This window comes from Argopecten irradians, chromosome 2 (genome assembly GCF_041381155.1).
Source record: "Argopecten irradians isolate NY chromosome 2, Ai_NY, whole genome shotgun sequence".
Taxonomy (NCBI): Eukaryota; Metazoa; Mollusca; class Bivalvia; order Pectinida; family Pectinidae; genus Argopecten; species Argopecten irradians.
In genome coordinates this window covers 66,372,337-66,444,425 of record NC_091135.1, presented here as the reverse complement: position 1 = coordinate 66,444,425, position 72,089 = coordinate 66,372,337, and the positions used below count along the sequence as shown (strand labels likewise).

Below are 72,089 nucleotides of genomic sequence, written 5' to 3'. Positions count from 1 at the left end.
TTAATCCGGTTACGTAATAGAACAGAACATAAGATCTTTCAGAAAAGGTATCGAAGTAAATTGCCAGAGGATATACACAGTTATCACACATACGGGTTTTTATCTCAATTGTCACAAACGATATATGTAGAGTAAATATGATCAAGAATATAACCTTAGGAATGTCAAATTACACACAATAGTATTAACTGATAATTGATGTTAAAATTTAGCAACTATTAACGCAAGTTCAAAGCACTTTAAAATTTATCACAAAATTCTTTGTGATATAACCACAAATGTTCCTAACTGCTTCCAGAAAATTTAAAACAAATCTACGGTAAATCCATCTGACCCAGGGCTTTTGTTGTTTTTGATGCGTTTTAAAGTGTTGGATGCTTCAGAATATGTGATCTTTCCTTCTAATGTCATAGAATCTACATAATTTAGCTTTGGAACTGGACATTCACTCAAAAATTCATCTAGATTAATGTTTTCAATATTGCAGTCACTAGAATATAACTGTTTATAGTACTAACTTATTTCTCCAAGTATATCTTTCTGATTTCGAATTATTTCACCATTATCTTTTTCTATTACAGGGATAATTTTAGAGACAAAGTTCCTATTCTCAAGATTTAAAAAATTATTTTGACGGTTTTTCACCCTCCTCTACCCATTTTGCCTTTGCCCTATTGATATTTCCTCTAATTTTGGTAAGTCTAATTTTCTCTAAATCTTTCTTTTCTCCTCTAGTTCTTCTACATTTACCTCTTCATTACTTTCTAATTCAACTATTGTTTTTAAAAGATTATTTTCCTGTTCCAAATGCGGTTTTTTTCTTATATGAGGCAAATGATATGGTCCCCCCTCCCCCTTATTTCTAGTAGAAGTGTTTCTAAAAAAAGCTGATCGTTAATCTGAAACTGGATATCCTCATCTGAAATAGTGTGAATATTTAAAGGATTATAAATAATATGTGCATATTGTTTTTTAATACCTAAAATAAGATCAGCTATAGTTTTTTGATAGTTTTCATCATATAAGAGCGAGTTATTAAACTTCCAGAGTCCCTTCCCTCTCTTAATGTCTCATTTAGTATTGTAAGAAAAATCGACATTTCAAAATGACATTTATCAATCTAAGATGTGCCTTTATAAATCAATAAATATGTATGTGTAACAAGATCCATTTTCGGATTTTTGAAGTATATGTTCACGTGTTTATGAGTACCCGAATTACATGCAAGATAAAAATGCTAGATATATTTTGTAGCCAATGACACAAAAAAAAATTAATGATAATACTGACATTTGTGGGTTACTATGAAGACATGGTACTTAGCCATATCACAGGTACTTATCAATACATAAAAGTTTTTATATCATGCTATTAACTGTTGTTAGTCACGCCTCAGCTGTTATTTTTTATACAATTGTGTGTATATATATATAGATGTATATGTTATTGCACAGTTCACCGTTTACCTTTCAACCGTAAGTGACTTGAAAAAATCTCGGTCAGCCAGTCTCTTCTCAAAGAAGGACGTACATACCCTACCAAGCATCAAGTGTCTGGCTGATCAAGATTACATATAAATGAAAAATGATACGGTAGGCATTACAAACTCCAGGAATAAAGTTGAGTGAAAAAAAAACATTGGTTGATTCAAATGAAAAAAAGTACTAGATATATTCTGTCTCCCTCTTGAATATAACAAAAAAAAGTAATGATAGAACCAGAGAAGTCTCTGATAGAACTGACATTTGCATAAAGGTTATCGTATCAGGCTATTAACTGTTGTTAGTCACGCCTCAGCTATTATATACAATTATATATATTTATATAGATCTATATACATTTGAAATACCCTTTGTTATATCATTACATAAATGTAAGTTAACGTTCACTGTTTACCTTCCAACCGGAAGTGACTTGAAAAAATCTGGGTCAACCAGTCTCTTCTCAAAGTGTCTGGCTGATCGAGATTAAATATAAGTAAAAAAAAAAAAAAAACGGTACGATAGGCATTACAAACTCCATGAGTTAAGAGGAGTGAAAAAACCGAAGTGGTTTATTCAAATACAAAGTTAATCATAATGATTTCTCTTTACCAAAGCAAACATGACTTTATGTTGCAACACTTTTAGGTTTGCTAATTCGATATATGTTTAGGAACACCTGATCATGAGTTGGTAAGTAGCGAGGTGTGCATTAGGCTTAGAATTTCGCTATTAGCATGCATTATTTACAGAAATTATTTGATCAGTTCATAATAAAAAAAGATGTGAATTATCATTGCAAGAAAACATGTATACAAATTGATGGGAAAAAATGAAAAGAAACATTTCCCTTTTAAAATGAGGGAATTAAGTAATATTTACATACCTTTAGAAGATTTACAGAATGCTTTTCCTTATCCTACATGGTAATCCAAAGAATATACAACGTCCTGGGTGAGTACAGTGTACACTACCAGAAGAATGATAATTCACATCACTTTATTAATCCACATATTATACTAATAAGAGAAAACAAAGATCCAAGTTTCTTTTTTTTTTAACTAAAGAGTTCACAAGTTACTCAGCCTGTTCATTTTTCTTTTGAAATTTCGTCATCGAGAAGAAACTTCTATGATAGAATTGAGTCATGAAAGATTCTCCGAACTTTCTTATTTTTTAACAGTACAAACAGTTTACCATCCGAACTCCAGGTACGCTCCACACACGGAAGGCTATATGCATCCTTAAGTCTTTGCTGGTTTGTCTTTGTTAAGTCTTGTACTAAGGTTACACCAGTATTCTTAAGTTTTTTCCTCTCCTTGATGATTCCAGTCTTTTTTCTGCGCTGTACAAACTTGCATATAATTGGGCGTGGTCTCCCTTGCTGATAAATGAAATAATAACATACCTACAAAACCCACTCTGTTGCATCCAATCTTTAGATAAAATAATGTTACGGTTTTGTGTGTCATAGTAGTGGTATTACTATATACGGCAAGAGGCTAATGAGGAGTAGCCATCCCATAACATAAACATGTATTATATCAAAGTATTTTTCCTTTGAGCCAGTTTTTACTTTCAATTTCTTAAGAAGCGGGTACCATACGATATGCATTTTAAACAATCCTATGTTATGTGCATTCTTCTCTGCAGGGAAGGCAGCTGGAGAAGCTCTCTCCAATAACGAGGTCCTCCTCAACCCCGTGGCGGGCCTCATGATCGGGGTTCTCGTGACTGTGCTCGTGCAAAGCTCTTCGACATCAACGTCCATCGTGGTCTCCATGGTTTCTGCTGAAAGTAGGTTATAACTTTATCAGTAAAAATGAATATGTTAATTAAGAAATATCTTGCAAATATGTAATTGCAAGTCGTCTATCTTTGGGTTTTATTACTTGCAATACCAACAGAAGAAGTTACTGTTCTGCAGGAAACGCTTCACGAAATCAAACCACCGACTTAGGTAAAAAATTAAGTGTTTTCCCAGTATGAAATATATGTCAAACCATTTGACTAAGTTTGTTTTTAATAAAGATCTGGGCTATATATTGTTAGCTTCCCCTAATACGTGATTCCAAAAGGCTTCTTTTAAGAATTTATGTTCTCTTTTCTTGTTGATTGACTTTTCTCCTGACACCGCCTCACTTTTGGCGTCGAGTTGAGCTTTCGCCCCTGTGAGGAAGACATGTGAGAAGCTATGGGTTCCGTACTCCCTTGGCCGAGACACACCTGTCAACAAAAAGTACTGCTCCTGTTTATCACTCAGCATGAAAGGATATCTGATTTGTCCATGATCAATTTGTCTGTATTGTGCGGCCGGTTGTGCTAGTCATATTCTTTGAGAACGACCGTCAGTAAAATGGAACTATAACATGTTAGTTTAACAGCTATGGTCATTTAAGGACAGCCATTGCTGTAAGTAATGTGTTGCGTTTTCTTTCTAATGATCCTAAATAAAATCCTAAATTTAGTCGTTATTTTGCGATCATGCAATTTTAACAGCAGGTACAATTCTTACGCATTACCTGTAGGGCCTTCTTCATAGCGACGAACAGGGTTTGTGGGGTAGTCCAAGATATGTTGTCATACGTAATAAAGATAACTGTACCAACGGATATTGTTCTTTATTTGTAGTACTGACAGTGAAGCCTGCCATACCCATTATAATGGGGGCCAACATTGGTACAACCGTCACCAATACATTGGTGGCTATGGGGCAGACAGCGGATAGGAACCAGTTCCGGAGGGCATTCGCTGCAGCTACCGTGCATGACATGTTCAATTGGTTGTGTGTCATAGTTCTACTTCCGGTCGAGGTGATTTCCGGCTATTTGTTTGAAGTTTCCAATGCAATTATACAGACGCTACCAAGCACCGAAAATAATGGCACATCGGAAAATCCAGAGTTCCTGAAAGCTCTGACGGAACCTTTGACAAGCAGAATTGTATTAGTAAGTATAATGTATGTCCAATTAATATACATATAAAGTATATCAATATCTGTATCAAAAGAAACCAAATAATCTAATGCTTAATGAGTGTTTAACATGTAAAAAACACTTTTTGATTACACCAGTTTGAATCATTGCACTGATTAAGTTGCTTTGTGTATTAACATCTAAGATGTGTAGACTAAAGGCATGGTCTTGATGATTAATTCGGTATTAATAGTAGCAAACACGTTGTCACGAGAAATGTATTGTGAATGTCACCCACTTCAATAAAGTTCAAAATTACTTGATATGCAAATAAATATATATATATAGTGAAATACAGTGTTTTAAAGCTCTGGATGTACATAAATAGGTCTGGCTGATTTATATATTAGTTTATTAGCAGTTGTATTACATAATACCATTGCTATTTCATGTTGCTATAACTAATGATACCTGATTGAATAACTAATATACCTGATTCAATAACTATATTACCTGATTGAATAACTAATATACCTGATTTAATAACTAATATACCTGATCCGATAACTATGAACCTGATCCAATAACTATTATACCTGATCCGATAACTATGATACCTGATCCAATAACTATGATACCTGATCCAATAACTATGATACCTGATCCGATAACTATGATACCTGATCCAATAACTATGATACCTGATCCAATAACTATGATACCTGATCAAATAACTATGATACCTGATCCAATAACTATGATACCTGATCCAATAACTATTATACCTGATCCGATAACTATGATACCTGATCCGATAACTATGATACCTGATCCGATAACTATGATACCTGATCCGATAACTATGATACCTGATCCAATAACTATGATACCTGATCCAATAACTATTATACCTGATCCGATAACTATGATACCTGATCCGATAACTATGATACCTGATCCAATAACTATTATACCTGATCCAATAACTATTATACCTGATCCAATAACTATGATACCTGATCCAATAACTATGATACCTGATCCGATAACTATGATACCTGATCATAACTATGATCCTGATCCACTAATATGATACCTGATCCAATAACTATGATACCTGATCCAATAACTATGATACCTGATCCAATAACTATATACCTGATCCAATAACTATGATACCTGATCCAATAACTATGATACCTGATCCAATAACTATGATACCTGATCCAATAACTATGATATAATGATACCTGATCCAATAACTATGATACCTGATCCATAACTATGATACCTGATCCAATAACTATGATACCTGATCCGATAACTATGATACCTGATCCGATAACTATGATACCTGATCCAATAACTATGATACCTGATCCGATAACTATGATACCTGATCCGATAACTATGATACCTGATACCTGATCAACTATGATACCTGATCAAATAACTATGATACCTGATCCGATAACTATGATACCTGATCCGATAACTATGATACCTGATCCGATAACTATGATACCTGATCCAATAACTATGATACCTGATCCAATAACTATGATACCTGATCCAATAACTATGATACCTGATCCAATAACTATGATACCTGATCCAATAACTATGATACCTGATCCAATAACTATGATACCTGATCCAATAACTATGATACCTGATCCAATAACTATGATACCTGATCCGATAACTATGATACCTGATCCAATAACTATGATACCTGATCCAATAACTATGATACCTGATCCAATAACTATGATACCTGATCCAATAACTATGATACCTGATCCGATAACTATGATACCTGATCCGATTACTATGATACCTGATCCAATAACTATGATACCTAATCCAATAACTATTATACCTGATCCAATAACTATGATACCTGATCCAATAACTATGATACCTGATCCAATAACTATGATACCTGATCCAATAACTATGATACCTGATCCAATAACTATGATACCTGATCCAATAACTATGATACCTGATCCAATAACTATGATACCTGATCCAATAACTATGATACCTGATCCAATAACTATGATACCTGATCCAATAACTATGATACCTGATCCAATAACTATGATACCTGATCCAATAACTATGATACCTGATCCGATAACTATGATACCTGATCCAATAACTATGATACCTGATCCAATAACTATGATACCTGATCCAATAACTATGATACCTGATCCAATAACTATGATACCTGATCCAATAACTATGATACCTGATCCAATAACTATGATACCTGATCCATAACTATGATACCTGATCCATAACTATGATACCTGATCCAATAACTATGATACCTGATCCGATAACTATGATACTGATCATAACTATGATACCTGATCCTGATACCTGATCCAATAACTATGATACCTGATCCGATAACTATGATACCTGATCCGATAACTATGATACCTGATCCAATAACTATGATACCTGATCCAATAACTATGATACCTGATCCAATAACTATGATACCTGATCCAAACTATATACCTGATCAATAACTATGATACCTGATCATAACTATGATACCTGATCCAATAACTATGATACCTGATCTAATAATATGATACCTGATCCAATAACTATGATACCTGATCCGATAACTATGATACCTGATCCAATAACTATGATACCTGATCCGATAACTATGATACCTGATCAAATAACTATGATACCTGATCCAATAACTATGATACCTGATCCAATAACTATGATACCTGATCCGATAACTATGTATACCTGATCCGATAACTATTATACCTGATCCAATAACTATGATACCTGATCCGATAACTATGAACCTGATCATAACTATGATACTATGATCCGATAACTATGATACCTGATCAAATAACTATGATACCTGATCAAATAACTAGATACCTGATTCAATAACTAGTATACCTGATCCAAAACTATGATACCTGATCCAATAACTATGATACCTGATCCAATAACTATGATACCTGATCCAATAACTATGATACCTGATCAAATAACTATGATACCTGATCAAATACTATGATACCTGATCAATACTATGATACCTGATCAATACTATGATACCTGATCAATAACTAGATACCTGATCCAATAACTATGATACCTGCTCCGATAACTATGATACCTGATCCGATAACTATGATACCTGATCCAATAACTATGATACCTGATCCGATAACTATGATACCTGATCCGATAACTATGATACCTGATCCAATAACTATGATTACCTGATCCAATAACTATTATACCTGATCCAATAACTATTATACCTGATCAAATAACTATGATACCTGATCCGATAACTATGATACCTGATCCGATAACTATGATACCTGATCCAATAACTATTATACCTGATCCAATATCTATGATACCTGATCCGATAACTATGATACCTGATCAAATAACTATGATACCTGATCCAATAACTATTATACCTGATCAAATAACTATGATACCTGATCAAATAACTATGATACCTGATCATACTATGATAACTGATCAATAACTATATACCTGATCCAATAACTATGATACCTGATCCAATAACTATTATACCTGATCCAATAACTATGATACCTGATCCGATAACTATGAACCTGATCCAATAACTATGATACCTGATCCAATAACTATGATACCTGATCGATAACTATGATACCTGAATCCAATAACTATGATACCTGATCCAATAACTATGATACCTGATCCATAACTATGATACTGATCCAATAACTATGATACCTGATCCGATAACTATGATACCTGATCCAATAACTATGATACCTGATCCAATAACTATGATACCTGATCATAACTATGATACCTGATCCAATAACTATGATACCTGATCCAATAACTATGATACCTGATCCAATAACTATGATACCTGATCAAATAACTATGATACCTGATCCAATAACTATGAACCTGATCAATAACTATGATACCTGATCAAATAACTATGATACCTGATCAAAATAACTATTATACCTGATCCGATATAACTATGATACCTGATCCAATAACTATGATACCTGATCCAATAACTATTATATACCTGATCCAATAACTATATACCTGATCATAACTATGATACCTGATCAAATAACTATGATACCTGATCCAATAACTATTATACCTGATCAAATAACTATGATACCTGATCAAATAACTATGATACCTGATCCGATAACTATGATACCTGATCCAATAACTATGATACCTGATCCGATAACTATGATACCTGATCCGATAACTATGATACCTGATCCAATAACTATGATACCTGATCCAATAACTATGATACCTGATCCGATAACTATGATACCTGATCCGATAACTATGATACCTGATCCAATAACTATGATACCTGATCCGATAACTATGATACCTGATCCAATAACTATGATACCTGATCCAATAACTATGATACCTGATCCAATAACTATGATACCTGATCACTATGATACCTGATCCGATAACTATGATACCTGATCCAATAACTATGATACCTGATCCGATAACTATGATACCTGATCCGATAACTATGATACCTGATCCAATAACTATGATACCTGATCCGATAACTATGATACCTGATCCAATAACTATGATACCTGATCCGATAACTATGATACCTGATCCGATAACTATTATACCTGATCCAATAACTATGATACCTGATCCGATAACTATGATACCTGATCCGATAACTATGATACCTGATCAAATAACTATGATACCTGATCAAATAACTATGATACCTGATCCAATAACTATTATACCTGATCCAATAACTATGATACCTGATCCAATAACTATGATACCTGATCCAATAACTATGATACCTGATCCGATAACTATGATACCTGATCAAATAACTATGATACCTGATCCAATAACTATGATACCTGATCCAATAACTATGATACCTGATCAAATAACTATGATACCTGATTCAATAACTAATATACCTGATGCAATAACTATGATACCTGATCCAATAACTATTATACCTGATCCAATAACTATGATACCTGATCCAATAACTATGATACCTGATCCGATAACTATGATACCTGATCCGATAACTATGATACCTGATCCAATAACTATTATACCTGATCCAATAACTATGATACCTGATCCAATAACTATGATACCTGATCCGATAACTATGATACCTGATCCAATAACTATGATACCTGATCCAATAACTATGATACCTGATCCAATAACTATGATACCTGATCCAATAACTATGATACCTGATCCAATAACTATGATACCTGATCCGATAACTATGATACCTGATCAAATAACTATGATACCTGATCCAATAACTATGATACCTGATCCAATAACTATGATACCTGATCCAATAACTATGATACCTGATCATAACTATGATCCTGATCAAAATATCACTATGATACCTGATCAATAACTATGATACCTGATCCTATGATACCTATTATTGATACCTGATCAAAAACTATGATACCTGATCCAATAACTATGATACCTGATCATAACTATGATACCTGATCCAATATGATACCTGATCCAATAACTATGATACCTGATCAATAACTATATACCTGATCCGATAACTATGATACCTGATCCAATAACTATGATACCTGATCCGATAACTATGATACCTGATCCGATAACTATGATACCTGATCCAATAACTATGATACCTGATCCAATAACTATGATACCTGATCCGATAACTATGATACCTGATCCAATAACTATGATACCTGATCCGATAACTATGATACCTGATCCGATAACTATGATACCTGATCCGATAACTATTATACCTGATCCGATAACTATGATACCTGATCCGATAACTATGATACCTGATCTAATAACTATGATACCTGATCCAATAACTATGATACCTGATCCGATAACTATGATACCTGATCCAATAACTATGATACCTGATCCAATAACTATGATACCTGATCCGATAACTATGATACCTGATCTGATAACTATGATACCTGATCCAATAACTATGATACCTGATCCGATAACTATATATACCTGATCCGATAACTATGATACCTGATCAAATAACTATGATACCTGATCCGATAACTATGATACCTGATCCAATAACTATGATACCTGATCCAATAACTATGATACCTGATCCGATAACTATGAACCTGATCCTATAACTATGATACCTGATCCGATAACTATGATACCTGATCCGATAACTATGATACCTGATCCAATAACTATGATACCTGATCCGATAACTATGATACCTGATCTGATAACTATGATACCTGATCCAATAACTATGATACCTGATCCGATAACTATGATACCTGATCCGATAACTATGATACCTGATCCGATAACTATTATACCTGATCCAATAACTATGATACCTGATCCGATAACTATGATACCTAATCCAATAACTATTATACCTGATCCAATAACTATTATACCTGATCCAATAACTATGATACCTGATCAAATAACTATGATACCTGATCCAATAACTATGATACCTGATCCAATAACTATGATACCTGATCCAATAACTATGATACCTGATCCAATAACTATGATACCTGATCCGATAACTATGATACCTGATCCAATAACTATGATACCTGATCCAATAACTATGATACCTGATCCGATAACTATGATACCTGATCCGATAACTATGATACCTGATCCAATAACTATTATACCTGATCCAATAACTATGATACCTGATCCCATAACTATGATACCTGATCCAATAACTATTATACCTGATCCAATAACTATGATACCTGATCCGATAACTATGAACCTGATCCAATAACTATGATACCTGATCCGATAACTATGATACCTGATCCGATAACTATGATACCTGATCCAATAACTAGGATACCTGATCCGATAACTATGATACCTGATCCAATAACTAGGATACCTGATTCATGCTGCACCTTACGTTTTCTTCGTACAATATTTTTGTCACAAATTTAAGGAGAACTAGAAATAATCATTAAATCAATGCACGATAGTTGAAATGATTTTTGTATTTTAGCTTGATAGTACGGCTATAAATAATATCGCCAAAGGAGAGGTTCCGACAAGTAACAGCATAATAAAAACAGGTAGGTGACATAACTGTTGGATAAGTCATATTTTTAGGAAATGATTTTGATCAAAACAGTTTCATATTACATTGTAATTGATTTCCAAACTATTGTACGTTATTTATTATTAAAATAGCAAGATATAGGTACGAAACTTCTAACGTGTTTTCCAGTGATAGATTGGAGTTTGTCATTTCAATACAATAAAGATTTTGTGATATTTGGTTTAATCTTTTAAGTAGATTTATTACGGTGATTAAGTAAATGTTTAAATATCTATTTAAACTGTTGAAACATTTCACGGGGGTACAAGATTAACTTAATACACTAATGCTCTTGTTTAGGGAATCATCTGTTCTCGAGGACGACATGGAGTGATGGCGGGGTTGGTGCCCTTCTTCTGGTGGCGTCTTTAATTGTGTTATGTATATGTTTAGTTCTGATAGTAAAATTACTAAACTCGATATTAAAAGGAAAGATTGCACGTCTCGCCCGTAAACTGTTTAACGGTAAATTAGACGGATGTGTCGGCTTCCTGTCCGGGTTAGTCGCCATTGTAGTGGGAGCCGGTCTGACGATCCTTGTCCAGAGCAGTTCTATCTTCACGTCGGCACTCACTCCACTAGTCGGCGTCGGTGTTATCCACATAGAACGAATGTACCCTTTGACCCTGGGATCAAACATCGGTACAACGGGAACCAGCATTCTGGCAGCTTTGGCATCATCTGGAAACTTTTACGAATCGTTCAAACTTTCACTTTGTCATTTATTCTTTAACTTATCTGGAGTTTTCATGTTTTATATTATATATCCGCTCCGGAAATTGCCGATTAATGCGGCCAAATACATGGGTAACATCACAGCGGAGTATCGATGGTTTGCCATCGCATACCTTGTCCTTTTGTACTTCCTACTGCCAGCTCTTATCTTTGCCATCTCATTGGCTGGAGTGGGGGTCCTAATGGGGCTACTTGTCCCATGTTTTATTCTTATTTTGATGATAATCGTAATTAATATCCTTCAGGATAAGCGCCCACAAGTATTGCCTTTCAAACTAAGATCATGGGATTTCCTACCAAAATGGATGCGATCCCTTGCCCCATACGATAAGGCCATCATTCGGGCAAAGAAGAGGTGCACGTGTCAAAGTGAGAACAAAGCTGAAAAAGAAGAAAAAGAATCCCCACCTGAGGAGAACCAAGTTACGTACAATATTGATGATTATGCTTATTATAATTATGGATTCATATCTATAGAATCTTCGGTTTGATCAAATGAACATTTTACCTGCAACAATTAGAACACCTCGGTGATGATATTAGGTATTAGCGGACGTTTACGCAGGATATTGATATGGATTATAAGTGGTTAAGCCATTAGCCTTACAGCTCGACAGCAGGAGTTCGATCCCCTGCACAGAGGTGAGATTTTACCTGGGCACTCCGGTTTCTCTAACCACTATAACATCTCTCGCGCGCTAACTCCAAGGTCACCGGGAAGCGATTCATATAAGTTGCAACGTCATTGTATCCAAAATGATACCAATATACGTATATTTTTTAATACTATATTTGTTTACAATAGCGATTTTCCTTTTTTCCCGTATGGTATTTGAAATAATGCATACGAACAATAATGAGCTGGTTACGTTATGAAAGCTGTTTTACACTCTTGTAATTGCTGTCAAACAATCAAGAGTGGTTTGTACACTACAATCTTTGTTTTATAAATCTATAAAAACAATGCATAATATTCGATGAATGATGTATATTTTTGGCATCACTTTGAAATGAATCGTTCACAAAACGTATTGAGCTGTTTTCTCTATAATGTTTTGAATGTAGGTACACTAACGACATAGCTTGTTTAACAATCGATATAAGATGTGTATACATGTATTTATATTAAGATAATTTTAAAAGACAATATCTGTTAAAAATGTTATTCTCCGTGCAACATTTTTTATGAGAAAGAATTATTATACCATGTCCTTACTTGCTGGTAGCCAGCCTCGCAGCTAGATGGCCATGTGATTGAGAAGTTATATCATTGTAACATCAGTTCCCCGTCTATACATGTAGGTCTAGACACTAGCGTATATTTCCAAATGTTTGAAGTCCGTGGCGAATGATATATGACTTTAAGCACAGATGATTTTAAAATCAAATATGATTTTTCATAATTAGTATTATTCCTGATGCAAAAAAGAAGGTAATTTCTCTCATACCTACGTGTGTAATACTGGCTGGTCTAGGGCAATACACTCATGTCGCCTGGGACTGTATTGCATTGCTACCCATGCAATAAAGCCTCGTGACGTCACAGCATCAACAAAATTACTATTTTCTAGGTACAATTATAAAAAAATTTTCCAGAAACTATGTTGGATTTACTTTAAAAGATACAAGCAACAGGATTTGCGTTGAAAATATCATGCAATTTTCATGTATGGAGAATTTATTCACAGTCGTGTTTTCCCCGAATTTATTTCAAAATGGCGGGTATTCATAGTAGGAAAATTGCAATAAAACGTCGAGGTATGAGAGAAAAATATTCTTTCATACGTGAATATGAAGGATAGGGATATTCTACCCTTGGGATCACAAAATGTTGTAAAAACCCTCGGCAAGCCTCGAGTTTTACAACATTTTGTGATCCTCGGGTAGAATATCCCTATCCTTCATATCCACATATGAAAGAGTCTTATAATATACAATTAAAATTCGCTCGTGATGAGTAAAAATGTTTCATTTGTTATTTTTTTATCGTAAAATGACATAATCAATTACTTCTATCCTTGACATTTTAACTATATGACCAGGTCAGTATGGTGCGAGCGTAATTTGGTCAGGTGATAAGGTCTGGTTATCAGAGTTCGGTCCGTTTCTTTGTCCCACACTCTTTCTCGTTGTTGACGACATACTTGTAAGTATGTGTAACCATTTCCTTAATGAAATAGGTATCTCCAATTTGTAGTATAAATTGTTGACGAAATGTACAATGTAGTTTTGATGGGTACAGAGTATCAACAGTCTGTCCAAGGGATACTCGCTAATTCATTGTATGATTATACATATCCAACGCGGTTTTAAACACACCTTTGTTTATGTTTGGTTTTCAATTGGGAACAACATTCAAAATAGGAAATTATTGGTTATTTTGGTGTTGTTAATTTCATGTATGTCCTATTAACAGCCAGGGCCATGTAAGGACCGCCTCCTGTATATGTGATGTCTTGCGTGTGTGAAGTGCGGAGTGCGTGCTTTGGGAAATTCGCGTTGAGTGTTCTTGTATAGTGGAGCTCTTGCCCTTTTTCTGATGCTATATCATCGAAGCATGCCACCGAAGACACCAAGAAACACACCCCACCCAGTCACATAACATTCTTTCGCAGCTACTAAATTTTAAGATTTCCATTTCACAATATCGCGAAGATTAGCGTTCGCGGATTTAAAAATTGACTGGAATTCGTATCAATTTTCAAAATGTTAACATCAGTAAGCGCATATAAACTTTCGCGATTTTTCTTGCATTGCGTCATTCGCGAAAGTAAATCGCACGCGAAAGAAAGTTGGTTCACAGTATACTGACAAAGGGCGAACCAGTCGTCCCACTCCCTTAATGTTAATTGCTAAGTAGGAGCAGAAACTACCACTTTTATAGACTTTGGTGTGTCTCGGCCAGGGGACAGAATTAACTCAGAGCCTATATCAAAGTGGCGAATGCTCAATAGAAGCAACCTGAACGACATCGGACATTACACATAATACACTCGGTCGCTCCGGTTGCAACAGAAGGCCAAATGTGAGGCGGAGTCAAGGGAGGTATTATGGAAAAGAAAGTTAGTTATAAGAAGAGAAAAGATAAGATTTGAAATTTAGTCGCATTTACGATCTAGTAATAGGGGCAGCTGGTACAAGTCTAACGTTTTACAGACAGAATTCAGCTGTCAATGTAAATGCAAGTGTGTTTTGATATTTTTAGCATTTACCCTATTAGTACCATGAAATTATTCAATACATTTAATCAGAAATGAGGTTTAAAACAGCAAATGAGCACTTAGACCTAGCCCGAGAGACTCTGGCCCTGACACCAGACTTATTGTCTAAGTCTGCTGTCAGGACCAGAGTCTCTCGGGCTAACTTAGACCGTTTATGCACAAAATCACTATTATTACGATTACGTATTACGTAATCATAAGAGTGTATCAGAATCAACAGCAATACTCACATAAAGGCAAGGAGTTTAACAGGGCTGGGTATTATGCCAACTAGTAATCATTGTTGTCATTTCGATGACGCAAAGGTATACGTTTGATCTTTGGCAGATTTAGCTCCATGTTTGAACCAGACGTCAAACTCCCTTAAAGCTGAACGCTAAACAGGAGTAGAAACGATCACTTTTAAAGACTTTGGTGTGTCTCGGCCAGGGGACAGCACCCAGAGCCTTTCTCAAAGGGGCTAGCGCTCAACCAAAGGTCAAACGTGAGTCGGTGCCAGGGGAGACATTAGGAAGGACAAAGTTAGTTAGGAAGACAGAAAAGATAAAATTTTAAATTTAGTCGCCTTTTACGATCATGCAATGGGGGCAGCAGGTACAATTCTTATATCCTACCTGCAACTTTCAAACAGGTACACTGGTTCAACGACACCAAATAATAATAGATACCCATTAATGTCAGAAAGAGGCCATCGTGAGAGCGTCAACATTTCATTTGCATCATTATGTCAAATTGGAAAAGTATTAAACGTTCGTTCGATAAAAGCCAAAGGATAATCTTGTTAGCAGATGTCCCTTATAGTTAATATGTGCAAGAACGAGGCCAAAAGCGCACCTTGGTAACATTCGTCCTTTATATTTGATATGTGCAAGAACCAAGCCAAAAGAGACACCCTTGTAAATATCTGCACTTTATATATCATATGTACAAAAAACAAGGTCAAAGTGGGTTCCCTTGCTAATACCGTCCTTTATATGAAATATGTACAAAATCAAGGTCAAAGTGGGCACCCTTGCCAATACCGTCCTTTATAATAATTTGTACGAAAACAAGGTCAAAGTGGGCACACTTGTAAATACCGTCCTTTGTATATAATATGTACAAAAACAAGGTCAAAGTGGGCACCCTTGCTAATACCGTCCCTTATATATAATATGTACAAAAACAATGTCAAAGAGGGCACCCTTGTTAATACCGTCCTTTATATATAATATGTACAAAACAAGGTCAGAGTGGGCACCCTTGCTAATACCGTCCTTTATAATAATTTGTACAAACACAAGGTCAAAGAGGGCACACTTGTTAATACCGTCCTTTGTATATAATATGTACAAAAACAAGGTCAGAGTGGGCACCCTTGCTAATACCGTCCTTTATATATAATATGTACAAAAACAATGTGAAAGTGAGCACACTTGTTAATACCGTCCTTTATAAATAATATGTACAAAAACAAGGTCAAAGTGGGCACCCTTGCTAATACCGTCATTAATATTTTTGTTTGTTTTATTAATTAACGTCCTTTTAACAGCTGTGGTCATGTAAGGACGGCCTCCCATGTATGCGGTGTTTTGCGTGTAGGTTGTGCGAGGTGCGTGTTTTGGGAGACTGCGGTATATTCATCTTGTGTCTTCTTGTATAGTGGAACTGTTGCCCTTTTTATAGTGCTACATGATGTATATCACTGAAGCATGCCGCCGAAGACACCAAGCAACACACCCCACCCGGTCACATTATACTGACAACGGGCGAACCAGTCGCCCCACTCCCTGTATGCTGAGCGCTAAGCAGGAGCAGAAACTACCACATGTCCTTAATATGTAATATGTACAAAAACAAGGTCAAAGTGGGCACCCTTGCTAATACCGTCCTTTATATATAATATATACAAAAACAATGTCAAAGTGGGCACCCTTGCTAATACCGTCCTTTATATATAATTTGTACAAAAACAAGGTCAAAGTGGGCACCCTTGCTATTAACATACGGAAACTTCCGCACGTTTTGTCACGATGTAAAGATGACGAAAGAAAATGTTGAAGTTGAACTTTGGAATTTAATGATGATAACTTTGACTTGACGGATGGCTATTCTGGAGTGTCCAGAATATAGCCGTTATGTTCCGTACAAAGTCGGAGATCTAACTGCTTTACAAATAAAATATTTCATGCTTAAATAATGTACATACAATAACATTACAGAATTATGATTGACAGATATCGCTCATTGGCAGATTAATCAGCCGTGGTCAGTGTCCTTTAGGCAATTAGGATGGCCGTGACATTAATCCGGTTACGTAATAGAATGGAACTTAAAATCATTCAGAAAAGATATCAAAGTAAATTGGCAGAGGATATACACAGTTATCACACATATGGGGTTTTATCTCAAATGTCACAAACGTAAATATGATCAAGAATATAACCTTAGGAATGTCAAATTACACACAATAGTATTAACTGATAATTGATGTTAAAATTTAGCAACTATTAACGCAAAGTTCAAAGCACTTTAAAATTTATCACAAAATTCTTTGTGATAACTTCCTTCCGCTCCGGGAAAGACGCGTCCCGCGTCTTAATTAAACTGTCCTCTGTTTTGATGGAGTCTATTCGCTCGGTTTTCATAGGAAATGTGTGGTCGCTGGCGTCGTGAATTATTTTGTGGTTGGTTTGGTGGTCCGGGAAAAGTATTCGGTCTGGTAGTATTTGGAGCGCTGTAGTAACTAAGTTGTTTTTGGAGGCTTGTGATTATGTTTTGTTTCTGTTTTAATTCCTCGTCCTTCTCCGAAATTTTGAACTTTAAATTCGCAATCTGTCGTTGTGTCTGTTCTTTTTGTTTCGCGGTTGTTTGTAATGTACTGATTGTTTCGTCTTTGCTTTTCATAATTTTCTTTCTGTTGTCCAATGCTTTTTCTAGTTCCTTAATTTGAGACACATAATTGGTTATATTCACATTTTTGGCGCGTGCACATTCCTCTTCTAGAATTTCGTTTGATCTTTGTAAATTTGCACACTTTTCTGATATTTTGGAGATGGTAATTTTGGTGCGAACAAGTTTTGACTGTAATGAAATTATCTGGTTGTTGTAGTTAGAGTCTTTCTGGAAATCGTTTTGAAGTTCACTATTTTCAATGTCACTGAATGGAAAAATACACAATACCTTTTTGGTTTCTCGGAATTTCCTGAGACGTTCAGAATCTCGCCGCCGTTTAGATGTTGACTTGGCCTTTTTCTTTGGTGCAGTGCGAATAACGGACTTACTGTCCGAAGAGTTTTTCGGGACAGGAACAGGATGGATAGGCAGTTGTTGCTGACAGGTCCAGGGATAATATCCTGTTGTACCAACATTTGTAGTACAATGTCCGGTTCGATTAAAACACATTCTCGAAAAGTGGCCAATGTTTCCACATCGGAAACAGTAACATCCGTTTGCTGGACAACACATCGGATGGTTTGGGGCGAAGTGGCCTCCACATCTATAGCATAATGCCATCCTGAATGGTTACAGTCAAAACGTTACCCTGGTTAACTCCAAAGTATGGCGAACACAGTCTTGGTTAAAATCTAGTCCGTGTGATTCCGAATAGAGTTGGTCCTTCTTTGAGTCACTCGCGGGAAATACTTGCTTGGCAGTTGAGGTTTCGGGAAAGCGTACCCAGCGTAGAAGTGGGTACTACCAGGATTATCTCCACCAATTAACATACGGAAACTTCCGCACGTTTTGTCACGATGTAAAGATGACGAAAGAAAATGTTGAAGTTGAACTTTGGAATTTAATGATGATAACTTTGACTTGACGGATGGCTATTCTGGAGTGTCCAGAATATAGCCGTTATGTTCCGTACAAAGTCGGAGACCTAACTGCTTTACAAATAAAATATTTCATGCTTAAATAATGTACATACAATAACATTACAGAATTATGATTGACAGATATCGCTCATTGGCAGATTAATCAGCCGTGGTCAGTGTCCTTTAGGCAATTAGGATGGCCGTGACATTAATCCGGTTACGTAATAGAATGGAACTTAAAAATCATTCAGAAAAGATATCAAAGTAAATTGCCAGAGGATATACACAGTTATCACACATATGGGGTTTTATCTCAAATGTCACAAACGTAAATATGATCAAGAATATAACCTTAGGAATGTCAAATTACACACAATAGTATTAACTGATAATTGATGTTAAAATTTAGCAACTATTAACGCAAAGTTCAAAGCACTTTAAAATTTATCACAAAATTCTTTGTGATGCTAATACCGTCCTTTATATATAATATGTACAAAAACAATGTCAAAGAGGGCACCCTTGTTAATGCCGTCCTTTATATATAATGTGTACAAAAACAAGGTCAGAGTGGGCACCCTTCTTAATACCGTCCTTTATATATAATATGTACAAAAACAAGGTCAAAGTGAGCACCCTTGTTAATACTGTCCTTTATATATAATGTGTACAAAAACAAGGTCAGAGTGGGCACCCTTGCTAATACCGTCCTTTATAATAATTTGTACAAAAACAAGGTCAAGTGAGCACCCTTGTTAATACCGTCCTTTATATATAATATGTACAAAAACAAGGTCAGAGTGGGCACCCTTGCTAATACCGTCCTTTATAATAATTTGTACAAAAACAAGGTCAACGTGAGCACACTTGTTAATATCGTCCTTTATATATAATATGTACAAACACACGAAGTTATTACGAATACCGTCCTTAATATATGATATGTACAAAAACAATGTCAATATCGTCCTTTATATGTACACAAACCTACGGAAGCCCATTGGTGCCGAATTATATATGAGTTTTACGATTATTCGCAATTCATGGCGTTCATTCGCAAAAGTATTGTGTTTTTATTTTTTATTTTTCATATCTAATTTGACACCAATAGGCTTCCGTACAAACCAGGGCAAAACGAGCACCTTTGTAAATATCCGCCCTTTGTTAATACAAAACGTATATTGTGAAAATGTTAAGTTTTGTGTGTTTTACTTCTATAAAAGTGTTTGAAGTATTATTTACGTACCTTTCAGGATAGCCTCCACTCAGGATGACCCTTATACTGGTAGTCATATGTCTGCTGATTGAGATCAGTGCTGCACTTAATCCCTGTACTACAAGTAGATATTCAGATGGGTGTAGTATTCCGGGTGACCTTCCATTTTTCTACAAAGAAACCTTCACACCAAACTGTAACCAACACGATATCTGCTATTACTGTGTAAGATTTCATTCACATTCATCAATTGGTAGACATGGTTTTGTACCGTGCATCCTATCTTTAGCTTTGTTGAGATCTTACCCACCGTGGCTAATCCTAAAAACCGGGCTACGCTATTTACGCTCGTGGAAACGCTTCTTTTACATAGAAAACTGTCGTCTGGGGGAGCGTATGTGATAAATACATGCCCCAAAATTTTTATTTCGCTGTTCACAGATGAAGCCTTGAACTGTTTTCATTTGGCTATAAAATCATAATAGGTTGGATTACAATGCGAAAACGTCTCTGAATTTATTCTTTATACACTGTATTTCAATTAAAAACACATTATAATCATATATGGTATAGGGCATGGTGCGTGTTTTGGAAGGCTGTGGTATATTCGTGTTGTATCTTCTTGTATAGTGAAACTCCTGTCCTTTTTATAGTGATATAAGTATATTACCGAAGACATCAAGCAACACACCCTACTCGGTCACATTTAGTCCGCTAAATCTGACTATATTAACAGGGTTATTTTTTGTCTAATATATATTAGGGGTAAAAGGCCTTATAATATAGACAGGTTTAGCGGACTATAGCTAAGCACATGATACTGACAACGGGCGAACCAGTAGTCTCACTCCCTTTTGTGCTGAGCGCTAAGAGCCTTAATCATACCTCGTATCAGGCGGTGTCAAGGGAGACGTTTCGAAGAAGAAAATAAGTAGAAAAAAGATAAGAACCTGAATTTAGTTTTTCGCTCATGCGATAGGGGCAGCACGTGCTATTCTACTGAAAAAATGAAGAAATAATTTTGGAACTATAATGTATCCACTGCCTTGTATGTTGTTCACTATCCTGGTAAGCGTTTTCGCATGCGTAATGTAGAAAATATAGTTATAACAGTAACATTCAACAAGAAAAAGTCACCTTATCATTGAAATCTGCGATAATTTTAAAAACTGAATCCAGTTTTAGCTCTGTTTCTCTTTTAGATATATATCTGTTTGAATATATAACAAAAATACATTTTTCAACCATGATATGACATACCCGTCTATACTGTGCGTGAAATACAGGACAGAGTATAATACAATAACTCTACTGTTCTGTGGATAACTTGTATATTTGGATTATTGGCCATGAGTTAAACACCGAGCAAATATTAATCACGTACACTCCCTTTAAGACGACATTTTTCTATGTAAGAAAAGTGTTTCCAAGAGTGTAAATAACGTAGCCCGGTTTATGTTATTTACACTCTTGGATTAGCCCCGGTGTTACCTATTACAACTGAATGACTAGATTCATAAACACATACAATGTAATCGGATCCGAGTCTGAATTTATTATAATTTTTAGACACAAATACCTTTTTCTTAAAGTTTTTCAAAAATTCAAGTTTTATTTCGTTTGCTCTACATTACTGCATCCAAAGTGATAGTCCGAATGATTCTGACTATCTATCCGCTTTTTATATACTGACGTGGGCAGATGTATATAAAAAGCGGATAGATAGTCAGAATCATTCGGACTACCAAAGTGACAGATCAACTTTCATTGCAGTCCTCAAAGTTTGCTGTTTGTGCTATCTAAGTACTCTATAACAACTTAATGCAGCACTTTCGAGAACTAATTTATTTTGAAAAGAATGTCCCAACAGTAGCACAATACTCACAAGCTACGTAGTTAAGACTCTTCTGTCATTCTCTTTGACGAACAAAGACGTCGGAGTCGAATAATCTTTAATTATCCATGATTTAGTTTTAGTGCATCACACAGATAAATTATCTGTTGAATGTTTAAATGAATTATTGTATGTTATATATGAGAGATGGGATGTTTTCTGTGTCATTACAGGCGGTCCTCTATGGGTTGGGCAGACACGACTGTGATGAACAATTTTTAACTAACATGCGGGCATCATGTAACCATCTGAACAGGAGGAGGTTTCTGTTCAGCAGTGATACCAACACATCGGCACCTACACACCACGCTTGTATGGCATCGGCCTTTGTCTATTACGAAGCTGTATATCTGGGGGCAGAAAGCCATTTTGAGCAAGTAGCACCATCTTGGTGTAGAGAGAGCTGGGTTCGCCAGTGTTTACCATTACCATCATAATCAATATATAGTTTGTACGACATTTGTCTCTTTTCCTGGTTTATTATTATTCATTGGGTTTAACTCCACAAAATAAATATTCTTCACTACTGATTGACTTGTATTTCATGAGCACATAACAAGGGAGCAGTTCATTAATCACTTATATCACCTAAAGTCAAAAAGTATACTGTAAATCATTTTGAAATTGATAAATGTTTCAAAACAAATTCACAGAAATAAAAATTTCTTAAATTAAAACAGTTAAAATTAAAAGACCTTTTAAAGATGCTCCACCGCTGACAAATGGTATTTTTTCACTTATCAAAAACAGGAGCAGACGATTCAGTATTTTTCTTCAGTTACAATAGTTACTTACTTTCACCATTACCACCATTGAAAAGTTTGAGCCTCTAATTTTACTTCAAGTTAAAAATATTAAAAATAATTAATTGCATCCCGAAAAAATTTTGTGGCACTATGTCCTATATGGAATGAAGTATTGATTGGGTATGCACCAAAGGCAAAAGAAATCATTTTACATTATTTTTGTGTAAGTAGACATATATATACACGATTGTTCAAGTGATGAATATCATTTATGCTCTGTTGGAATGAATGATTTTACTATAATATTAAAATTCACAAAAGTAAAGTGCAAGCTAAAGAAGTTGGTTAACATGGTGGGATACTAATGTTTACTTAAGCTTTAACTCAAAAGTACACAGGTCTAAATATGTAGGTATTTTAAAATCAAATGTAGTTTAAACAAAGTAGGATGCTCACCAATACAAATTACTGAACCTTGTTTATTTCCTTTCAAAAAAGGCTTGGGATCAATCTGGTGGGTCACACAGTGGTGACAAAAGATGACAGTAAAACAAGGATCTAATCAGCATTAGCAATCTGCATAACAAAAGCAGTCACATCATTTTGAAAATACTTTATTGTAAATGAATTATTAAAAATGTAAAAAAAATATATAAAAAAAATGATGTAACATGAGATCCCAGAGGGATCTTGGCGCCCACCAAAGAATGATCTATGTCTGACAATGGAAAGAGGGATTTTTCTCTGCTTTTCAAACTTTTGCAAACATACTACATATAAAATTTGAGACAGATCACTTCAGTGCTTTCTGAGAAATAGCAGCAACAAACTTCAACTATCAAAATCCAAGATGGCTCCTTGGCGGCCATCTTGTTGATCGATCGGTCCCAAATCGAAATATGCACAACTATGGCCCTAGGGGAACCTATAGATGAAATTTGAGACAGATTCATTCAATACTTTCTGAGAAATAGCGATAACAAACTTTAACTATCAAAATCCAAGATGGCAGCCTGGCGGCCATTTTGTTGACCGATCGATCCAAAAACGCATTATACACAACTAGAGCCCTAGGGGAACACACACATGAAATTTGAGAAAAATTTCTTCAGTACTTTGTGAGAAATAGCGACAACAAACTTTAAGTATCAAAATCCAAGATGGCTGCCTGGCGGCCATCTTGTTGACCGATTGGTCCCAAAACACAATATGCACATCAAGGGCCCTAGGGGAACCTACATATGAAATTTGAGAAAAATCCCTTCAGTACTTTCTGAGAAATAGCGATAACAAACTTTAAGTATCAAAATCCAAGATGGCTGCCTGGCGGCCATCTTGTTGACCGATTGGTCCCAAAATACATTATGCACAACAAGGACCCTAGGGAAACCTACATATGAAATTTGAGAAAAATCCCTTCAGTACTTTCTGAGAAATAGCGATAACAAACTTTAAGTATCAAAATCCAAGATGGCTGCCTGGCGGCCATCTTGTTGACCGATTGGTCCCAAAATACAATATGCACAACAAGGACCCTAGGGAAACCTACATATGAAATTTGAGAAAAATCCCTTCAGTACTTTCTGAGAAATAGCGATAACAAAATTTAACTATCAAAATCCAAGATGGCTGCCTGGCGGCCATCTTGTTGACCGATTGGTCCCAAAACGCAATATGCACAACTATGGCCCTAGGGGAACCTACATATGAAATTTGAGACAGATCCCTTCAGTACTTTCTGAGAAATAGCAATAACAAACTTTAAGTATCAAAATCCAAGATGGGCGGACGGAAGGACGGACGGACGGAAGGACGGACCACGGACAAAAAGCGATTTGAATAGCCCACCATCTGATGATGGTGGGCTAAAAAATTTACCAACAGTAAAATTTTAATCTGTTCAGTGTCAGGATGATGTCCTTGGAAATCCATCCTCTCCTAGGAGACTTTGGTCGGAGGTTAATTCCTGTGGACCTGGACCTGACATTGTGTATATTATATACCTCAAACTATCGGCCATCGGATCACAGGGGAAGTAACTCTCATAGTCTTCAATGTCCTGAATAAGATAAAGTATGATGGTATCAATGTAGTTCCATTAGAAAAGTTTTTGTCTAATTAAGTTTAAGTAGTAATGTTACATCACTATGTCAAAAATAATGAAACAATCAACGATCCACCAGATTAAATCAACTCTTTCAGTACCGTGGTTGACTACAGTCCACAGGATTTCACCCTTCTTCTACTCCATTTTCAACTTCAGTCAACACTCCATGTTCACTCTTCACAATAATTTTCCTATCATATTTAAATACTCAATGCAGTGACATATGAAAAGTAGTTCAAAACAAGCCTTCTGAACTCTAGATTGCAATATGAAAATAAAATCTTGAAGCAGTTTTTTTTATTCATAAATAATTTCTAAGGAAGTTCAAATAAATGCATTAACCTTAGTACATTTAAATTAAATGAATTAGCACACAACAACTGGGCATTTTGTTATGCATTTCTTCAAAAACTTATGAGGATGAGACTTATAACTACTCCCAGACAGAATCAGGAAAAAATGCAAAGTACAGAAAGAGTAAAAATAATACATTTGTATTTTGCTTTATTATGGAAATAATGGACAATAAGAGGAAGACGGATAATACCTACATTTGATTCAGTCTCCATTAATTCTGAAGTGTTTCCTCGAATGAAATCTTTCTCTCCTCTTGTTGGAGGAAAGAAATGTTTGACTAGATGAAGAACTTTTTGTACATCTTTCTTTAGGAGGAAGAGACAAGCGTTTGGACCAGCATCAAAAGTATAAGCAACCTGTTGGTAAGATAATCTAGACATCAAAGATAAAACACTGAAATGCTGGATTTTTTGCAGATATTTATGAAGATATGTTGAAGACAATGCATCTTTCTGAATGGTACATATCAACAAAACAGAAACTGCAATTACAATCAAAGCCAGTTAATTAACAGCATGGTAACCTGTAGAATGGAATGGTGCACATCAATGTCCACAAAATGTCAGAGTCTCAAAAATAAAGTTAAAATAAATCTTTCTTATATGAAATAATCTGAACTCCTTGACATACTTTGATTTAGGCCTGCTTACTTAACTATACACAAATCTTTTTTAATTATACTGGCTTTAGCCCACGGTATGATATTGAGTCCATTTCACAGCTAACACAGTCAAAACCACCTTACATACATCAACCGATATCAACTAATATGCAATGACCTAGATTATAACACAATGACCTTTAGATTATAACACAAAATGACCTTTAGATAATAACACACAATGACCTTTAGATTATAACACACAACGACCTTTAGATTATAACACAATATGACCTTTAGATTATAACACAATGACCTTTAGATTATAACACACAATGACCTTAAGATTATAACACACAATGACCTTTAGATTATAACACACAATGACGTTTGGATTCTAACACACAATGACCTTCAGATTATAACACACAATGACCTTTAGATTATAACACACAATGACCTTTAGATTATAACACACAATGACCTTTAGATTATAACACACAATGACTTTTAGATTATGACACACAATGACCTTTAGATTATAACACAATGATCTTTAGATTATAACACAATGACCTTTAGATTATAACACAAAATGACCTTTAGATTATAACACACAATGACCTTTAGATTATAACACACAATGACCTTTAGATTATAACACACAGTGACCTTTGGATTCTAACAAACAATGACCTTCAAATTATAACACACAATGACCTTTAGATTATAACACACAATGACCTTTAGATCATATCACACAATGACCTTTAGATTATAAAACACAATGACCTTTAGATTATAACACACAATGACCTTCAGATTATAAAACACAATGACCTTTAGATTATAACACACAATGACCTTTAGATTATAACACACAATGACCTTTAGATTATAACACACAATGACCTTTAGATTATAACACACAATGACCTTTAGATTATAACAAACAATGACCTTTAGATTATGACACACAATGACCTTTAGATTATAACACACAATGACCTTTAGATTATAACACACAATGACCTTTAGATTTTAACACACAATGACTTTTAGATTATGACACACAATGACCTTTAGATTATAACACATAATGACCTTTAGGTTATAACACAATGACCTATAGATCATAACACATAATGACCTTTAGATTATAACACAATGACCTATAGATTATAACACAATGACCTTTAGATTATAACACACAATGACCTTTAGATTATAACACACAATGACCTTTAGATTATAACACAATGCCCTTTGGATTATAACACACAATGACCTTTAGATTATAACACACAATGGCCTTTATACCTTTAGATTATAACACACAATGACCTTTAGATTATAACACAATGACCTTTAGATTATAACACACAATGAACTTTAGATTATAACACACAATGACCTTTAGATTAAAACACACAATGACTTTAACTGGGTTAGAAATGCCAAAATACATTACTTTAATTTGACACAAACTGACTTTGACCTCTTGACATACACATATATTAGCCTGGCATCAACTGACCTTTGCCTGACATTAAAGTGACCTTAGCTGACATACACTTACCTTGGTCTGATATGCGCTGACCTTCGTCTAACATACACTGACCTTGACCTGACATACAATGAACTTGGTTTGACATACACTGAACTTGGCCTGACATACACTGATCTTGGCCTGATATACACTGACATACTCTGACCTTAGTCTGACATACACTGACATTGACCTAATATACTATGACCTTGACCTCTTGACATACACATATCTTAGCCTGACATCAACTGAGCTTGGTCTGACATACAATGACCTTGGTCTGACATACACTGAACTTGGCCTGACATTACACTTGCCTTGACCTGACATAGTGACCTTAGCCTTACATACAATGACCTTGGTCTGTGATACACTGTCATTGGTCTGACATACACTGATCTTAGCCTGACATACACTGATCTTGGTCTGACATAAATTGACCTTGGTCTGACAAACACTGACCTTGGACTGACATACACTGACCTTGGCCTGATATACAATGACATTGGTCTGACCTACACTGACATTGGTCTGACACACTGACATTGGTCTGACATACATTGACCTTGGTCTGACATATAATGACTTTGGCCTGACATACAATGACCTTGGTCTGACATACACTGATCATGGCCTGATATACAATGACCTTGGTCTGACATACACTGATCTTGGTCTGACATAGTGACCTTGGTCTGACATACACTGATCTTGGCATGACATACAATGACCTTGACCTGACATACAGTGACCTTGGTCTGACATACACTGACATTGACCTATCATACACTTACCTTAACCTCCTGACTTTTTTTGTTATAATAGTGAACAAGCTGAATGATCCTTCTTGACACATCAGTAAGGTAAGAAATAGGCGGGTAGGTATCCAGGCAACAGGCATGCATTTGGTTACTGTCCTGTCAAACAAATGATAATTTGGTTACTGTGCTGTCAAACAAATGATAATTTGGTAACTGTGCTGTCAAACAAACAATAACTCAGTTACTGTGCTGTCAAACAAATGATAATTTGGTTACTGTGCTGTCAAACAAACAATAACTCAGTTACTGTGCTGTCAAACAAATGATAATTTGGTTACTGTGCTGTCAAACAAACAATAACTCAGTTACTGTGCTGTCAAACAAATGATAATTTGGTTACTGTGCTGTCAAACAAATAATAACTCAGTTACTGTGCTGTCAAACAAATGATAATTTGGTTACTGTGCTGTCAAACAAACAACAACTCAGTTACTGTCCTGTCAAACAAATGATAATTTGGTTACTGTGCTGTCAAACAAACAATAACTCTGTTACTGTCCTGTCAAACAAATGATATTTTAGTTAATACCGTGTCAATCAAACAATTTGGTTGCAGCTCTGTCAATCAAAAAAATAAATTGGTTGCTGTGCAGTCAATCAAACAGGATGTTTTTTTTTCCAAAAAGACTTTGGCATTTAGTGTTTTGTTTTGAGTTTTAACTAACACCTTTACCTCTCTAGCATAGTTTAAATAGTATATCTGTCCATCAGTAATCCACCTGATCCAGAACAATATAAACAATAACAAAGGTTTGGTACCTTCATTGTTATTTCCGCAAATGTTTTGAAATCTCTGTTGTTGATAGCTTGGGATATCTGTTCCACCTTGTCAGGAATACTGCCGATTCTCTCCTTTATCAATTCACTGGTTTCCATAGTAACTTGCATTCCTTCTGTGCTGCCTGTGTGTTTCTTCTGCTCATTCACCTGATAATGAACAAAATTCTTTATTGTGACCATTCACTGTTTATGAATTTCAAGTCTGAAGCATATATATGAAGAATTTAGCAACTGCTCTAGGTGGACCTAATGAGCTCATTGATGGAGGGCTAGTTTGTAAAAAGGACCCTGGCTCTTAATTGGACATTAAATCAACAAACCAAAGAAATTGCTTGCTTTTTTTTACAGGTTTTCAATAATTAATGGTATATGTAGTAATCTGTTCAGTTTTTTTTCTATTTCACAGACAAACTTAAACTTCTTTAATGCTTGTAGTTTCAAGAATACAAAAATGTGTATCCATTAGGTTTTATGTCTGGTTTGTTACACAGGGAAACAAATGCCATATACAAAGTGTACTCAACAGAAAGCAGTTGCAAGGTCTTATAATGAACGAAAGCCGCTGGAGTGAATGAAGACACGTGTGTTATTGGTACGGTGACTGTTTGATAAAATTATACAGCTAATGTTCCTCTTTATCGAGTACACTAGCCTGAGTTCTTTATATAAATGTAAACTCTATATCGACCGTTCGGACCTGACTTCTAGTGATAATACTATTAACTACTACATCATGATTGTTTTGAAATTAAATGTAACATTATGTGATATATATATTACTAAAATTATCAAATGTATAAAACCTGTAAACGAATATCAAAATTTTATTTTGAAAGAATTTCCCTCCTTAAAGTAACTTTTTTGAATGGATGTGTAAACAATGATTGTACATGTTATGCAATTAATGTGAAAGTGGTGGAAGTGCATATTTGAAATAATCAATTAAAATAGGGAAATATGCAGATATTGAATAAAAAAAAAAATTTGAAAAAAACAACAACAAAAAAACCCAAAGCTTTAATGTCTGGTTTGTTACAAAGGGAAACGAATGCCATATACTTACCAGAAAGCAGCTGCAAGGTCATATAATACATTGCTAAACCAAACAATCTTAAAATTAGACTTGTAACAATGCTATATGATATGCTCCAATACAAGATCTAACAACTACCCGTTTCGGGTCACCTCAGCATGACCTCTGACCTGGAATCAGAACTTCTCGGGATGCACTAGTAGCCGTTTCTACTTCTGATTCAATCACACCGAAGATTTCATAGGCAACATTCTGATTGACTAACCATAGGGGTCTTGCTGAGGTGACCCCAAACGGGAGTTGTGAGATTTTTTATTGGAGCATATTGTAGAGCATTATAGTAGAGTTGAATGACAAGTCTAATTTCAATTAGATTGCTAAACCGTAGGAGGTAACAATAATTCCCAGAATGATCGCCAGTCACAACAACAGAAGTTTCCTGTGAATCTTACATACCCAACAAGCGTCAAGTTTGGACAACAGTAGAGACAGCTTTACAGTACCAGGATACCTACCACCAGTATCAGGACGCGGAGATCTGGCCAGTGAGTATGTGGCTGGATCTGTCTAGCCATGGAGTCAGTACCGTCCTGTCTCTGTCCCTTGTCCCACACAACAAACCCGCCATATACACTCCTACAGGCACTACCAGAACCACACCTGGTATACATCACAAACATATCTATCAGGCTTTAAATGATGGATAATGTATGTTAAACTTATCTTTATCCACAAATACCCCCCAATAAATATCAACTAGAATGGTCTGTAAGATGTAGATGTCCCTCTTAATATATCATCTAAATATAACCGGATGTGATGTAACAAGACTTAGAGTCAGACATTGGTAACACTATATTACCTCCCCATTTCTTTGCAGGGACATAAAAATGAAATATGATTTGCAAGAAAGATTCCTTAGCTTCCTTGTATATTGTATATATTTTTGTACTAGGATGCACAGGCTTACCTTGCAATGGTAGAGATGTCGCCATCAATTTGATATAGACACTTAAGGGCATACACTGAAATCATAAACAATTCATTATATGTTGCTCCTTATGTTCCCTATTTGTGGCATGACATAATTAGCGTATATTATCTAGGACCTGATATGTACAAAACTTTGACATTATGGTTGGATGTTGTATATGTATCATGTAGGTATTACAGAAATATATATTATCAAATGTCACCACAACTTTTTGTCATAGCATAAATGAAAAGAATGAGATCCAGATTAAAGTCATTAAACAAAGATTCACCAAGACAGGCATATCCGGCCGCAGACGAGGCCAGTCCTGCTGCTGTAGGGAAGTTATTCTTAGAGCAAATGTGGATTTTCCAGTTCAGTTTCTCAGCAGCATCATTACGGTTACCAGCCTTTTGTTTTCTTGCTCTTCTTTTGACTGTAAACAAAGTGAATGACATTCATAAGTATAACATTTAAAAGAAATCAACGAGGATTTATTTATGGAGGAGCAGTGTCTAGTATTTAGATACATGTATAATGGTGAGTACACATACACAAGTAAAGCACAAGTCAACTAAAAGCTGGGAAATAATTCATTAACTGATTGATTTTTTATCAATAAAATTACTAAATGTATAATAATTCTGATCTTTTACTTTTGATCGTCTTTCATTTTCATGTCATTGTTGCCAGCTGATGTTGAACAACCTACAACATTACCTTTAATCTAAATTTTGTCAAACTGTCGAGACTTATAAACCTGAAGAAGCACAAAAATTTGATTTCCTTGCCACAGGATGGTCATGTTTCTGGGGCCTCCATTTTCAACTATCAGAGGGGCAAAATGAAAACAGAAAGTTGAAAGTGCATACACTTTACGTTTCTGACACAAAAAAGCTGGACCAGTAAATCTGGATATAGATTTCCCAATCACACAACTGTTTGTTGCTGATTTTTTTCTTAATCAATCGATTGTCAATTATAATCAATCATGATCATCAGTCCATCACATCAAAAATCAGATTTTGTTACCACAGGGAATAGTTAAAGTGGACTTGAAGATGGATAGAAACAGATTGAATTAATACTGACAACTGTTTTAATTAATACAGACACCATATAATACAATAATTGCAATTGCATCACTCTTGGTTATATTGGTATGTATAGAAATACCGTTGAATCAAAATTTCTGGCTCAAATGTAATATAAATGTATACCGGTAATGAATTTAGCACACATGTATAGATGAGGTGACAATTACATGCAACATGTGCAACACAAGACCAATATCCATCTAGGTTATTAATGCATATCACAAGTAATTTAACATTGTTTTCGCTTTCCAAATAAGGAATACTATTCACCCCATCGTGTAAAGAACTTGGTATATTCACGTTTTGATTTATAAAGAAACTATTCAATCTCATAGTATAGACGTATATGAGATTTAAGTACTTCAAAACAAACAGATCTTTTCTTAGTTCTACAGTGATATACATATTGTTTAAATAGTAGCAGCATCATGTTAATCATATTGCTATGGCGACCATGTAAGTCAAGCAGTCATGATAATGCAGATAAACTAACATTAAAAGTAGTCTTTTTACAAGCCATTTCTCAAATTCCATACAAAACTTGGTTATTATTGAACATTCCTAAAATAAGCGTAAATATGTTTCATATTCATTCCTGCAGAAAGTACATAGCGGGGAGTCGAACACTTTTATCTACTATAGAAAAATATTTGTTGGTAAAATTTGATGGACCAGACGATATCGTAAATTGTCTTTGTCCAATCCCAAATCATGTATCCATTTTACTTTGTAGGAATTGTTAATTGATGAATCATAAATTTGAATTAAAGTTTTGTATATATTTTTTTACAAAGTTGGTATTTTCTTTTAATGACGGAAAAGATTAAGAATCAGCACTTACTCTCTTTGATAACATTCTGGATCCTTGCATTGTCAATTGATTGCTCTCTGTAAAAAACATTTATTTTTTTCGTCAGAAATATGTTTACAGTATGGTATGCGTTTGTATAATTAGACAAAACTGTAACCATTTGGAAAAACACATAAAAAACAAACACATATCCAGTTCATGGCTATGAAATATAAGCATTTTATATCCCAATAAGGTTCAACCCTATTGACATGTACCTTAGTACTTTTTATGTGTAGATAAACTATACTATGGAAAATTCTTTCTACAAACTACCGGTAGCTTTTGCTTCTATGATTTAAAAAAAAAAAAGTTAGTCAAAAAATGATTGTTGTATTCCAAGTATTTATTTATTTCTTCTTTCTTTTGCATTTCAATCACCTTGCTACTGATAGAATGTAGCTTAAGAATCAATGACAAGATAAATAATAATGTTGTTGGTGCATTAAGAATGATAAACTCACTGTCCATTGAGCCATATTCTGTCCTTCTCAAAATTATTACTGACAGCAACACTGGTCTGTGCTTGTAGCTGTGTGAAGATATCAAAATGCAATAATTATATGTAATCAACCAATTGATCCTTGACATCTAATCATAAACCACTCATTTTCAATTTGCTTTAGCTAGAAAACGCATTTACCTAAACATTAAAGAGTTATCAGCCAGATAGTCACATACATAACATATACTGTATAGCGGTTATATATTGCGGGGGTTTTATTTTCGCTATTAATATTTGCGGTTCCACCGAAATCCGTGTATGTAAATACCAGCGAAATATTTAGCACAACGCTGAAAAGTATCTTTATCATTACATGTACATGTTTATACTTAGACAATGGCCTGTCGACTGAATAAAAACAAGCCAAGATCTTGTAAAGTAAATAATTTATTGATAGCAGCTATCAGTTCTGGCACATGACGACAGTGTTCACACAAGGCAAGATTAAAAACACATGTGTTGACAAGTGTAGTTCTGTTTCAAAGTTGATTTATTCCCTTATCAAATTTTAATGTACAATGTAAATAAGCTTGAATAATACTGACTTTAAACAATGTCAATGTATAAGCTATTCGTGAAATATCTGGAGCAGGTGCACAGCGAAATTAAACCCCGGCAAATATGTTCCGTAAGCAAAACCACAAAATATTGACCCGTCAAATTTAAAGCGCTACACAGTAATATGAATTAAAAACATATCAGTATCTTTTATTGTTTTGTTTCTATTACATTTTTTAGACACTAATTTTGCCTGACCTTTTGATATACAGTATATGCAAATGTATTTTAGAGCCCGGATGATACATTATGTACTGGTCAAAAAGATATTACTCTGTGTGTTGTCAAGTGTATACGTATGGCACAGTCAATCATGGAGCATTGCATGTTGATATAAGTAAATAGGATTGGAGGGAAAATGAACCATTCCAGTTGAATTTTTTCAATTGATATTAATATTCTGTTAACAAAATATATGGGCCCAGGACTAAAATAATGTATGTAAAAAATATGTAAAGTTTTTTTGTTACAATCCTGTATTTACAAGTACAAAATGTAGCAGTGCTCTTCCAAGGCTTACAGCAAAACTTTCTTAAGATGAACCTGCTTGATACAGATTTCAGTGTATTACGAAGTAAATTAAAATCCCCCAGTTTTGACTCCTCTTTATTCATAATTCTTTGAGAAACATTTCACAAATCTGCTTATAATGACTAATCTTTTGACACAGGGTGATTTTATGGTCCTGTCAAGTCCACATAAAACGTTATAACAAATTATTTCTCCTGTTCCCATAGGATTCGGTATAACAAGATTTTACTGTACCTGGTCCTGGTGAAGAGTCACACTGACTGATGAGTTAACTGGAAGTATCAAGGTTTCATCGCTCTTGCCCCCTTAAACAATGACAATAATTACAATCAGAATAGATTATAAAATTCAGACAGTCCATTTACATAAATTTAAGGTCAAGACAACGTGTTCCAATAGTCTATCTTTTTGTTTTGGTCAATACGTACAATATTTGACAACAGCAATATTTACAGGAGCGGAGCAAGTTACACAGTGCATTTTTCAAGGAAGTGTTGACTTTCAAGTCTCGGTGTCATTTTTGCGTTTAAATACTCGATTTTAATCAACTTCCATTTCAAACGCACAAAAGAGCAAGAGATAAAATTATCGGAACATCTCTTGGATTTGTTTTAACTTTGATGGTGTAAGCCCAAGGTGTTCTGAGTAAAAAAACAAATATGGCAGCCGCCATGCAGAGGCGCATGGCTTTCAGTCGCCCGTCATTGACATACAGTAAATTGATACATGGAGTCTTCAGAAGAGGGGTAAGCACCAGAATTATATATTGCACATAGAAAGAATTCAAAACTTACATTAGTTTATATTTCTTCATTCAAACAATGTTTCATGTAATGAAAATAGATATATATAGGTCTATTTGTTTACATGTTATCTCTCACAGGTTGGGCACATGTATTGCTATTATAGCGATATGTAGCTATAATAGCTATTTATAGCTATACAAAACTGACGGTAAACAACATTTTTGAAGCATACATGCCATACCTCCCGGCGTGAGACAAAACCTCCCGAATTTTAAAGCCTTTTATTGTCTCCCAGCAGGAGAGTCTAAATTCCCGTATTCTGTAAACCCTCCGTTTTATTTTAGTCGCCACATTTGTGTAAATGCTAGGTTAATTTTAGCACGAGAGTAACCACTCCCTGACCCCCTGACCAACACCCCAGTGGCCCTAATTAGCAGCCTTGTGCTATTTCCACCTTAGAACTACATCAGAACTACAAAAACAAACCAGAAACGCATACCTCAACTACCTAGAAAAAATGATAACAGACATACCAAAAGACGAACCTCGACCCTCACACCCTAACAAAAAACACAATCCCAAAAAACTTTTCTCGTACATAAAAACAACTAAGAAAGAGAACTCTGACATCACAGCCCTACGGAAAGACAGACATCTGTTGACGGACACAACTGACAAAGCCAACATCTTAAACCAACAATTCCAGTCTGCTTTCACACAAGAACAGAATACAACCATACCTGACAAAGGACCTTCACCACACCCAATTATGCCAGACATCCACATAACACAACAGGGCATACACAAACTACTGAACAATATAAACCCGCATAAAGCAACTGGCCCCGACAACATTCATGGCAGAATATTGAAAGAACTCAAAGACATCACAGCTCCAATCCTTACAAAAATATTTACATGCTCACTCACCACAGGAACACTTCACCACGACTGGAAACACGCAAATGTCAATCCCATTTACAAAAAAGGCGACAAATACAATCCCGCAAACTACAGACCAATATCACTCACATGCATCACATGCAAATTAATGGAACATATAATCACCAGCGCCACCATGTCACATCTGGAAAACAACAACATACTTTACGACAAACAACACGGCTTTAGACCTTCCAGATCGTGCGAAACCCAACTGGCCACGTTCATACACGACCTCACACAAAACCACAACAACAACACGTAGACAGACATCATAATCATGGACTTTGCAAAAGCCTTTGACAAAGTACCACACAAACGCCTTCAGTACAAACTCAAATACTACGGCATCACAGGTAACACACATGCATGGATAACAGATTTTCTTTCACATCGCACCCAGACAGTAATACTTGAGGGCAAACACTCACACAAAATACCAGTATCATCCGGAGTCCCTCAAGGAACCTGTCTGGGCCCCATACTTTTCCTAATATATATCAACGACCTACATGAATACATGAAACACAGCACCCTTAGACTTTTCGCAGACGATAGTATCATTTACAAGACCATACACAAACAAGAAGACACACAGAAACTACAACACGACCTTGACAATGCAGGACAATGGGAACACGACTGGCTAATGCAATTTCACCCCGACAAGTGCAACGTCATCTCCTCTACCACCAAACGTAACAAAATCCACCACAACTACACTCTCCATAACACTCACTTGAACACGTCAAACACAGTAAATACTTAGGCCTCACACTGCAAAACAACCTCCAATGGGACAAACACATTAACAACATCACTGCAAATGCAAACAGAACACTAGGTTTCCTAAAACGAAACCTCACAATCAATTCACCACACATTAAAGAACACGCATATAAAGCACTTGTCAGACCCAAACTAGAGTACTGCTCCTCTATCTGGGACCCACACAATACTGGCCAAATACAACAAATAGAAAAAACTCAACGCAGAGCAGCATGATATGTACAAAACAGATATCATAACACTTCTTCAGTCTCAGACATGTTTTACACACTCCAATGGCCAACACTACAAACACGCCGTCTACAATCACGACTCATCCTCCTATATAAAATCACACACCATCTCGTTGCCATCAACCCAGAACAATACCTAACACCTGTAGACACCCGCACTAGACACACACATCCCTATGCATACAGACAAATCGCAGCCACAAAGGATACATTTAAGTACTCCTTTTTCCCACACACCATCACATACTGGAATCTCCTCCCTGTGGCAACAGTACAAATTACTACACTGGAGGGCTTCAAGGCAAACATAAACAACGTAGCCCTTGAAGCCCCCACTCACAAATAAACACCTCATCTTTATCATGTTTTTAACCTATCAACTTTTATCTATTCCAGCACCAGAAGAAAAAAAAAAAAAATGCACTGTATATAACCCCTTCCCCCACGCCACTGAGCCGATTACTCACCTAAAATCGTCACTATTGACGGATGGTGATAAACCAAAGAAGAAGAAGAAGGTTTGTGGTGTCACTTTCACTTTCACTTTCACTCACGTCTGTGTATTACGTAAACTGAAGTCAAGCAGCCCATCGGCCGCCTCGAAAACAATTAGCTGGCCTTTCAATAAATCTTATGACTACAGCTAGTGAGCATTACAACAAAACAAATACTGCTTACAACTGTGAATGATTTACTCACGTTTTTAATGTTAACCTATCTGTATTTGATGGATGTCACAAACTTTGCAATCGTAATGGCCGCCAATTTGGGGTGGGGGCTAAACCATGTAGCCCGCCCCGAGCCCGAGCTTTGGTTATTTTCGTTTTTCTCCTCCAAAATAGCATGTATTAAAACAATTTTTGGCACAAAGAATCTTTGAGGTATTTGTTATCTATTAATATAATTCATATTTCATTAAATTAATGTGAATTTCATAAATCGATCTTTATCACTTTTTAGGGGGCTAAAACATGTAGCCCGCAATGGATCGTGACATTTTACGATTTTCCCAAATTATTAAAATATTATGCCTTTTTGAGAAGAATTGTTTTAATCCAAACACCAAGTAAACCTAGCTGGTCATACATGTATAAATTTAAACATATATATCCAATTGTTTTATAACAAATTCTGCCTTTTTTTGTAACTGTGTTGACAAGTACCTGTCTCGCCGATCTCACTGTTTACCCGAGCCGAGCCTGAGCTAAGGGCAAACAACTCTCCGACCCGAGCTTTTTAATGACTGTACATGTAAAATGCACACGTTATTATTACATGTACAATAAGGTAACAAGTACATGGGTATTACAAATAATATAGTTGAAGGAACGAATAGTTTGATCAAATCTTTAAATATTTGGAAAGAGATACCGTTAAATAAGTAGTTTTGTCATTTTATTATCTTCAAAATTACTATAGCAATGAGATCAAAAGGGTGTTAATAGGAGTAGGTACATATAAGCTGAAGGCTATACATAAAAGTGCTAAATTGCTGATTTTCATGCTTTAAAAAATCATATTAAATAACATCAATCGGGAAATCTGGTCACATTAAACCATGATATAATGTTTAAACTTTGTATTGATGCAAAAATATCACATTTAAAAGAATACACTTAAAAGTAGTTAGCCAAGGGAAAATGCATATAAACCGGAGGTCCCGCTGCCTGTCAATAAAGACAAAGAAGGAGTTTCCAATCTCTATGCATATATGTTTCTGAAACAGATAAACATACTTCTCAGAAATCAGGTGAATAATGGTAAAAGTACAATTTGTTTTAAGGAAAAGAATGATATTTCAATGGATAAAAAACTTTGTGGAAATACAATGTGTTATGCTCAGGACATTTTAAAAGAAGCAATTATCTAGGCAGGTTACAAGTTATGCTCTGGACAATGTTACAGGCAATTTTACCTAATGTACACGGCAACAGACAAACGGGGTCAACTGTGGGGTTTCTGCTATCGCTAATTTAGTAGAGTTTCGTTTCAATGGTTTTAAAGGTTATGAAGAGTTAAATTTCGACATAGATTGTATGAGACCGCATCAATGGGTTTTTTATTAAAGTTCCAAAGATGAAGTTGAAAAGAAAACACTTTGATATATTGACTCTTTTTAGAACTGCGTCACCGTTGAAGAGCCCGGAAACATTCTTACTTGAATGGCTAAATGTTCTACATGTACCAGAAAAAGCTCGGGAACAGAGAGTTGTCTACCCTTAGCTCGGGCTCGGCTCGGGTAAACAGTGAGATCGGCGAAACAGGTCAACGCGGTTACAAAAAAGCAGAATTTGTAATATATGTTTACTTGTTGTTTGGATTAAAACAATTCTTCTCAAAAAAGCATAGATTTAAAATAATTTGGGAAAATCGTAAAATGCCACATTCCATTGCAGGCTACATGTTTTAGCCCCCTGAAAAGTGATAAAGGTCGATTTATGACATCTCCCTTGATATTAGAATTGAAATAATCTAAAAATGGTTCACTCCACTTCTCAGAGACCTTATCTAACATAGTTTAAAAAAAAATCGCTTTCACTATAAAACCTCAATAATTGTAGAATATCTTCCAAATAAATAAGCAACATTATAATGAAATTACAAATAAACAATATCATGAATAACTGATGTTTATTTCATACACGGACAAAGTTAATTATATAATTAATTTTCATTTGAATTTAGTCAAGTTTTGTAATTAATGTCATTTAATTAAAATTCGAATATTAATATAACATATAAAATGCTATTACATTAATAACATTATACAATATTGTAATAATAACGTGTGCATTTTACATGTGCAGTCATTAAAAAAGCTCAGGTCGGGGAGTTGCCTGCCCTTAGCTCGGGCTCGGCTCAGCTTGGGTAAACAGTGAGATCGGCGAGACAGGTCAACGAGGTTACAAAAAAGCAGAATTTGTTATGAAATAATTTGATATTGATGTTGAAATTTATACTTATCAGACCAGCTATGTTTACTTGTTGTTTGGATTAAAACAATTCTTCTCAAAAAAGCATAGATTTAAAATAATTTGGGAAAATCGTAAGATGTCACGCTCCATTGCGGGCTACATGTTTTAGCCCCCTGAAAAGTGATAAAGATCGATTTATGAAATTCACATTAATTTAATGAAATATGAAATATATTTATAGATAACAAATACCTCAAAGATTCTTTGTGCCAAAAATTGTTTTAATACGTGCTATTTTGGAGGAGAAAAACGAAAATAACCAAAGCTCGGGCTCGGGGCGGGCTACATGGTTTAGCCCCAACCCCAATTTGGGTAATATTGTAATAGATGATCCGGATCTTATAGAATTTCCGGATTTCCTAATAACCACGTTTTTAAAAATGGAAAAGGTATTATTTTTTTTAGAATTTCTGTATGAATTTATTTTAAAAAAAAAATATAAATAATAAAAAATTATCAGTAGTAACTGAATTTGAATAAATCAAATTAAAAAGAAATTTACTTTTTCTCTCTCTCAGATTAAATTACATTTTGAATACTACTGTAACAATTCTCTGGTTTTTTTTAAATTTAGTGATTGTAAATTTAAGAACTTTATCTAAGTTAATTATCTGTTATTGTGAAAGATTATTAAAAAGCCCAGTCTAATATTTTGAACAATAAAACTACTCCAGAACTGGGTGTATAAATAGGGATGTGACTACTTTTGCAAAACCACACATTCCTTTATTTCAGTAAAATTCAATATGAATGCAGACTGTTTCAGCTACACTCTGACTAATGCTGTATTCCAAAAAGCAAAGAAAGCAAATGCAATGTGAAAAATGATACCTAAATGAAGCAAAATTGTTACAGAACATGAAATTTCGTGTTTTTGTTTATTTTGCAAAGAATTTCATCATAAAAAGCAGATATTAAATTTATTCATATATGTCGCGCGTATACCTCCCTTATTTGAGACCAAAATCCCTTAAAATGGTTATCAATCCTCCTTACCACCCCTAGAAAAATATGGCATGTATGTTGAAGTTAAAAATGCTTCCGCTCAAAATCGACTCCTGAAACTTGCAGTGGTTATATATAACCTAGGACGTATATAAGAAGGATAAGTCACACTGGGTTTTGGGGAAGTACAAGGCAGGAGCATTTGTGTTTGTGCAGTGACCGTGACGTTGGGCGACGACTGATTTCCCGTTGATACCCGCCGGCGCAGCCTTTGATGTAGCTTGCGAGCGCGAGGTTTACTGTTTTACTTTCTGAAGCGGGCCGTCATTTCATGAACTGTCATATTTTTTTAACGAAAATTTAAGATATGTCTTCTAAATCTTCCATTCTTAAAGCAAGTAATATACATTGTGAAATTTAATAAACTTTACATTGGTGTTTCGCTTGACTCGATAAGGCAAGTATTTGTTGAGATAAACGTTTTTTATTCCCGGTTCATAGGCGTCACGGGTGGTGTTTAGTAATGTAAAGAAACAGTCACAAATCCTTCTCGCTTATAAATCCTTGTTTATAACGATCATTCAAACATATTGAAAGCAGTTTTGATGAGGTATAATTAAGCTAATTAAGTTAATTATTGCTCTATTGTTTCGAACGAAAAGTGGTTGCATAGTGTTCAAATTATCCTTATACACATTTCCTGCAAGTTTCAGGAGTCGGTTTTGAGCGGAAGCATTTGTATCTTCAAAAATGTTGTTTACTGTCAGTTTTGTATAGCTATAAATAGCTATTATAGCTATATATCGCTACAATAGCAATAAATTTACATGTGCCCAACCTGTCTCAGATGAACCTCTCAGATCTTAGGGGGCCTATATGTAATATCTATGTTTTATCAGTTTGTATTATGAAGAACTGGGCAGTGACACCGAGGAATCTAACCAACTTGTTTGTACATAGTGTTAAATACGGTCTCTGTCACTCAGCTGACGGAGCATGCATCTTTGGCTCAGTCGGTAAAGCCGTAGTTTTTCCACACCAGAGATCTAGATTCGGGTTTGATTCCTGGTCGGGGCACTTGACAGGAATCATATGTGTATTTTCCCTGTTCTACAGATATATGATACTGCAAAAACCAGGATCTGCACTATTAACCTACTTCATATACATATGAATTTAAGCACAGGAGTTTGACGTTCTGCCTATAATATATATAATCCAATTCTAATTACTCTGGGGTTAAAGGAAACAAAAAGGACATTGTTTAAGAACATTAGAAACCTGTGAAATAATGAGAATAAAGTACAGATCAGAAATGATCTCACAAAGGATGAGCGGGAAAAAGAAAAGGATATACGAGAGAAAGGGAAAAGAAAACAGATGGAGGGCGAAAAAGCTTTGTATATAGAATTTGCGGGCCATGGTGGAACCGTTGTATCACACGCATAAAAAAGCCAACTATGAGAACACTAACATTCTTTCAGTACTTACAAATATATGAAAAATTCATACTCCACAATTGTTATAAGTGAATTATGTTTAAGTTCATTTGATTATCTTACAATACTAATTTAGATATGGATAAAGAGGCATTATTTTGCATGAGTCCATCATATTACATATAGTATAAATATATAAAAACACCCCTAGTGTATAGGACTATTTTTATATATTTATATATTATTGACAGAACGCTAGGCTTCTGTGATTTTAGACAAAGCCTCAGAAGAGCACAGCTACATGTAAAAAATGTAAATATAGTTAGGATTATAACCTCAGGGTGAGATTAAAACTATTTGAAGGCACACCATCTTTCCGAAACAAAAAAAGTTAAGTTTCTTAAAAGTAATGAGAACATAAGAAAATGTCTATTGATGGCCTAAGATGAGGTTACAACACCAAATAAATTCAATATCCCCTCCGTAATCAATGTTAACAGTGAGGATTCATTTCGCTGTTTTGCCTTCTGGCGCAGTGATAGTCAACTAACACACAGTAATTAGGACGATGGTGGGAAACATAAGATAACCGCATTATGAAAATTAATATTTGATTTATTTTAATTACATTGTTCAGAAGGTGATGATGAGTGAAGTATTAACGGTAAGCTAGTAACTTTTGTGTCCCTACACAATGATTAATCTCGTTTTACAATCCCATTTTTAGATAAATAGCCGTTTCACATAAATATACCAATTACACTGAGTTACATATTATAGCAAATTTAAAAATATCTTAAACTTTATCAGATCGATATATATAAAGCATTTCTAACTATAATGTGTATGTAGCTTACCTCAACTATGGGTAAAGGGTCGCTTATGACTATAATGTATACAGCAGAATACCTGCAGACATCTACATGATTCCACTGAAAGATTTATAAATAAATCAATCAGTAACAAGTATAAAACCATACACAATTACTTTTAAAATACATACACAAATTACACAGTTACTAAATTCATACTGGATTTAGAGATATGACAAATGTAAGTTACAATCTAATTCAAATTGCACTCTATTCAAAATGTATACACTTTCTCAATAATTAATTGAATCAATCTACATTTGTTAATTACCATGCATACTTTAAATACCAAAATAATATGTAAAAAGATAATATAAAAAGTATTAGACTTTCATTTGGGTTTGTAGCTTATAGGCATATATCAGGATATAGATCTCCAAAAAGGGGAGATGTTGCTCCTTCCCCAGATCTCAAGCTACTGTCTAATTTTTTCTCAAAGACTTTCCGTCCAAAAAATATCGACCAATAAGACAACAGGTCAGATAGGCCAGGTCAAGGTCAAACACTGGACTTTACTAGTCTACATTCGCACAGGACATAGACAGTACATTTGATAGTGGCCATTCACAAAGACAAGTCACATGACCATACATACTTCATACATACACAGGTAAAATCTATTTATAGCTCATCAGGTAGAGTGAGTGAGCTCACTCTACATATGTATATTACTTGTATATCACAGAGCACTTACCACACTCTGTGATACATAATTCAGTGAGACATCAACATTACATTGACCGGAAAGAAATTACTTAAAAACAAATGAAATTAAAACAATATACAACCCATGTATCAATATACAATACAATCAAATTGATAAAATACAAATTAACTAATTAAAAGTGGAATAGTCCACTTGGCCACAATTATGAGAATTAAAACATGCATGGCTGCCTGCATGAAGGCACTAGACTAATCTTTTCCAGCAGGACACAATTTCAAAGTCCAATAGGTACTGGAATATATTGGAATCTATATGCTCACACACGTGTTCTGGTTAGAGCTTCATGGCCTTTGGCCGCACAGAGAGCTGCAATCTTATTGCTACATGTACATGAACCTCAAGTTGTTGCTGATGCTGAAGATGTGAAACAATTCCAAATAGTACTGATGGACAATCACAGGAAAAAGAACAAATTTTGACATAAACACTGATATATCTATAAATTATAATTTGTTTGCTGATCACTCCGTCTGCTTCACGTCCACTCTTACAATACAATTAAGAGTTGTGATTATATATAATATACGTAGTTATCATGTGATTTCATGATGATATTAATAATTGAATTTTGACAGTACGCTCAGGATGAACTTCAGTTTCCACCTGATATTAACATTGAAGCAGAAACTCTGAAGAAGATGGACATGGAGAATATTAAAAGGAGAAACCATCCAGGTCGTTTGTCACAGAACAAGCTTCTTCCTTTACCTTCTAAGTTAGTGAATGCTGTTGATATTGTAATGCAAAGTGAGTATTGTAGTGGTATGCCTTTGATTATTTCTATTTATACCTTTCATTTCTATAATTTATAGTAGCTTGTAGTTGCTTATTTATTTTCTGAGCAATCTTATATGATAATAATAACTATTCAAGTTTCCTTTTGAGAATGATACATAGAGTCATATAAGTGTACCACTGTAATACCTGGTTTATATGAGAATTTTATACATTCATACTAGCTACAAGCTAACCAGAGAGCTGGAGGCAGATACTGATAGTGTATTACTAAATATAAACTTTACACATTGATACAGAGTATGGAAAAAGATCCACTCCAGAGGAGGCCAAGAAGTTTGATGCTAGCATTATGGGTCGCCATCCGCCACCAGATCCAGAAATTTTGCGAGAAAAAGTGGCACTAATCAACCATAATTTGGAGAAGAAAAGTAAACACAGTCTTTACCTACACATCAATATATTTTATATTGCTGACATTACTTTTAATTGTCATGTGGTGGTAATAGGGTGGGGGTTTTTGCCATGAAAAATGCAAACATTTTAAATGGTCAGTTATTGAATGTTTGCTTTGTCTTTATAACCAGGATCTTTTAGCTAATGAAACAGTTAAGTACATGATTGTATGCTATAAGTGAAATACCAGGTGCTGTAAAGGCATTATACTCTGTGTTGTAAGGAAATAGGATTTCATATTGATATTTGGGTATATACTGTTGTGATAAACAATTATGGTTGCTTTTGTTTTGGTTGCAGACAAAAAAGACCCATCAACTATGAGTGAAGAAGAACGACGAATTTTTCTTATGAACAGGAAAAATAACATACAACAGATTCTTCGCCGCACCACACATTTACAGAAGTCTGTTGAGTAAGTGTCAAGTGTAAGGTTCAAAGTATAAGGTAACTGACCACACATAATTCAGAATAATTACCAACACTGCTATATATACAGTAAAACCCCTCGAACAGCAGGGGACCAGGCCCCGACTTCTCAAAACAAACTTAAGTCAATAATTCGAGGAATACAGGGTATTCGACTCATCTGAGGTTGGTCATGATCGATCGTTGACAGTCAAAATGTCCGCTCTCAAACTATGACAAACAATGTATGTCAATGACATTTTAATTACCCTAATATTCAGCATTTTGGATTTTTTATGAAAGTGGTTTTTTTGATATAGCAATATCAAGTTGAAAAAATATGTATTACATAAAATGAGCGTTTGAAAATGCTGATGAGAAAGTAAATCAAATGTCAGTCACAGCAGATTAAACAATTGTCATTTAGGTCAAGGTACAATGTACCATATCAAACAACGACTGGTTATCGTGTAGGTAGGTAATACTGACACCATTGATCCCACAGATCGTGAGCTAGTATTCATGTCGATCAGTGCAGTCAGGTGTCACACAGGGAAAATTCACACTTGACAAAATTCTCAAGGGACGAACACCTGTTTGACGAATTCATGGGTAAATAGTACTATGTATTTGATGAAACGGGGATATGTTTCTGTTCGAGGAATAATGGATAATCGACAAATAGCTGTTCGAGCTATCCGGGGTTTTGTTATATAAATTATATAGGGACACGGTCAGGACCGTATGACCAATTTGGCGAATAGTGGGTATTCGAGGAATCCAGGTTTGAATTAGAGGGGTTATACTATTATAGTTTTACTTATTCATATATGTTATTGTATTTGTTCTCAGTGAATGAGTACAAACTACATTGCAGTACATGAGTTAGGTTTAAGCGAGATAATTAATTTTGATTTATTCTTACAAAGAAATGAAACAAAACTTAACACCTTACAATGAAAAACATGTAAACTAACATTGTATAAAGATAATAGAGATTGTTTAATGGTTTTTAATTGTGATTTTAATAGTTATACAGGTTACACAACGATTGTGTATCTTCTTGCTCGCCTGTCCAAGAACTACAGTATCATTAGGACGTGTCTTAATGAGGTATGAAAACAATTTCAGCTGTCTGTATTTTGGCCAGATGTACAATATTCTGAAGACTATTTAGATATGTTATTTGCTAGGCTCACTCTGTTGTATGTCACTTTACACAACATGTTATGGACCTTTGAACAGAACCTAGGTTAGTTTTTACCTTCCTTATATGGAAATGAACACATTATGTATCAACGCTTACTCAAGCTTTACCCTGTGTATTATAGCTGTTGGTCTGGCTCCACATAGGATTGAGACTTAGAATATAAATATATTCCTTTAAATCATTGCTTCTCCTGCTGAATTATAAGGATTATCAGAATAATTAATACAGACTTTCCTGTTACTTTGATAACTCATAACTGTGCAGTGTATTTTATTAGCCTGAGATTACAAGGATATGTGTTACATACTGACTGCTTTTGGAACATTTTGAAAGTCTGACATAAGAATGTTTTCATTCAAGTTCTTTGCCCTGGAATCCATTTTCTTAGAAGCATATATATAAACTCATTTCTTAGAAGCATATATATAAACTCATTAAAGGTATAGAGAGTAGCACATTTGATTAAGGTCATTGATGTATGTTGCAGATAGAGATGAGAAATCCAGATTTCAAACCAAATTCAATGTATAATGTAGGTAGCGGTCTAGGAACAGCTGTATGGTGAGTCTAAGTGGTACTTTGTGATGTAATTGATTTCTGTTCTTAGTTTGGATTTTTCAATGCATATACATGTAGTTACAAACTTTAAGTTCTATCTTTAGTTGTACCAAAATCTTTCATTTATTTTTTGTATACATACATTTTTTTATAAAGGCATAATAAGATTGAACAAAAATTCCGCTATTGCTTCTATTGTTTTTGGCATAGTATTAATTTTGCCCATGATAGTTGAATAATTATGGCCATGTGATTTCCAGGGCTGGCAACACTGTTTGGGGGTCTACTATAACACAGTATTATTGTGAGGACCCAGCCACAGATATGTCAACTCTGGCTAGACTATTACTACAGGGTAAGTCACAGATAAAGAAGAAACTTGACCTGCATTGTTTTGTAAAATAGTAAACTTGACCTGCATTGTATTGTAAAATAGTACACTTGACCTACATTGTTTTGTAAAATAGTAAACTTAACCTACATTTATTTTTAAAGAATAACCTTGACCTATATTGTTTTGTGAAAGAATAACCTTGGCCTACATTGTTTTGTAAAAGAATAAATTTGACCTAGATAAAATTGTTTTGTTAAACAATAACCTCAACCTGTTTTGGTTTGACAGAGGGAGAGGAGCACAAGAAGATGGTGATACCAGGAGTATATTTTAGAGACAAGCCTCCCTCTCATAGTTCTGTAAGTATAACCTATAGGGTTTCACTGACCTTTGCCTTCTCATTTGCATGTTTTGCTATAGAAATGACGCCTTTAACTAGATATGTTTTGAGTCAATTCTATTCTCTCAAGACGTTTTATTGCAACTTTTATTTTGCTTTATATCCAGTTTTAGTTTGAACCCCTTTTCAAATCAATGTATTGTAACTACTTGGTTGTAGGGGATCAATTCTGTCTATTCTACTACAACAGCAATATTTGCCTCAGAGTTTTGTGGAATGCTATACAAATAATCCTTTGGTTTGTTGTAGCTACCGTTTCCTTTGGTTGTGAGTGCCTTCACTTTACTGGAACGACCTAGCCAAATGGATCGCCTGGAGCTGGTCAACCACCTGTGGAACATGACATCTGACTATCTGGTAAACTTCATCACTTTGAAATGACCTCTAAAAATGAAGAAAACTTTTCTTATGTGACCTCTGAGAGTATTGTAAACCAATTTGTTTTGCCCATGCATTAATTCGTGAATTTTGCAATCAAAATAAATTTGCATTTCTCTGCAAATTAATATCTACATTACTTATACTGATAGGAATTTCAATTCAAATTTTAAATCTGCAAATGTTAATCTTTCCAAAGTTGTTTTGAAATGGAAATCGAGAAATTAATTGAGAGAAAATTGGTTTACAGTATCTCCTACAGAAAATAGAGATATTAATTTGTATGTATCTGCTTAAGTACCATGTTATCCATTAGATTTAGTTTCTTTGTTAATTCTTCTCCTTTAAATCAATAACTGTGACAGATTACTGTGAGAGTTTGGTAAAGAAAGGGAACAACTTTGACCAGTGTTCTCCCTTAAGGATTTTTCCTGCTGGTCCTAAGGACCGGCTAATCGTAAAAGTCATTGGTCCTGACTAAAAGTTACTGGTCCTTACAAAGTTACAATTCATCCTTTTAGTTTATATAATTACTAATTTACTAGCAAAGTAATAGGTTTACTAACAAAATATATCTGCATAACCAGATAGGTATCGTCGGCTCTCAACAAAGTTGACTGAAAACCAGAATATTCAGAAAACTTTTTTTGTAAAATTTGAATTTCGACCTTTCTACAATTCTACTGCCATTTTGTTTTGTATATATCATCTATCTGGACCAAAAGTTGCCAGTCAAAGGACCAGTGTACAAGGTAAAAATTGTCTGCCCGATTATAAAGTTGCCGGGCAGGGGCAGAAGGACAGGCGTTAATTTCGAACGCTGACTGTGACATTGTGTAAATTTTGAATTTACAGGTGTTGATAGAAAATGGCTCCTACGCAGGTCACAGTATGATACAGGAGGCAAAAGAATGGCTTCTAGAGGTAATTGTAAACAAAGTAACAATTTTCTTCTGTAAAATACCATATAAAAAATAAGTTGTTTTGTATGTTATATATGATTTTCAGATGTTTATTGATGGTTTCATTACAATGATTGGTTATATAACCAACCCCAAATAATTGTTAAATAGACCGCCATATTATATAAACGAGGCTATAATGAACAACAAACTTGCAGACATGGTAAGGAACATTTGATCGTTGACGTATGAAGTGTAAGTCATATTTGTTAATAATCGTAATAAAACAAATTTGTTTTAGCGTTACAATGATATAAATTGAAAGTCAAACGAAACATTTCATTCGACCAGGCACCGCAAAGGGTTCTTGTGGTAATGGTACATGTACATCACATCAGTATAAAGTGGGAAGTTGCCCCGGTCTTTTGTATTGCTGCGATCCATTTATATTTACCTCCTTTCATGTTAATGACACTTGCCATACTCTGTTTTCTATCAGAATTTGTTTGTGTTTGCTTCACCTGCCATTTTGTTTACACTTATTTAATAATTTGTGCAGTGCATTGTGGGAGGTCACTAAAGTTCAATACTACTATTTTTTATCTCACTAGACATCATAGTTTCTGCACTGGGTTGCTCCCAAATATGAAAATATGGAATTTCCTTTCTAATTATTTCATTTGACATATTTGTACAAAAATTGCAATATATTATTTAGTAAGATATCTGGTACGTCATAAATATGTTTTTACTCAAACTTTCAAAGTTTAGTTAGGCTTATGTCCCTTTAATATAGGAACGCAGGTCTTTTAAATACAGTAAACCAAATGATTTTTGTTTACTATTAAATTTAGTATATATTATGGGCAAATTTGAATTAATATCTGCCACAAAAACGTAGTTAGACCTGACACTGTAAACTTCAATTGCTTTACAGTAATCTGATTTAGAGGAACATGTAATGATAACAATAAAAGTATGCTCCAAATGTAAAGTTAGGGAGCTAACAAAGCATCTTGATCTTTATGACAGTACGTTATAGTCATAATGAAGTCTACAGTACGGCAACCACAGTAAATCAAGAACTTTTTTATAACTGTAGCTCACAATCACTTTTATCCTAAACATGACCAAGTTGTATATTTGATTCTGGTGTAGAGGATCTGATGATCCTATGCTGGTAACAAACTTAACTTACCGTAACTTTTACCTGTACATAATTTTATAATCATCCTCTTTAATTGTTATATATTTCTAATGTTGATTACTTACAAATACTAGTAAGCTGAGAGAAGCAATCAAATGGAATGGTTACTAAATTGATTACAGAATACATTGTTCATTGTTTACATTATATTTTCCAAGTCATCATCAGATGTGAGAGCTGGAACAGAACCACACGTGTTTGCGCCAGTAAGTTAAAACAAAGAACTGTGGTATATATATATGTGAATCCCATATAAGACAATTTGCAGTGTAATGTAAATATACTGGTCACAAGGACCTAGCTGGCACAAATGTTTTGAACCAATAGTATATACATATATATATATATTATAGTATCAAGGGTGTAAACTCGGCAGTAGAGAAAAACGGACCCATTTGTTTAAAACTGTGATTTTTTAGGTCACCTGAGACGAAGTCCACCTGAGACGAAGTCTCAAGTGACCTATTCTAATCGCCTTTTGTCCGTCATCGTGCGTCGTCCGTCGTGCGTCGTATGTACGTAAACAATTTACATTTTCGATTTCTTCTCCAAAATTGCTGAAGGAATTTCAATGAAATTTTGCATAAACCTTCTAAGGCATAAGGCCAATCAAAATTGTGAATTATGTAGTCCCCACCCTCCAGGGAGCTATGGGAGGGGCCAAAAGGGGTAAAATTGACTAAAATTTCAAAAATCTTCTCCACTCACAGATGTGATGGAACTAAATACTCTTCATAGATAGAAAGATCCTAAGGTCCTTTACAAAAATTGTGAATTATATGACCCTGGGGTCTCACGTTTCCCCCTGGGGAGGGGGTTAAGTTTACTATAGTTTATATAGGGAAAACACATTTTTGAATATTATTTGATCATTTGTAATAGGAAATGAGTCAAATATTGTCAGAATTATCAGTATGAGATGGCCATTGAATCCTATTAACCAATTTTCCATGACTGACCCCAAGGGGCCTTAGGGGCGGGTCAAAAGGGGTCAAATAGGCTATATAACTTCAAAAATCTTCTTCTGAAATTCTGGAAATGGTAGAATCACATACTCTTCATAGATGGAAAGGTCTTGAGGTCCTTTACAAAAATTGTGAATTATGTGACCCTGGGGTCTCACGTTTCCCCCTGGGGAGGGGGTCAAGTTTACTATAGTTTATATAGGGAAAACACATTTATGAACATTTTTTGCCCAATTTTCATAGGAAATGAGTCAAACTTGTTTAGAATTATTTGCCTGAGATAAAATTTTAATATTATATCTATATTGGTCCTGGTCAACCCCTCGGGGCAGAGGGGCAGGGCCAAAAGGGGCAAATAGGCTCAAACTTTAAAAATCTTTTTCTTAAATACTGGAAATGGTAGAATCAAATACTTGTCATAGATGGACAGGTCTTAAGGTGTTTTTTGAAAATTGTGAATCATATGACCCTTGGGTCTCAGGTTTCCCCCAGGGAGGGGGTTAAGTTTACTGTAGTTTATATGGGGAAAACACATTTTTGAGCATTATTTAGTCATTATAATAGGAAATTAGTCAATTGCAGTCAGAATTATCCCTATGTGATGGCCATTGAATCTTATTACCAAATTTTCCATGACTGATCCCCAGGGGCCTTAAGGGTGGGGCCAAAACGGATCAAATAGGCTAAAACTTCAAAAATCGTCTGAAATTCTGGAACTGGTAGAATCAAATACTCTGCATAGATGGAAATGGTTTAAAGTCCTTTACAAAAATTGTGAATAATATGACCCTGGGGTCTCATGTTTCCCTCTGGGGAGGGGGTCAAGTTTTCTTTAGTTTATATAGGAAAAACACATTTATGAAATTTATTTGCCTATTTTTCATAGGAAATTAGTCAAACTGGGTTAGAATTATTAGTCTGAAATAGCATTTTAACATCATATCCATATTGGTCATGGCCGACCCTTGAGGCCAGAGGGGCGGAGCCAAAAGGGGTCAAAATGGTAGTTTCAAAAATTTTCTTTTTGAATTCACAGATTTGATGGAACCAGATACTCTTGATAGATTGGAAGGTCTTAAGGCCCTTTACAAAAATTGTGAATTTCATGGCCCTGGGATCTCAGATTTTCTCCTGGGGGGGGGGGTCAAATTTACTATAGTTTTTATAGGAAAAACACATTTAGGAACATTATTTGCTTAGTTTTCATAGGAAATTAGTCAATCTGGGTTAGAATTATTAGCCTGAGATAGCATTTTAACATCATATCCATATTGGTCCTGGCCGACCCCCAGGGGCCAGAGGGGTGGGGCCAAAAGGGGTCAAAATGGATAACATTTTAAAAATCTTCTCCTGAATTCACAGATTTGATGGAACCAAATAATCTTCATAGATTAAAAAGTCAAATTTATAAAATCACTGACTGACTTCAAGGGCCTGATGGGCAAATTAAATATATATTAGTGTTTATATGCATGTCTTTGTTTCATTCTGTATCTGAACTCAGGTGACCGTTAAGGCCCATGGGCCTCTTGTTTAATAAATGGGCCCTACATACCAGTGACACATATCTTCCCTTAAGGATGTACTCCTCTGAGAAGTCAAAATTTTCTTGTATTAAACTTTTTTTCTCATATAAATTTTTGGAAAGAGGAGTTCATACCATGAAAGAAAATGGAAGAAAAAACATATGTCCGTGTGCTCGTTTTTGAGTTATTATCACTCAAAGATACCAAAATGACAAAATAGTGGATTTTATTGGAATTTCACCGTTTTGACCACATACACTAGAATTTAAAGCCAAGTTATGATTAATAAGAGTCATATTTTTTCTCAAAATAACAACATATGCTACCCCTACCCCTTAATTTTGAGCTCCAAAATGCACCATTTTCAGCCATTTTTGTCAAATTTAATACTTGATAGAAAAAGTTCTGGTATTAAACTTTTGTCAATAGTTTGCATATCAATATTAATGTTCAATGTTTTAATTAACATGAACCCAGTGAAGATTAACAGCAAAAATTAACTCGATACAGCTGAAAATGCTGACGCGGTGATGATTTAAGTAAAAACAATTTAAGAAAAAAATGGGAAAACGATGGCTCTTCTCAAAGCCAAAAAAGACACAATTTCAAAATGGCCGCCAAATTGGCCATTTCTAAAAATCGCTGTGTAAAAAAATCTACTAAAAATATAAATGTAATTTTTTGACAAAATTTGCTACAGACCACATGCTACAGATATTGATAAATCGTATTTGAAAATCTCATAACGTTTTTGATCTATGTCGAAACGAGACTTTAACGGGACTGAAACCACAGAAGAATACATCCTTAAAGAGAAATAATTTATCTTTCCAAAAAGTGCTTGATGAACAAAAGTGACCAAGTATTGACCAAGTTATGGCCTGATGAATCGGGAAATTTACGAAAAATATGCTATGAACATTTCCCTGTCCACTCGAAATGTTGTCTTGCCTCTAATGGATACCTCAAAAACCAAGCTGAAATCACAAAATCTACGCTTGTGGTGGTAAAGAGTACCCTTAACTGTGTTCATCCACAATCTTCTTTGGAGGTGTCAAGTCCCGTACTTTGTAGAAACTCCATTTAAACATCGTGTAGCTCATACTTTAACCTCTGATGCCATGTTCAATTTTTTCATCTGAATACTGTTGGTTAAAAAAAAAAAAAAAAAAAAAAAAAAATAGGTCCGATTTTCTCTACCACTGAGTTCATACCCTTGATACTATAATATATACATGTATGTATACTGTTGGTTAAAAAAATTTGTGCCAGGTCCCTGTGATACCAGTAGGTCATTTTGTTATAGTTCTCATCAAAAATATCATATTTAAAAGAATTTAAAGGAGTTTGCCAAGGTGATGTCCCTTTGTTTTTCACTTTTATTGGATGTATATATGTGCTTATAAGAAACTATACAAAAAAAAACATTTATTTTCAGTGTCCTCACAATATGAAATGTCCAAAGTTTGCCATCAAAGACATGAAAATTGCTTGCACTTTTAGTGCTAGTTATGAGCCTCTCAGACAATCCAAGGTGTGTATTATTTTTTATGGTACCAAGTGAACATTCTGATGAAGGGAGTCTAAAACATCTGGCAATTTTGTGACTAGACTTAATTAAGTAATCTAAAGAAATCTCAAGTCAATGCACCAATGTCTTACATCAAAACTGCCATCGGCAATGGTTTAGATGTTTGAACATTCATAACATTAAATTTGCCCTTCATCTCTAAAGAGTTAATATTTCGAATCTTACTGCACTGACACTAATAACAGACCAACTACTAGAGTTACAGTGATGAGGCAATGATAATAACTGCCTTTGTCTTGTGAATTCAGATAATGAGAAATTATATAATGTACAATAATATGATTATCATATTTCACTGGAAATCTGAATTTGATCAATCAATATTGAACCTATCACAAGGCACTAGTTGATGTGTTTGCGAGCCTTTGTGGTCTTGAGCAATATAAAAAAGTAAATTTCAAATGTCAAAGTTCAGCAATGTGTCAAATCATTATGAAAAGGATTTTTAGTGCGAGCGTACTCTATGCGCAGATTTCAGCTGCGCACACGATACCGGAAGTCATTGTCTTATACCGTTAAATAGATTTTGCCAAGATTAAGTGACACCAACCTTTTAAAAACCTATACTAAGAGATACCTGTCAGCGATGTTCTACTATAAATTAACAATAGTTACATTAGACAGTGCTAAACACCTTCATTTTGTGTAAACTTCAAGCGGCTTATCATACATAGTGATTGAATGTATTTTTCTAATTTTCATAGCGGCTATGAATAGCAGAAGCTATCTACATATCCCGTGGAGCACGTTAGCGCTCCTCGAAAGACATATATATATAAATAGATAACTTTAGAACCGGCCAAAGACATTTACAGAGTTTGAACCGGTCCTAGGTGTATGTTGCATTATTGCTTACTAACCCCTGGGACCATAGGCTGCATTTGCTGAGATTCTAATAAATATTTTTTAACCCAGCCCCGTGTAAGAGAAACAGAATAAAAAACGTTACAATATCAGTGTGGGTGCCAGAGCTCTAGATCTGGTGTACTCGGGAGAGGCGATCAAGCATGACACAGGTAAGTCACCACGTACACAGAGACTGGACAGTGCTGTAGCAAAGGAAAGTATTTATTGTTCAGTGAACAAGATGGCGGACAGGACGCCATCTTGGATTTTGACAATCAAAGTTTGTTACTGCTATTTCTCAGAAAGTACTGAAGGGATCTGTCTCAAATTTCATGTACAGGTTCCCCTAGGGATCTAGTTGTATGTGTAAGTTATATCTCAGAGCATGGGCTTTATAGATGCGTATTGTACTAGAAATCAGGGTTTTAGGAAGTAGTTTGCAAGCACTTAATGTCTAACAGACATATTTCTAGTTTCAGTTAGTTTCTATATACCTGGTATATAAAACACCATACTGTAGTTTATTATCAATGCCAAATGTTATGCCATTAGCTGTTAAACATCACTCATAATTAGGGCCTCAATTAATTAGGTTGTCTGTCTCTCTGTCCGTCCGGCCATCCGTCTGTTTTTCTTGTTACTGCCATTTCTCAGAAAGTACTGAAAAGATCTGTCTCATATGTCTTAAATTTCAAATGTAGGTTTCCCTATGACCCTGGTTCTGCATATTGGGACTGATTAGTCAAAAAGATGGCCGCCATCTTGTATTTTGATAGTAAAATATTGTTATCGCTATTGATCAGAAATTACTGAAGGGATCAATTTCAAATTCAAGCCGCCATCTTTGATAGTTATAGATTAGTACCACTATTTCTTGGAAAGTACTGATGGGATCTTTCTTAATTTACATATGTATAAGGTTCCCGTAGGGCTGTAGTTGGGTATATTGCATTTTGGGACCGATGAATTAACAAGATGGCTGACAAACCTACATCTTGGATTTTGATAGGTAAAGATTATTACCGCTATTTCTCAGAAAGTACAGAGGGGTTCTGTCTCAAATTCCATATACCGGCGGTATAGATTTATCTGGGACCCTAGTTGTGCATATTGTATTTTGGGACCGATCGGTCCTGTCAGCCATCTTGAATTTTGACAGTTGAAGTTTTTTACAGCTATTTCTAACCTTAGTATCTATTGTCCGATTTCAAACAAATTTGGTGTATTGCTGAATTGCTGTATTAATGAAATCTCAGATGGGTTCGATTCTGGTCAAAATTCGTCAATATTTGTAAGAGGTACGACACTTGATAACTTCACCTAATTATTAACAATATTTTCAACTGTAAATAACTATTTTTTGTGATGTTTTAAACTGCTGTGCTGGCGACACATCCACTTCTGTGGAATTCTTCTGTATCTTATCAGTCAATAAAATGGCTGACAGGCAGCCATCTTGGATTTTGATAGTTGAAAATTGTTACTGCTATTTCTCACAAAGTAACACAGGGATCTGTCTCAAATTTTATATGTAGGTTTCCCTAGTGCCCTTGTTGTGCATATTGCATTTTGGGACCAATCGGTCAACATTATGGCTGACAGGCAGTCCCTATAGGATTTCTTGTACTATACTGTCATCAGTCATTTTCTAATCGTAAGGCACATTGAGCACGGCCATTCCTGACGTGTCAGTGTTCTAGTTGATAATCTTCTATCATTGCCATTCATCACTTTTACCACCGAAGGTAACTTTTAGATGAAGCCATTATTTGTATTTTTAATGAACTAGGGTACAAGTTTGGTATCGATTTGTCAAAAATTGTTCTCTTTCTAAACCAGATTTATTTGGACAAGATGACAACCCCATACTCGTATGTAATCCTGAAACGAGGAGAGGTCAACACGACAGGTGAGGGAAGATGTTTTCAAGCTGTGTGTAACTAAAATAACAGAAACAATCACTTGTATGTAGATTATATTAAAGGAAGCTTTAGTGAGATATTAATATCGGTCTTTTTGATTTTATTCCAACACCTCCCCTACGAACCTTACAGTAATAAAATATTTTCTTCACCATTAGGTTTTTCACCGCATCATTTAGATCATCTTGATGAGTTTATTTGTCCTTTGTACATTAAAAGTAGCATACTTGGTACCGGAAGTAAGTCAATAGAACTGAATAATTGAAAGTTGTTTGGTTCTATAGAAATGTTGGGAGATTGACATTGGACTGTGAATCAGGCAACTGTACAGGAAGCTGTTACTATTTGTCTGACTTTCATTGTTTATAGATGCTAAGTGGCCACGGATTGTCCAGGCAATGAAACATAAAGATCACCACTCTCACTGTCGTATTTGTTGCCATGACGGTAGTCTCCGACACTACGTTGTGTCCAAGAAAAAGTCACAGAGGTAAGTAGAGATCATCACTAATACCATGTACATAAACTGTTTACCTAGAATAGTGGGTTTTGTAGTATTTACGGAATTAAACAGGTAAGTTATACAGACCCTGTTAGCCTCCTGTTACTATACAGCTAATTAAGTGTTGCTACAGATATAGATCTATGTTAACAATCGTTGGTATCTTGTCAGGATTTTGCCTCTATCCTTCTCAGTTCAACCTTCCATAGCAACTTTCACATCCAGGCCAAGCAACCTCTTCTACAGCTTCTTGTTTATGTGTATTTCTCTTTACATATAAAATATAAAAAGACTTGTAAAGTTATCATAAGCAAAGTATCTGTTTGACAATAGGTTTCAAATGTAAAGATTAGCTCATGTGAAAATACTTTGGTATAGTAGAGGGTACCTTAGCTATTCACCTGCTATTTTGTGTGTATTTAAAATAACTTTAATATATAGCCCGCATCGGCAGATAGCCGCATTAGACATCTTCTGTTGTAAAAATTGTGTAGCCCCCAGGAAACTACCATGGGCATTTGCAGACAAAAAATATTCTGAGAGCATATCTTGGTAATAATTATTATCAAGAGAATATACCAAGACATCTATTACAATATCTTCACTAGAACAAACTATATGCACCTGTGGAAATTTTGTGTGCCTTATGATGTTAAATTTTGTGTTTCAGGCCTCTGTACGAAGTGGTCCGTCGTTCTCATTGGGGGGACAAAGTGCCAGTCGACCTTACCAATGCTAGCAAATATGGTGCACTATACTATTCGGAGGAAGGTGTAAATTATAGAGAAAAATCTAAGACGAAAAAGAAACGAAATCAGGAAAATAAGGAATCATTAAATTTACTGTCTGGCCTTATGTTAGACAGTAACCTTGATAATATCATGGACAAATGGAAAGATCATGTGAAGCTAGACAATCCAGATGAATCTTTAAAGGACATCAGTATAGATCAGGATATGAATGACATATCCAGTTCTGTTGACTCGAATAGTGAGGAATCTGGTGATACAGCTGGTACAACAGATTGTACAGGAGAACGCCCTACTTGACAAATGGTTTTAGTATATCAGAATAAAATGATGTTTAAACAGTATGATATGTATGGATTTTTACTGTTTATCAGTCTCATTTTTATACTAATTGCATCCCTTATCTGGATTTTTTAACTGTGCATTTTTAGGTCATCTGACCAAAGGTCAGGGTGACCTATTGTCATCGTGTTTTGTCCGTCGTTGTGTGCCGTCCGCTGTGCGCCGTGCGTCAGACTACTTATACAAAAGCCTACTCCTCCTTAACCCTTGAGTGAATTACATCCATATTTGGTATGAAACATCATTGGGGCAGGACAATCATATTTTATATAAATGAGATAAGTCCGACCCCTAGGGGCAAAGGATAGGGACCCAAAAGGGGAAATTTTCTTAATTTAAGCTTTAAAATCCTACTCCTCCTTCATCCTTTGATAGATTTCATCCATATTTAGTGTGAAACATCATTGAAAAAGGACAATCATTTTTCATATAAATGAGCCTGGTCCGACTCCTAGGGGCTGAGGGGTGGGGCCTCATAAGGGCAAATTTTCTTAAATTAAGTTTTAAAATCCTACTCCTCCTTCATCCTTGGATGGATGGCAACCAAATTTGGTATGAAACATCATTGGGAAAAGACAATCATTTTTTATTAAATGAGATAGGTCCGACCCCTATGGACAGAGGGACAGGGCCCCAAAAGGGGAAATTTTCTTAATTTTAGCTTTAAAATCCTACTCCTCCTTCATCCTTGGATGGATTTCATCCATATTTGGTGTGAAACATTATTTGGGAAGGACAATCATATTTTATATAAATGAGCCTGGTCCGACCCCTAGGGGCTGAGGGGTGGGGCCCCAAAAGGGCGAATTTCTGTAATTTTAGCTTTAAAATCCTACTCCTCCTTCATCCTTCAGTGGATATCATCCATATTTGGTGTGAAACATCTTTAGGGAAGGACAATCATATTTTAAATGAGTTAGATCCGACCCCTGGGACAGAGGGGCGGGGCTCAGAAAGGGGAAATTTGATGAAATTTGGCTTTAAAATCCTACTCCTTCTAAACCCTGGATTGGATAGCAACCATATTTGATGCAAAACATCATTGGGGAAGGACAATCATATATTTCATATAAACGAGTTGAGGAGCGGGGCTCAGAAGGGGGAATTTTGATAAAATTTAAAATCATACTCCTCCTTAACCCTTGAGTGGATTACATCCATATTTGGTGTAAAACATCATTGGGGATTGGGCAATTATATTTTATATAAACGAGTTAGGTCTGACGGATAGGGACAGAGAGCGGGGCTCAGAAGGGGTAATTTGACTGAAATTTGGCTTTAAAATTTTATCACTTGAGTAAATAACAACCATAATAGTTGTGAAAGGGGCTCAACAAATGAACTTTACCTATTTCAGAAACGTATTAAACTAAGATGTTCTTTGTATTTCTTATATTAATTGTTAACCACTACTTAATACTGTGACTGTTTTGTGGCATGAGTCAGATGACCGTTAAGGCCCATGGGCCTCTTGTTAGCTTATATACAGTAAAACCCCTATAATTCAAACAGCAGGGGACCAGATCAATAGTTCCGAGGAATACAGGAAATTCGACTCATCTGAGGTTGGTCACGATCGACCTTGGCCAGTAAAATGTCTGTTCTCAAACTTTGACAAACTATACATGTCAATGACATTCTAATTACCGTGATTTGCAATTGATTTTGAACTTTTATGAAAGTGGTTTTTAATAGCAATATAAAGTTGAAAACAAGAGGCCCATTGGGCCTGTATCTCTCACCTGTTTCAGGATAAGAGCACAAGCTACCAACTTGAATGCTTTAGAATTGAACTTCATGTATTTATTTCTACAGATGGATTTTAAAATTTGCTATATTTCCCCTATAGGGCCCCGCCTCTCTGGCCCCTGGGGACCAGACCTTGTGTACAATACTACATTCTTACCAGACCTTTGGACCAGACACTGAAATGATGTGTACATAACTACATTCCTACCAGACCTTTGGACCAGACACTGTGTACATTACTACATTCCTAGCAGACATTTGGACCAGACGCTGTGTACATAATTACATTCCTAGCAGACCTTTGGGCCAGACACTGTGTACATTACTACATTCCTACCAGACCTTTGGGCCAGACACTGTACATTATTACATTCCTACCAGACCTTTGGGCCAGACACTGTATACATTATTACATTCCTACCAGACCTTTGGACCAGACACTGTATACATTATTACATTCCTAGCAGACCTTTGGGCCAGACACTGTACATTATTACATTCCTAGCAGACCTTTGGGCCAGACACTGTGTACATTATTACATTCCTAGCAGACCTTTGGGCCAGACACTGTGTACATTACTACATTCCTAGCAGACCTTTGGACCAGACACTGTGTACATTACTACATTCCAAGCAGACCTTTGGGCCAGACACCGTGTACATTACTACATTCCTAGCAGACCTTTGGGCCAGACACTGTACATTACTACATTCCTACCAGACCTTTGGGCATGACACTGTGTACATTACTACATTCCTAGCAGACCTTTGGGCCAGACACTGTTTACATAACTACATTCCTACAGACCTTTGGACCAGACACTGTGTACATAACTACAGTCCTAGCAGACCTTTGGCCAGACACCGTGTACATTACTACATTCCTATCAGAACTTTGGGCCAGACACTGTACATTACTACATTCCTACCAGACCTTTGGACCAGACACTGTGTACATAACTACATTCCTAGCAGACCTTGGGACCAGACACTGTGTACATAACTACATTCCTAGCAGACCTTTGGGCCAGACACTGTGTACATAACTACATTCCTACCAGACCTTTGGACCAGACACTGTGTACATTACTACATTCCTAGCAGACCTTTGGGCCAGACACTGTGTACATTACTACATTCCTAGCAGACCTTTGGACCAGACACTGTGTACATAACTACATTCCTACCAGACCTTTGGACCAGACACTGTTTACATAACTACATTCCTAGCAGACCTTTGGACCAGACACTGTTTACATAACTACATTCCTAGCAGACCTTTGGACCAGACACTGTTACATAACTACATTCTACAGACCTTTGGACCAGACACTGTGTACATTACTACATTCCTAGCAGACCTTTGGGCCAGACACTGTGTACATAACTACATTCCTACCAGACCTTTGGGCCAGACACTGTGTACATAACTACATTCCTAGCAGACCTTTGGACCAGACACTGTGTACATAACTACATTCCTACCAGACCTTTGGACCAGACACTGTTTACATAACTACATTCCTAGCAGACCTTTGGACCAGACACTGTGTACATAACTACATTCCTAGCAGACCTTTGGACCAGACACTGTGTACATTACTTCATTCCTACCAGACCTTTGGACCAGACACTGTGTACATAACTACATTCCTACCAGACCTTTGGACCAGACACTGTGTACATTACTACATTCCTAGCAGACCTTTGGGCCAGACACTGTTTACATAACTACATTCCTAGCAGACCTTTGGACCAGACACTGTGTACATAACTACATTCCTAGCAGACCTTTGGACCAGACACTGTGTACATAACTACATTCCTACCAGACCTTTGGGCCAGACACTGTGTACATTACTACATTCCTAGCAGACCTTTGGGCCAGACACTGTGTACATAACTACATTCCTACCAGACCTTTGGGCCAGACACTGTGTACATTACTACATTCCTAGCAGACCTTTGGGCATGACACTGTACATTACTACATTCCTACCAGACCTTTGGACCAGACACTGTGTACATTACTACATTCCTAGCAGACCTTTGGGCCAGACACTGTGTACATAACTACATTCCTACCAGACCTTTGGGCCAGACACTGTGTACATTATTACATTCCTAGCAGACCTTCGGGCAAGACACTATTTACATAACTACATTCCTAGCAGACCTTTGGGCCAGACGCTGTGTACATTACTACATTCCAAGCAGACCTTTGGACCAGACACCGTATACATTACTACATTCCTACCAGACCTTTGGGCCAGACACTGTGTACATTACTACATTCCTAGCAGACCTTTGGGCCAGACACTGTGTACATATTACATTCTACAGACCTTTGGGCCAGACACTACATTACTACATTCCTAGCAGACCTTTGGGCCAGACACTGTGTACATTACTACATTCCTACCAGACCTTTGGACCAGACACTGTGTACATAACTACATTCCTAGCAGACCTTTGGACCAGACACTGTGTACATAACTACATTCCTAGCAGACCTTTGGGCCAGACACTGTGTACATTACTACATTCCTACCAGACCTTTGGGCCAGACACTGTACATTACTACATTCCTAGCAGACCTTTGGGCCAGACACTGTGTACATAACTACATTCCTAGCAGACCTTTGGACCAGACACTGTGTACATAACTACATTCCTAGCAGACCTTTGGGCCAGACACTGTGTACATTACTACATTCCTAGCAGACCTTTGGGCCAGACACTGTGTACATTACTACATTCCTAGCAGACCTTTGGGCCAGACACTGTGTACATAACTACATTCCTAGCAGACCTTTGGACCAGACACTGTGTACATTACTACATTCCTACCAGACCTTTGGGCCAGACACTGTGTACATTACTACATTCCTACCAGACCTTTGGACCAGACACTGTGTACATTACTACATTCCTAGCAGACCTTTGGGCCAGACACTGTGTACATTACTACATTCCTAGCAGACCTTTGGACCAGACACTGTGTACATTACTACATTCCTACCAGACCTTTGGGCCAGACACTGTGTACATTACTACATTCCTACCAGACCTTTGGGCCAGACACTGTGTACATTACTACATTCCTAGCAGACCTTTGGGCCAGACACTGTGTACATAACTACATTCCTAGCAGACCTTTGGGCCAGACACTGTGTACATAACTACATTCCTAGCAGACCTTTGGGCCAGACACTGTGTACATTACTACATTCCTAGCAGACCTTTGGACCAGACACTGTGTACATTACTACATTCCTACCAGACCTTTGGGCCAGACACTGTGTACATTACTACATTCCTAGCAGACCTTTGGACCAGACACTGTTTACATTACTACATTCCTACCAGACCTTTGGGCCAGACACTGTGTACATTACTACATTCCTACCAGACCTTTGGACCAGACACTGTGTACATTACTACATTCCTACCAGACCTTTGGACCAGACACTGTGTACATAACTACATTCCTAGCAGACCTTTGGGCCAGACACTGTGTACATTACTACATTCCTAGCAGACCTTTGGACCAGACACTGTTTACATTACTACATTCCTACCAGACCTTTGGGCCAGACACTGTGTACATTACTACATTCCTAGCAGACCTTTGGGCCAGACACTGTGTACATTACTACATTCCTACCAGACCTTTGGGCCAGACACTGTGTACATAACTACATTCCTAGCAGACCTTTGGACCAGACACTGTGTACATAACTACATTCCTACCAGACCTTTGGGCCAGACACTGTGTACATTACTACATTCCTAGCAGACCTTTGGACCAGACACTGTGTACATAACTACATTCCTAGCAGACCTTTGGACCAGACACTGTGTACATTACTACATTCCTAGCAGACCTTTGGACCAGACACTGTGTACATTACTACATTCCTAGCCAGACCTTTGGACCAGACACTGTGTACATTACTACATTCCTAGCAGACCTTTGGGCCAGACACTGTGTACATTACTACATTCCTAGCAGACCTTTGGGCCAGACACTGTGTACATTACTACATTCCTAGCAGACCTTTGGGCCAGACACTGTGTACATTACTACATTCCTAGCAGACCTTTGGGCCAGACACTGTGTACATTACTACATTCCTAGCAGACCTTTGGACCAGACACTGTGTACATAACTACATTCCTACCAGACCTTTGGACCAGACACTGTGTACATTACTACATTCCTAGCAGACCTTTGGGCCAGACACTGTTTACATAACTACATTCCTAGCAGACCTTTGGGCCAGACACTGTGTACATTACTACATTCCTAGCAGACCTTTGGACCAGACACTGTGTACATTACTACATTCCTAGCAGACCTTTGGACCAGACACTGTGTACATTACTACATTCCTAGCAGACCTTTGGGCCAGACACTGTGTACATTACTACATTCCTAGCAGACCTTTGGGCCAGACACTGTGTACATAACTACATTCCTAGCAGACCTTTGGGCCAGACACTGTGTACATTACTACATTCCTAGCAGACCTTTGGACCAGACACTGTGTACATTGTACATAACTACATTCCTAGCAGACCTTTGGGCCAGACACTGTGTACATTACTACATTCCTAGCAGACCTTTGGACCAGACACTGTGTACATAACTACATTCCTACCAGACCTTTGGACCAGACACTGTGTACATTACTACATTCCTAGCAGACCTTTGGGCCAGACACTGTGTACATAACTACATTCCTAGCAGACCTTTGGGCCAGACACTGTGTACATTACTACATTCCTAGCAGACCTTTGGGCCAGACACTGTGTACATTACTACATTCCTACCAGACCTTTGGGCCAGACACTGTGTACATTACTACATTCCTAGCAGACCTTTGGGCCAGACACTGTGTACATAACTACATTCCTACCAGACCTTTGGGCCAGACACTGTACATTACTACAGTCCTAGCAGACCTTTGGACCAGACACTATGTACATTACTTCATTCCTAGCAGACCTTTGGGCCAGACACTGTGTACATAACTACATTCCTACCAGACCTTTGGACCAGACACTGTTTACATAACTACATTCCTAGCAGACCTTTGGGCCAGACACTGTGTACATACTACATTCCTAGCAGACCTTTGGGCCAGACACTGTGTACATTACTACATTCCTACCAGACCTTTGGCCAGACACTGTTACATTATACATTCCTACAGACCTTTGGGCCAGACACTGTGTACATTACTACATTCCTAGCAGACCTTTGGACCAGACACTGTGTACATAACTACATTCCTACCAGACCTTTGGACCAGACACTGTGTACATTACTACATTCCTAGCAGACCTTTGGACCAGACACTGTTTACATAACTACATTCCTAGCAGACCTTTGGACCAGACACTGTGTACATTACTACATTCCTAGCAGACCTTTGGGCCAGACACTGTGTACATTACTACATTCCTAGCAGACCTTTGGGCCAGACACTGTGTACATTACTACATTCCTACCAGACCTTTGGGCCAGACACTGTGTACATTACTACATTCCTAGCAGACCTTTGGGCCAGACACTGTGTACATAACTACATTCCTAGCAGACCTTTGGACCAGACACTGTGTACATTAACTACATTCCTAGCAGACCTTTGGACCAGACACTGTGTACATTACTACATTCCTAGCCAACCTTTGGACCAGACACTGTGTACATTACTACATTCCTAGCAGACCTTTGGACCAGACACTGTGTACATTACTACATTCCTAGCAGACCTTTGGACCAGACACTGTGTACATTACTACATTCCTAGCAGACCTTTGGACCAGACACTGTGTACATTACTACATTCCTACCAGACCTTTGGGCCAGACACTGTGTACATAACTACATTCCTACAGACCTTTGGACCAGACACTGTGTACATTACTACATTCCTAGCAGACCTTTGGACCAGACACTGTGTACATTACTACATTCCTAGCAGACCTTTGGGCCAGACACTGTGTACATTACTACATTCCTAGCAGACCTTTGGACCAGACACTGTGTACATTACTACATTCCTAGCAGACCTTTGGACCAGACACTGTGTACATTACTACATTCCTACCAGAACCTTTGGACCAGACACTGTGTACATTACTACATTCCTAGCAGACCTTTGGGCCAGACACTGTGTACATTACTACATTCCTAGCAGACCTTTGGGCCAGACACTGTGTACATTACTACATTCCTACCAGACCTTTGGGCCAGACACTGTGTACATTACTACATTCCTAGCAGACCTTTGGGCCAGACACCGTGTACATAACTACATTCCTAGCAGACCTTTGGGCCAGACACTGTACATTACTACATTCCTAGCAGACCTTTGGGCCAGACACTGTGTACATTACTACATTCCTAGCAGACCTTTGGACCAGACACTGTGTACATTACTACATTCCTAGCAGACCTTTGGGCCAGACACTGTGTACATAACTACATTCCTACCAGACCTTTGGACCAGACACTGTGTACATAACTACATTCCTAGCAGACCTTTGGGCCAGACACTGTGTACATAACTACATTCCTAGCAGACCTTTGGGCCAGACACTGTGTACATAACTACATTCCTACCAGACCTTTGGGCCAGACACTGTGTACATTACTACATTCCTAGCAGACCTTTGGGCCAGACACTGTGTACATTACTACATTCCTAGCAGACCTTTGGACCAGACACTGTTTACATAACTACATTCCTACCAGACCTTTGGACCAGACACTGTGTACATAACTACATTCCTAGCAGACCTTTGGGCCAGACACTGTGTACATTACTACATTCCTACCAGACCTTTGGACCAGACACTGTGTACATTACTACATTCCTAGCAGACCTTTGGGCCAGACACTGTGTACATTACTACATTCCTAGCAGACCTTTGGACCAGACACTGTGTACATTACTACATTCCTAGCAGACCTTTGGGCCAGACACTGTGTACATTACTACATTCCTACCAGACCTTTGGACCAGACACTGTGTACATTACTACATTCCTAGCAGACCTTTGGGCCAGACACTGTGTACATTACTACATTCCTAGCAGACCTTTGGGCCAGACACTGTGTACATAACTACATTCCTACCAGAACTTTGGGCCAGACACTATACATTACTACAGTCCTAGCAGACCTTTGGGCATGACACTGTACATTACTACATTCCTAGCAGACCTTTGGACCAGACACTGTGTACATTACTACATTCCTAGCAGACCTTTGGGCCAGACACTGTACATTACTACATTCCTAGCAGACCTTTGGGCCAGACACTGTGTACATTACTACATTCCTAGCAGACCTTTGGCCAGACACTGTGTACATACTACATTCCTACCAGACCTTTGGCCCAGACACTGTGTACATTACTACATTCCTAGCAGACCTTTGGGCCAGACACTGTGTACATTACTACATTCCTAGCAGACCTTTGGGCCAGACACTGTGTACATTACTACATTCCTAGCAGACCTTTGGGCCAGACACTGTGTACATTACTACATTCCTAGCAGACCTTTGGACCAGACACTGTGTACATTACTACATTCCTAGCAGACCTTTGGGCCAGACACTGTGTACATTACTACATTCCTAGCAGACCTTTGGGCCAGACACTGTGTACATAACTACATTCCTAGCAGACCTTTGGGCCAGACACTGTGTACATTACTACATTCCTAGCAGACCTTTGGGCCAGACACTGTGTACATAACTACATTCCTAGCAGACCTTTGGACCAGACACTGTGTACATAACTACATTCCTAGCAGACCTTTGGACCAGACACTGTGTACATTACTACATTCCTACCAGACCTTTGGGCCAGACACTGTGTACATTACTACATTCCTAGCAGACCTTTGGGCCAGACACTGTGTACATTACTACATTCCTAGCAGACCTTTGGGCCAGACACTGTGTACATTACTACATTCCTAGCAGACCTTTGGGCCAGACACTGTGTACATTAACTACATTCCTACCAGACCTTTGGGCCAGACACTGTGTACATTACTACATTCCTAGCAGACCTTTGGGCCAGACACTGTGTACATTACTACATTCCTAGCAGACCTTTGGACCAGACACTGTGTTACATAACTACATTCCTACCAGACCTTTGGACCAGACACTGTGTACATTACTACATTCCTAGCAGACCTTTGGGCCAGACATGTACATTACTACATTCCTACAGACCTTTGGGCCAGACACTGTTACATTACTACATTCCTAGCAGACCTTTGGGCCAGACACTGTGTACATTACTACATTCCTAGCAGACCTTTGGACCAGACACTGTGTACATAACTACATTCCTACCAGACCTTTGGGCCAGACACTGTGTACATTACTACATTCCTACCAGACCTTTGGGCCAGACACTGTGTACATTACTACATTCCTAGCAGACCTTTGGGCCAGACACTGTGTACAATACAACTTTGGACCAGACACTGTTACATTACTACATTCCTAGCAGACCTTTGGGCCAGACACTGTGTACATAACTACATTCCTAGCAGACCTTTGGACCAGACACTGTGTACATAACTACATTCCTACCATACCTTTGGACCAGACACTGTGTACATTACTACATTCCTACCAGACCTTTGGACCAGACACTGTACATCATTACATTCCTAGCAGACCTTTGGGCCAGACACTGTGTACATTACTACATTCCTAGCAGACCTTTGGACCAGACACTGTTTACATTACTACATTCCTACCAGACCTTTGGGCCAGACACTGTGTACATTACTACATTCCTAGCAGACCTTTGGACCAGACACTGTGTACATTACTACATTCCTAGCAGACCTTTGGACCAGACACTGTGTACATTACTACATTCCTACCAGACCTTTGGACCAGACACTGTGTACATTACTACATTCCTACCAGACCTTTGGACCAGACACTGTGTACATTACTACATTCCTACCAGACCTTTGGGCCAGACACTGTGTACATTATTACATTCCTAGCAGACCTTTGGGCCAGACACTGTGTACATTACTACATTCCTAGCAGACCTTTGGACCAGACACTGTATACATTACTACATTCCTACCAGACCTTTGGGCCAGACACTGTGTACATTACTACATTCCTACCAGACCTTTGGACCAGACACTGTGTACATTACTACATTCCTAGCAGACCTTTGGGCCAGACACTGTGTACATTACTACATTCCTAGCAGACCTTTGGGCCAGACACTGTGTACATTACTACATTCCTACCAGACCTTTGGGCCAGACACTGTGTACATTACTACATTCCCTACCAGACCTTTGGGCCAGACACTGTGTACATTACTACATTCCTAGCAGACCTTTGGACCAGACACTGTGTACATTACTACATTCCTACCAGACCTTTGGACCAGACACTGTTTACATTACTACATTCCTACCAGACCTTTGGGCCAGACACTGTGTACATTAATTACATTCCTACCAGACCTTTGGCAGACACATGTGTACATTACTACATTCCTAGCAGACCTTTGGCCAGACACTGTGTACATTACTACATTCCTAGCAGACCTTTGGGCCAGACACTGTGTACATTACTACATTCCTAGCAGACCTTTGGACCAGACACTGTGTACATATTACTACATTCCTACCAGACCTTTGGGCCAGACACTGTGTACATTACTACATTCCTACCAGACCTTTGGCCAGACACTGTGTACATTACTACATTCCTACAGACCTTTGGGCCAGACACTGTGTACATTACTACATTCCAGTTTGGACCAACACTTACATACTACATTCCTACCAGACCTTTGGGCCAGACACTGTGTACATTACTACATTCCTAGCAGACCTTTGGGCCAGACACTGTACATTACTACATTCCTAGCAGACCTTTGGACCAGACACTGTGTACATTACTACATTCCTAGCAGACCTTTGGGCCAGACACTGTGTACATAACTACATTCCTACCAGACCTTTGGGCCAGACACTGTGTACATTACTACATTCCTAGCAGACCTTTGGGCCAGACACTGTACATTACTACATTCCTAGCAGACCTTTGGACCAGACACTGTGTACATTACTACATTCCTAGCAGACCTTTGGGCCAGACACTGTGTACATTACTACATTCCTACCAGACCTTTGGGCCAGACACTGTGTACATTACTACATTCCTAGCAGACCTTTGGGCCAGACACTGTGTACATTACTACATTCCTAGCAGACCTTTGGGCAGACACTGTGTACATTACTACATTCCTAGCAGACCTTTGGACCAGACACTGTGTACATTACTACATTCCTAGCAGACCTTTGGACCAGACACTGTGTACATTACTACATTCCTAGCAGACCTTTGGGCCAGACACTGTGTACATTAACTACATTCCTAGCAGACCTTTGGACCAGACACTGTGTACATTACTACATTCCTAGCAGACCTTTGGCCAGACACTGTGTACATTACTACATTCCTAGCAGACCTTTGGGCCAGACACTGTGTACATAACTACATTCCTACCAGACCTTTGGGCCAGACACTGTTACATTACTACATTCCTAGCAGACCTTTGGAC

At 36.6% G+C, this 72,089-nt stretch overlaps 3 protein-coding genes across 4 annotated transcripts in view; 2 read left to right on the top strand and 1 right to left on the bottom strand.

Moving 5' to 3' along the window:
* LOC138316260 (sodium-dependent phosphate transport protein 2B-like) overlaps positions 1 to 22,755 on the top strand; it is a 29,280-nt gene extending 6,525 nt beyond the window's left edge. Inside the window, exons 4-8 of the mRNA XM_069257874.1 lie at positions 3,135 to 3,278; positions 4,113 to 4,429; positions 11,535 to 11,604; positions 11,931 to 14,511; positions 22,664 to 22,755. Coding sequence (XP_069113975.1) covers positions 3,135 to 3,278; positions 4,113 to 4,429; positions 11,535 to 11,604; positions 11,931 to 12,856 — 1,457 coding nt within the window. The 3' untranslated portion in view covers positions 12,857 to 14,511; positions 22,664 to 22,755. The remainder of the gene's footprint in view (positions 1 to 3,134; positions 3,279 to 4,112; positions 4,430 to 11,534; positions 11,605 to 11,930; positions 14,512 to 22,663) is intronic.
* Positions 22,756 to 23,834: 1,079 nt separating this feature from the next.
* LOC138316261 (diphosphomevalonate decarboxylase-like) lies at positions 23,835 to 35,521 on the bottom strand. The gene is made up of 11 exons (XM_069257875.1): positions 35,427 to 35,521; positions 35,233 to 35,303; positions 33,869 to 33,936; positions 33,396 to 33,442; positions 31,750 to 31,893; positions 31,455 to 31,509; positions 31,000 to 31,144; positions 29,431 to 29,598; positions 28,645 to 28,767; positions 25,895 to 26,056; positions 23,835 to 25,295 (listed from the first exon to the last, which is right to left on the bottom strand). The coding sequence occupies exons 1-11, from the start codon at positions 35,476 to 35,478 to the stop codon at positions 25,143 to 25,145; spliced, it is 1,188 nt and encodes a 395-aa protein (XP_069113976.1). The 5' UTR covers positions 35,479 to 35,521; the 3' UTR covers positions 23,835 to 25,142.
* A 67-nt stretch (positions 35,522 to 35,588) lies between these two features.
* Positions 35,589 to 59,699, top strand: LOC138316259 (ribosome assembly protein METTL17, mitochondrial-like). 2 transcript variants are annotated; one of them, XM_069257873.1, is made up of 15 exons: positions 35,589 to 35,744; positions 45,242 to 45,413; positions 45,701 to 45,832; positions 46,158 to 46,272; positions 47,297 to 47,378; positions 47,963 to 48,036; positions 48,294 to 48,388; positions 48,656 to 48,726; positions 49,017 to 49,124; positions 50,001 to 50,069; positions 51,413 to 51,460; positions 55,184 to 55,279; positions 58,022 to 58,091; positions 58,474 to 58,594; positions 59,277 to 59,699. In XM_069257873.1, the coding sequence occupies exons 1-15, from the start codon at positions 35,658 to 35,660 to the stop codon at positions 59,653 to 59,655; spliced, it is 1,719 nt and encodes a 572-aa protein (XP_069113974.1). In that variant the 5' UTR covers positions 35,589 to 35,657; the 3' UTR covers positions 59,656 to 59,699. The 2 variants fall into 2 exon arrangements, with proteins under 2 accessions (XP_069113974.1, XP_069113973.1); XM_069257872.1 differs by lacking the exon at positions 35,589 to 35,744 and adding an exon at positions 37,957 to 38,226.
* The last annotated feature ends 12,390 nt before the right edge of the window (positions 59,700 to 72,089 follow it).

Coding starts and splice junctions, on each gene's coding strand:
- LOC138316261 (XM_069257875.1), bottom strand. CDS start 35,478: ATGCACTGTGTAACTTGCTCCGCTCCTGTAAATATTGCTGTTGTCAAA. Junction 33,937..35,232: donor TGACTCTTCACCAGGACCAG/GTACAGTAAAAT, acceptor ATCTTCACACAG/CTACAAGCACAGACCAGTGT. Junction 29,599..30,999: donor TCCGCGTCCTGATACTGGTG/GTAGGTATCCTG, acceptor GTTCATTATCAG/GTGAATGAGCAGAAGAAACA.
- LOC138316259 (XM_069257872.1), top strand. CDS start 38,071: ATGTTTTTAACCTATCAACTTTTATCTATTCCAGCACCAGAAGAAAAA. Junction 49,125..50,000: donor ACATGACATCTGACTATCTG/GTAAACTTCATC, acceptor TTGAATTTACAG/GTGTTGATAGAAAATGGCTC. Junction 51,461..55,183: donor AACCACACGTGTTTGCGCCA/GTAAGTTAAAAC, acceptor ATTTATTTTCAG/TGTCCTCACAATATGAAATG.